Raw genomic sequence first — 72,089 nt, forward strand, 5'->3', positions numbered from 1 at the left:
TAATCGGTAATTATTATACTTGCGATTCATTATAACTGTTAATATTTAAATCGCAACACCATGAGTGCGAAGATAGCAGTTTAAAATATTAAAACTCAATAACATCAAACCAGAGGCAGGCGCGAAAATTAAATGCAAATTATATATCGTCATTAATTCCGATGTAGTTACGGCTCGATAAATTTTTAAGCTGACTGTACCCCGACTCTGTTAAGCCCGCTCGAAATATATCCCGGTGTATAAAAATATAAAGCTTGTACTATCGCAACGAAAATGTTTTTCATATTATTTATATTTTAGTGCGTTATAAAAAGCTTTGAAAAGTTTCTCTAGCTTCAATGTTTAATGTACGGTCTGCAGAAAAGTATAACTCTGCAATTGTTCATAAGTATTTTTTTCTTATTAATAAACATCATATGCCATTGTGGTAATCTTTGAATTAGGCCTATGCTTTTCAGTAAGCGTCTATCGCCTGTAAAAATAGAAGAAAAGCATTTGACCTCAGGTCACCGAGCTTTAGCGCACTCATTCTCCTCCTCTCTCACATTCTCGACATCTTTACAGTAACTTAACTGATGTTTTCTCCAGAGATTGAGAAAGGTTCGTTATATTATCTATATAATCAAGTTCGAAATAAAACTCGCGAAGGCTTATCCTTATGAACAATACTTGGTGCATTTAAAACAAATGTAATTATTATCGTGTTATAAGTTTAATTTAAGTAATCCGTGATAACGACGTGGAATGTACAAACTTAATCGAAGGTAAATCTAATTTATTACTTTTCTGTAAAACATCATCATTACTTCAGCCGTAAGACGTCCACTGTTATACATAGGCTTACAATAGAAACTTTTCTGTACATCTATTCTTTTTCCAAAAAAAGAGAAAAAAATACAAATTCACAAGATGGATTTGAAATAAGAACATGGAAAGCCTCGAACTATTCATAGCCCGAAATGAACGCTATGATTGTTTTTTAATCCATATAATATTAAATTTCCACTGGTATCCGATTTTTCAGATTTTTTAAATACGGCGAGATTATCATCATCATTATTTCAGACATAAGACCTTCAGTGCTAGACATAGGTCACTAACACAGATTTCCTACTACTTATTTCTGTTTAAATTTTTTTGGTAGCAGAGCGTCTAGTTATCACTGCAGTAATGATTTCTGTCACCATGGCTAAGATCGAAATTATTTCTCAGTTGTAATTTAAACGTTGTAATCCAAAACTGTGGTTAATAGCGATGGTGCATTTATATTTTTTTAATTCTTCCTGAGTTGTCATAGTAGGGCATGTTTCAATTTTAGATTTGTTCACAGATTTCGGTGTAAAAAAGTTAGGCAACTACATTTCTGATACTGCCATAGCATGTGAGATACCAAAAACAAAATGCCTAATATAGTATTATGTGAAATTTATAGAATATTCGAATAAAAATAGTCATAATCAATATGGACTTTAATAAGATTACTTTAGATGAATATATAATATTAAGTAAAAAGATAAAGGTCTGTATATGTAAGCTTTTTTAGCAATTTATAACTTGTTAAAAAATATTATCATTCGAGAGCAAGAGCGGGTTTAAAGTCACAATGATTCCTTCTAATATATTTCTTTTTTTAATTTGGCTCTATGTTCGTTGAGTCTGTATACTCATTTATATTCTATTAAGATGACAACTTTAATTTTTTTTCTGATGACATGAAAATAAGATTTTAGTGTTCCAGGCATTTGTCTTGCCCAAAAAAACTTAATTTGAATATTATATTATTTTACTTTAACGTAATTGTTTTATCGCTATCCAATAATGTTACTCCTACCCTTTGATTTTACGTCACATTTTATACTTAATTTCAAAATGTTGTGACTGTTGCGGTATGATCATAACAAATTAAATTAAATTCCTTATATAGCATTAAAAGATTTACCATTTGCACGTTTTATGTAATATTTCGTATTAAAATTGTTATAATGATATAGTTTAAAAGCAATAATATAATATTACTGTGTTTTGTAATTTTATTATTTATTATTGTATTCTATTTTTGTTTTTTAATATGCGAAACTACTATTACAAAAATTTATTATTATTATTTTTATCTTTAATGTGTTTTTAATTAATTATATTACAAGGTAGAGCTTAATAACTATAGATACATCGTAGATTATTGAATACGTATTCTTACGAATGTTTAGGTATTCACGATGCATAAAATAATTCTCTGAGCTTATAAATTTTAATGAACTTTTTTCTTTTCAAAATTTTTACAATACTATAGAATAATACTATAATATAATAGTTGACGTTGATATATACAGATATTTGTTGAACATCGAACGTACTAGTATGAAAGGCGTGTTAAAGAACAAACAACGCAACAGTAACAGTAGACGCTATCTAAAATAGAGTTGCTAGGTTGACTAAAACAAAACATATACAGGATGACCCATAAATCAACGTCAGCTCGAAATCTAGCGATGGGACAGGTAAAGGCTAAACACAGAACATTAATTAAAAAGTTAATTAATTTTCTAGGGCTAGCCACTTTCGATCCCTACTTCGTAAATTCAGCTTGTCGTTTATTTATGGTAAAGTTTTATATTTTGATACGACAATATTTTTATAAGATGTCTTTACCCCCGACCATATTTCTTTCAATGTTCTCAAAGATAATCGAATAAAACAAAAAGGAAATCATGATGATGGCGTTGAATTGAAAAGGTTGGTACGAAAATTAATGACTCTTAATCTCTTAGCAACAGAGTTGATTTCAGCAAAGTAAAGTTTTTTGAGTGGCCAAAATGATTTTATATTCTTTTAGATTCTGTTGTGGTCAGTTTTTCTTCAGCAGCGACCGCTGCAGTCATACAAGCTTAAGTGCGGTCGTACATCAATAGAACGTAATGCCGGGCAATTCGTGGTAAAATCACTAGTATTAATCATTCCCATAGTCATTCCGCTAGGGTGCAATAGTGATAGTTAGCTTCGCAGCTTTCTCGCTCGCACAACTGCGCAGACTCGTCATCGTCATCACGGCTCCCCCTTTGGGGTGTTGAAGGTGTTAGGGGTCCCCCCCGCCACGTCAATATACGGCAAACAGTGTAGATAAAATAAACGCATACATTCGCGACGTCGCCGCTACGTATATACACGCATTGCACGCTCACACGCGCGTCCGCGACCACACACGCGTATATTTATACAAAATTGAAGCCAGATAATTACATTAACAAGGCGTATACATAGCCGTGCTTTATGTATATTAAATACTGTACAAGTATAGGGCATGATACGGTATATGGTGGGTGGAGGGAGCTTTAGTAAAATGGGAAATATTTTTCGGGGATTTTTCCATTTGGATATTTCATCGGGATATTTCGATGCGTAGGTTTAAAGCGGCGTGCAGTTGGAGTGCTCGCATTTAATGATATGGTGATCCCTGTTTTTGCTTTTTACTCGAGTATAGAAATATAGGTATGTAGATACAAAGACCAGCACTTTTAATTCAATATGTTCAGGTTCTATACGAAACATATATGGGGAGTTTATGTCTAACATTGAACGTCTTATGGGAATGATGAAGAAGATGATGATGTTTAAATTTACTTTTATACGAATCGTGAGAACAATGGTCTTAATATATCTTGATTAATTTATTTTTATTATTATCTACAAATGACTATTTTTCGTGATCAATTGTTTATGTTATGTTAGAAGAATAATAAAAGTGCTCAATTTGATAGAATTTAAAATCAGATCGAACTGTTCTATATTGGCATCGTCTAAAGCAGTCCTCTGCAATCTTTTCTCATCTACAGCGCACTAAAATTTTACCAAGAATTTCGCAACACACCGAAAGCTAAATTCGAGAGACGAGTGAACGTGACGTGACACTGTCTCAAAGACAAAATATGTATAATGAAAAATTGTAAAAATTCAATTTATTAATTTTTACCGCGGCACACTTGTATCCGATCTACGGCACACACACCGGTTGCGATGCACTGATCTATAGGTTATAAGGGTTTTAAACGAGCAGTGATTTCAGATGAGAAGAGCTTTTACTTCTTTGAATCGTGTTTAAATTGCGCAGCAGAGCAGAAATTTTATTGAAGTCTTTGAAATGTTGTGCTGGAAAAAATAATTACCATGGACAGCAAGACACGTCAACAAGTCTATCTTCCTACAAGTTCAGGACAAACCTAGGTTCTTCCTAATATGTTACCAACAAATCTTAAATTACTTTGATCAAATCGCGTGCGAATAATGCAGATAACTACAATAAACAGATTTTAGGTTAAAAATCACGTGGATGTTCTACTGGTCTGATCAAGTGAAGCCAATAACTGGACTCTATTACTACTGCCCGATAAAAAGCAGAGGATAGGATGGCATAGTAACAGCGATCGATTTCGTCAAGGCGTTTCAAGATGAACATGACGTTTAGTAACTAAGAAGCGATCAAGTAGAAGTTTAAATTTTAGTGTATGTGTTTAAACATGTTTTGAAATTTCTGGATAGATTTTGGCGATATGAAATTTTACTCCTCGTGTCCTATTCAATTCCTTTTCTTTAAGGAAAATTTAAAAGTTTGTAGAAATATTTTTGATGTCTTATTAAAATACATATAATATAATAACTAATTCATTTTTATAGAACTCTGTTTTTTAAATATATTTTACTAAGTTACCCGACTATAGACGCTATCTTATCTAAGCTACGTATGTATAATCAATTGTAACCTTAAAAGTTATTAGAGATATATTCTGTTTATCGTAATGCTGAAAATATAATTTATCTTATTTCTTTTTCGTAATTTGTTTGCTGATGTGCAAAGATATAGCGTTTATGCTTTTCCGGTACGAGAACAGACGATATGCATTTAGCCACGTTAAAAAAAGGATTTTTAAGATTGATACCAATTAATAACACACAACGAATGTCCTTGTGATTTAATTATCGACACTGAAAATGCAAGTAGCAATATAAATTTTGTATATAAACCTTCAAGTATTATAAAACTTATAAAAAAAGATGAATGGAATCAGTGAAGTCGGTCTCCAGTTAAGACCTGACCAAATTGGGATAATTATCCATCATCAACTTATGGTTAAAGTATATATATATATATATATATATATATATATATATATATATATATATATATATATATATATATATATTAACTTTAATATATGTAGAGTTGCAAATTAAACATGTGTATGAATTTACTCTGGTAGCGTTTACGGTATATCCATCCATATATCTATCTTTACTTTATTGGAGATGAACAGTAACAAAAGGCAATAAGATAGTACTAACTTAGAAATTTGAAATTAGTTACAATTGTTACCTTAAAACTATCTCACTAAGAACATTTAATGAACCAAAGTTAAACAATGACAAAACAAAGAAAAATATTACTATACGGGGATCGAAAATCCAGCCCATTGTGCATTGTTTGAACTGAAAAAATATTTAATTCTTTTTTCATTATCATCTTTTGTATAATTAATTAAAATATTTTTAATAAAATATTAATCAATTAATAATTAAATGCTTCAATATACGAAATAATTAAAACAAAGACAACTATCGTGAAAAATAAGAAAATTTATTTACTGTCACCCAAACACTACATAAAACCCTAATCGTTTGCTGAAATTCAGCAGTCAGTAACAATTTACTATTACAATAATTACTCTAGAATTATTAAAAGACATATCAATAATACTTTAATTGTTTAGAAGTAATAAGGAAATGTAAGCCACAGATTATATTTTTTGTTGTACACTTGTCTCAAATATTTTAGAGCAGACTAAACGGGTGCGTGCATTCTAATCCAAGCTGCGATCTGCGGATCGGAGATATTCGTGTATACGCCCGGTATGCCCCGACCGCAACCGAAGCCGAAAGACGACAAACCCACCAGCTTCCCGTAAGACACCGCCGCGCCACCGCTGTCGCCCTGGTACAATGTACCAAATAAAACTGTTAAAAAACTAGTACTTGTTTTTAATCGCTTTCTTCCCTTCCATTTTTAAAAAAATGTGACAGAAATTAATAATTGAATATCGTCCGTCTTAACTGTTCTGCTTTATATATCAGAAAACATGTCTTCTGATAACGAGCGGAAATATGTTTTATCTTACCACTTTACTTGTATGATTCTTTTTTTTCTCTATTTATTGTCAATGATAGACAAAAAAGTATAAATAAGTAATGCTAATAATATGTCTGTTTACATCAACATATTGATTTATAGCACATGTATACAACATTTATAATCTGCATATTATTTTATGGATAACACAGTATGTGCGAATTTATAAACTTTCTTATTCTCCACAAAAATAAAATAAAAGTTGATATGTGTAGTACATCTATCCCCCGATTTACACGGTACTTGTTTTACACGTTTTCGCTTTTACACGGTTTTCCAAATAAGTTTTTTTTTTGTTTTAATAACCGATTTTATTACCATCTCTCATAATGTAAATATTTCTGCTTTAAACATCGAATCGGCACAAATAACTTCGAGTGATTAAAGTGAATTTGAACCTTCGATTCCGAAAAAAAGAAAGAGTTATTTCTGACAGTGATAAACGATAGTAAAACACTTTTAGTTTTATTTTTTGTTCTTCTGTTTATTGTATTGTAATTAAATTAAAAAAAAAAGTGTTTCCGCAATATATTAAATATTTTAACTTGTCAATGCATTTTATTTTTATTTCTGTGTACACAAAATTATGCATTTTCTGCAAGTTTTTCGATTTACACGGTTTTGACTTGAAAATTTTAAATTTTCAATTTACACGTTTTTCTCTGGAACATATCTACCTCGTAAATCGGGGTAAGGTGTATTAGCCAGTCTATTATTATTATTAGACACAATCCATATCATCATAATTTAAGTCATGGAAAACGTTCACTGATGGTCATAGGCCTCTTATAGATTTCCAGGCAGTTTTGAATCAACCTGTATGACATCTTACGCTGCGCTTGCCGGTCTGTGGTAGCCACTCCAGAGCCTAAAGGTCCCGCTGCCAACTTTTTTGGGCACCACTTGGCCAGTCCATTGCTTCTTCAATTTGCTGGGCTATGTCTGTAATCGAATTCTTCGTCTGATCTTGCAGAAGATTCCTAAGCATAAGCCTAACCATGTCTCGTTGAGCCGTAACTATGCTCGTAATCTTCCAAGAGATTCGCAAAATATAGAAAACAAAGTCTGTACTTTATAAGGAAAAGTTACGGAAGTCAAGGACACAGAAAACCTTGGGATATAAGAACACACGAAAGCATGGTAAAGAAAGATTAAGATAGTTCTATCGATAAACAACTTCTAAGAGATAATATCGTTATATTTGTCTGTCTTTTGTTTTATCCAACTTTATGGTCACCCCACTCACCTGACACGCGTCTCCGTCTTCACCGCCAGCACAGAACATTCTCGGTGTGAGCGTGTGGTTATACGAAAACTGATTCACCTTCTGACATTCTTGCATAGACACTAAAGGAACTTTGACCCGTTGCAGAATGTCCTTGTAGTCACCCTAGATGACGTGATTATTTATAAAGGTACACAGATCAGACAGCAAAATAAAATTAGGAAGAAAATCTTACCGGAGTGTAATGAATTTTGATAACATATACAAAGTAGAAATTTTACAAAGGTTCATGTTAAAAATAAACATTTATTTACAAAATGGACACAAATACAAGAGGAAGTCGCAAATCTTATGTTTGGTGCTTATAAATGCTCCTCTTTCCAAGACATTTTCACACAATTTATGTGCCTCATAAGGGTCTAAGTTACGATTCCTACAATCGCCATGCCTTGTTAAAACCTTCGTCATAATCATTCATGATTTCTGCTGTAGCAAGTCCTTTACTTGAAGTAAGTCTCCTCTATAGATTTCTTATAAGGCAGAAAGGAAGCGATGTGTATCCATCGTCTTCCAACAATCTTAAGCATTTGCCTATCCGTGGTTTTTACTACAGAACCTTAACGCATGGTATATCTGTTCAACTTCCTATGTAACCTTTCCATTGCCACTTCAACCAGGCAATCCGCTGTTTTGTATAGATTACTTTCATGCGTCTAAATATCTTATCATTCCTGATTGGAAGAAGGAAATCTCGAGCAAGCTCCTCCTCTTTGCTCGTTGAGTTACTGGACTTTTTCACTTATTGATATGGCATTTTACTATAATTTGTGTATATTCTTAGAATTGAACTAGCGATTCCTACCATCTTCAGACCTTACTAATAACTATTCCTCTATTGCTACGTATCAACATTTGCTGATATTATAAAATATAGTATTGCAGTTCTTACTTTTTCAACAGAATAACCCCATCCAGTTACAATAACGTTGTCCCCGCATTCGCCATTGCTTAATCTAATCATAGAGACCATCTCGCTGAAGTGCAGTCTTCTCTGAAATCGCAATAACTGCACGTCAAAGTCAAAGGCATGCTGTTCTCCATACTCAGGATGCACGAGGTGTTGGTCGATGGTCACCTTCGGACCGTTGAGACGATGTCTACTGCCGATTCGAATGTACGTCAATTCGATTCTGAAATAAGTTTATTGTTACTTTTTTAACCGACTTAGAACACACACCAAATATTGCAAGGAGAACACCGCCATTAGGGCCGAAAGTTTCCGAGTGACGACCAAAAGCCAGTAAGCGCGGCATGAATAGACCCCCTTTAGGTGGTCCGAGGACATAGTAAGGTCGCAAAAATTCGCCGGATGCGGGAAACGCAAGACATTGTGGCCATCTTTCAGAGAGGCCTATGCCTTTCGCATATTGGCAGACAGTATGATTTATGTATAAATAAATAACCTATATACATTTAATTAAAAATAACCATCATCTATTAATTTCTAAATTAGATTTGGCTATGTAGTTTAGATTTATCGTTGATCTAATAATTATTTTAAATTTTTTTATACTTGCGCATGTTGTGGTTGCAATTCAAATTGAAATTAGTCCCTGTATTATTTTTAATATTCATACACTCTTACAAGTTTTACTAATGACTTTTAGAACTAAATCATAGTTCATGTGTAGTATTTATGTGTATAATAATTCTTATACTTGTAGTGGCAGATGGCAGGTCACCTATCACGCAGAACAGATGTCTCTCGATTTATGTTCTGTATTGGAGACCACGGAACGGCAAGCACAGCATATGACGCCATCACATTCTTTCTTCACACATCACATTCATCCTCGACTATCAACATTCTTCGCGATACGCCGGTGATATTAGTTCTTCTACAGATATCCTCATTCCTGATTCGGTCTCTAGGCGACGTTCAGGGTATATCTATCTCCCTTGCTCTCTGTATTACTTAGAGTCTTCTGTCTAAACGATCACCTATCAGAGCCATAATCTATCACCAACAATACATACTAGTCAAAAACCTTCATCACCAGACATTGACTTATTTATAATATCAGTTTTATTACATTTCTTATTATTAAAAAAGATTATATAAAATAAAAAAAACTTCCACACAAAATTCTATGAGTATATACCGTTGAAATCTACTATCGTACACCGGTTCCTTTCTAATCTAACAAAATTTATGTAAGCTACAGGAGATAACATATCAGCTTCAAGTGGAGGCACTGCAATAATAATTTTCAACAACAAGCCGTTAAAAGTCTCTGGCCATGAGATAAAATGTTTCTAGACTTTCCTTTACTAGCTGGAACTCGCTTTAAATTACATTATTACAAAATAGGCGCAAATTTATTTTAATAATTCGGCATTACTCAAACAAATGCTGTTTAATTTTACAAATGGAGTTTGCCTGTTCACATTTATAGTTTCACGAGGATTTAAGTGATAAAACATTGAAGGCGCTAACTTTAAACCTTCATCGTCCTTATAATTTCAGCCACAGGATGCCCACAGTAGCATGCGTGTATCCAAAGTCTTCTGACGATCTTTACAAGGTCGTCTGTTCCCCGTAGAACATCCGCCCAAGTCCCGAATCTTGGTCTTTACTTCAAAACCTCAAGGCGCCAGCGACCAACTGTTCTGCGTGCTATGTAGCCTGGCTGCTGCTACTTCAACATACGAATCTATTGGGCTGTATCAGTTATTTTCATCCGTCTACAAATCTCCTCTTTTCTATGGTAACACATTGATGACTTTGGTCTTAAAACACTCAGAGATATTGGATGAGAAAATAGAAAACTGCACAGCTGGATTGGATCCAAGCCCTTGTATTATTTATTTCATTTACGATTGATTTGATTACATTAGAGCTCCTCATCTGCAGCCGAAGATCTGGATGTCTGAAGAGGTTCTACTACGGGCTCATCCAATCTCTAGAACGAGACCTTGGCGACGGATTTGCGGTGATCCACCGTATGTATGTCAGGGCCTGCAGCAGTTCGTGATTATTCTGATACGTTCAGGCACTAGACCCCTTCATCATTTCATACTTCTCCCTCATAGATCTACAAGAAGACCGGTTGGAAGCGGCGTGGACCCAACATCTTCCAACGATCCTCGCAAGTATGGGTAGACGTCCTTTGCTACACTTGCCGGTTTGTGGTTTCCACTCCAGTAACTTAAAGCCCTTGCAGCCTTTTATATCACAAAGTGATAACCGTGAATTTGTAGAAGGGATAAATAAAACAGTGGGTTTTTAGCTGATCGGAGGCCGATATAAACTTTTCATTGGCCCCGTGACGCAATGTTATCCTATGCCGGACTTTTCCACGGAACAAAAATTGAACGAGTTAGTTTATTATACTTAGACTGTCACCCGAATAATGAGATTCCACATTTGATATCCTCTATAAGAGTCAATTCAATTCACGGTTATATGTTGTACTCTAAATAATAAAAATATCTTCATTATATTTGATTATATTTCCATATTATTTTATACTTGCATGTGGCATTGACTTACATAAACCACAACATATAATACATTCAATGCTGTATTAAATAACACAAATAATGTTAATAAAAATCGAAATTTTCTTTTGTTTTAAAAAAATCTTTATAATTATTAATGCTCAAAGATAATTAAGTTTAATTACCCACAGTGCGCCGTGGTTAAGGCCCAGAAGTGGTCGATAAGCACACCTCCACATACGTCTCCGTAATTCACTTGGTACGGAGCCATTTCTATACTAATATCGTGGCCATTGAGAATTCTATAACACAGTGTATAAAGATTAAATAAGCCGTAGCTTGAAAGTGTTTTCTGATTTTTACTTGTTAGTTGTATAACAACAGTCCACTTTGTCTCGCTAATATAATTACAATTAAAATGATGGTTAATTTTGTTATAATAGTAAAGTATTCCAGCGGTAGAGGGCTTGAACATGCGATCGTAAGACGCGGGTTTGATTGCGAGGATACAATATGATATATTTGTTTAAATGGCCTTTTTATGACCTCTTGTTCGACCTCTGTCATGGGTAGGATCTTTATTTACATAATGATTTTTTTTTTTTTCTGCTACGATTCACAATATTTCACTGCTCGAAAAGAAATTTCCAGAGGATGTGCAGCCGCGTTCTTTGCGTGTCATAATATCACACTGCGATCGCCAACCCGCCTGTCAAGCGTGGCAGTTATGATGTATTCCTCCATAGATATCTTTAGAGCACGCGTATACCTTGCAGTTGGAGTCTATGGGCTTAAAAAACGACGACGATGACAGTTGATATTAGATCGGTTAATAATCATTACTATCATCATAACAGCAAAACGACCACTGTCAAAGGGAAGTCTATGCTTACCAAAAGATCGCTTCGATGACCGGTATTACGCTACAAGCATCAAACGTTTTCTTGCGACCTGAACAAAATTTTTGGTCTACCTGTTTTGAATCTACTGTACTTATACGTATCGTATGAGTTTGTTATTTAATACAAAATGGAATTTGAAATGATTAGACGCGACCGTTCCGTTCAAAAGTTTACCTTCAACTGACCACTAAGATGCTTGACTTTTCAATCAAGAAGACTTGATTGTTAACGGAAACAAAGATAGATATACTTATTCGCTTTAGCTATAGAGATGACGTAAGACTTTAATACTGTGGCTATCGTATTTTTATAAATAAAACTCATGTTTGAAAATGCATGGGCTAATGACTGTTAACAGTCTAAGCCAAATTAAAGCCTCTAAATGAATTTTACTTCATTTTTTTTAAATAATCAAATAAAAGTTAATGAGTAAAAAATAAAAAGTGCAAAAGTAGGCTATGGGGGTAAAGAGGAAGTAAGAAAGACGATGTAAGAAAGGAAAATAAAGTATGGAAATATAATGTGATGAATAAAAAAAGGTTGTAGAAGATAATGTGAAAGATAAAAGATGTTATGAAAATAAAAAAAGTCAGTGAAAAATTCCTTCGTACCTAACACAGGGGAATTATAAAAGGTTTTATCATTTTCCGCCTCAATATTATGGAACTTTTCATTTGGTTATATAAAAAATAGTATCATTGATAAAAAACAGTATAAATATTAACTTACCCGTTAACTAAATAAAATTCAAAACCAATAACTAACTTGTACAATAAGTTCATTCGTGTTATCATATTGCACTCAAGCGTATTATGACTTATTACTCTCAGTTGAAATTTTTTAATTGTAACCTAACGCAAACTCACAAACAAGACAAGGTCTAAATTTTACATGAATTCTATATAAGCTTCTTTATATTTTTTAATATTATCCGCGGTAAGCAATAGTGACTTAGCTTAAACATTACATTAGAAAGCTGTGTTCACATTGACCAAAATTAAAAATGAAAAACTGTAATACAGGGTTAAAAAATTTCAAGATTAAAACCTTTCACACTCTGGTCGCTTTCGCATTAGTGCCTGTATTAGATGACTCCGTTTTTCTATTACAAAGGTAATTTTTAGAATCTATGTCTAAGTTTAAATTTCACTTATAAATCGTAATATATTATAATTATGCCATTAATATATCCAGTGCGAGTATACATAAGTATAGACTTAACCTGTTGTTCAAGGAGCTTTGCGACAATGATGAATGCCTATGTTTAAACGCTAATATAGTTTTTTATATGTGAACTAACATAATTATACAGACAGTTATTTGTTAACTGTTTCATTTTTATTTCAACCATATATTGAATATAATTATAATACTGATCAGATCTGCCACGATTACTAGCTAAAAGTTTCTTTGTAAATATTAATTTAGTTAATATGTTAAATAAAATTTTGTTGCAAAGAACATTTGAAACAATTAAAAAGAAGATTTTAAGTAAAATGATTTCCATACATGTAAAACTGGTAAGAATATATGTATTTCTCGGTTGCTGTGAAGTACGAATTGAAACATGTCATCTCCTGAAGTAAGTAAGCGTTAGAACGCCTGAAGTAGACAAGCATCTAGCCGTCTGTTCTTAATAATCTCATGTGCGTCTTTCCCAGTCTCAACGTTCCTACTTAAGACGGTGACTAACACTTCCCTGCTCACTATACCAGAGACGTAAAAACACTACTTGCTAAATTAATTCTTCTCCGGGTGTTATGATATCTATAGAATTTCGTATTGTTACATATTTGAGTGGATACAAAAAAAAACAAGATTTTATTCCAAAAGTTTATATTTCGATTTTCAATCTAGCTTCAGTCCGGTGTTCTCTTCGATCCAGGATCTGACCTTCGCCACCTTACTGTACACGCCGAAGGATCCAGGTGTCGCGCAACCGTAGCCGAAAGACACCATGCCCATGAGACGATCATTCGATACGGCAGGCCCTCCGGAATCGCCCTGAAATATTTTTTCCTTACACAATTGCTCAACGTGAAAGGTCTTTACTCGGGAGTACATTCGTAGAAAAACGGCGACCTTATGAGCAAGTAAGACGACGCTATATATAGATTTGTTGTCTAGTTTAGATTAGATATCTCAAAATCATCCTTTAACCCATGGATGCACAGGCCACGCCAGTCGAATACTGGTGGCCCGCCGACAGCAAAAATAATACGCTCGCACATTCGAAAAATATTGAATTCTATTCCAGAATAAAACCAAAAAAATTTAATTACGTATACTTCTGGCAACCGTCCCGCCATCAGTTCATGATTTGCCCGAGTGGCCCCTAGTCTTAATAAGTCTGTGCAACCATGTTTTAACCTCTAAGTGTGAAATTTCTCCGTGAGAAACAGATGGCGAAATATGACAACAGTTTTCTACCTGACATGCGTCTTTTTGACCCTCTGAAAATCCAGCGCAGAACATTCTAGGCGTAAGACTGCCTCTGAAGTAAGGAAAAGGTACGTTCTGACATTGTTCCTTAGATATTATAGGAACTCTCACGGCTTGCAAGATTGGTGAATATGGTCCCTGGAAAAAAAATAATACATGTTTTTAGTATATTGTTAAGAATCAAGTTAAACGTTAACAGGTTCTATTCTTAGTTGTATAGGCCCACTTAAACAAACAGTTGCATCAGAGACTCACTACTAACATAGACACTTATGCTTTGCACTTAATTAATTCTTATTATTGTTTTTATTCATGAAAGATTTGTTCATTTGTGTAAATGTTGAGAAAAAATGCAAGAAGAGCTCAAATAGATTTTTTTAGATTGAGATTGAGCACCCACTAAAGTGATATACTTCTAATTAAAGTCACGAAAGTTCCAAACGCGCCTTGATGTGAGAAGAGTACTCGTCAAATTTTGACAGACTTGTTTTGAGATCATTCGCACGATTTTTTCAATACATTATCAAGATTTATCGTCATATAGTTTTGTCACAATTATATTATCAAATACTTCTAGAAATGCGTGTAAAAAGTACTTCTTGATAAACAGATACTTCAGCGTATACCATCAGGATGCCATGGTTTTAGTAGACGTGGGTTTAAATCATTGAGGAACGCGGAGAACGCCCACATGTTCTTTTACTCTCCAAGCGGAAAACGCATAACAACGACTGCCAAGGAGACGAAATTTCGGCAGCAAACACAGGGACTCGACGCGAGTGAGCGTCCGTTATTACTGACCCTAAAAAGCCGGCAATGGAGTCGTGCCTCCCGGTCTATAAGGAGAGTCGAAAGACCTCAGCCCGAGCCCATTAAATGGAGATAGCCCACCGTTGTCGTACGCCCAACTCCATGGCAACGGTCAGACTTGAGGGACACGTGTACCCCACCATTGGGCTATTCAAACATCTCATCTTAAGCAGCTCATATTTACTCCCACATCAAAATAACCCCACTAATTTATATATATAACCTTCCCTGGGCCCTTAATAATTTTATTACATTGCAACCAAGTGATATAGAACAATATTATTACCTACTTAAATAGAAAAAGTTTATAACTTAACATTTCAACAATATGTATTATATATAAATACTTATTTTTATTATACTTTTACCAGTATGTAAACATATACATATATTTACATGCAGCAAGCTACATATTTTATATAATGTACATTACAAAACAAATAGAACAAAACAACACAATATTTCAAATTGGATGTACTGCCGTGGGACCGCTCGTCAAAATAGTCCTGACGGAAGAACAACGCTGTCACAGTGTTTTGTTTAAAGCTCGGCAGCATATGATGAATCAGCAATTTTTTACACCTTGTTACTATTTATAAAATTCCGATATTTACTAGTTATTTTATTATTATGTAGCAATGCTTCTATTATCAAAACTCATAACTTTCGTGTTGATTAAATAAAGATTTTTTTTTAATTTAAAAAGTTCTATTGGACTAACTTTTTAATTTGATTAATGAATTAGAAAACATATCATAGGAGTGTATTGTAATACACTTACACAAATACTGCCAAAAGATTTACCTATTTTATGAAGCCTGGAGAGAAGTGTAATTTCTTCAGTTAATTCATACTGAGATAACACACTGGTATTACTTATTATTATCTTTTAATGCATCTGCCTATTTATTTGTCTAGAATTGTCTTAAAAATTATTTTGGAAACATGATACTAAATTAGTTATATGATAAGTAAAGGCTTAATTTTCAACTTCAAAAGCTTTCAATTTAAAGCTCAATTTAAGAGATAATTGTTATAAAATGAAGCTAATTTATAATTTCATACCTCAACATAAGATAACGCAATGAAATTTTCACATCATCATCATTATTTCAGCAGTATAACGTCCCCCGATGGAACCTTCCACCCACAGATTTCGTCGGAATCGACCGGCATGCAGCTCTCAACACGGCCACATTTTTTATGACTTTAACCATAACATTTATAACTTTTTTGCATGCTCAATAAAACTAAGCAGTCTGTATCATACGAAAGACCAAAAAAGAGTACGAATAATAAATATAAGAGTACTTATGGTATTATCTACAGTACGTATGCCCTGTAACTGCTTGTCTCGCTGTGACGTCACAGGGCCGTCATAACTTACATCGAGCTTAGTTTAAGATGGTATGTACGCAAGGCAGACCAGAGCCTTGTCCGCTGTAGTAAGAGATTTATTTGAGACAGTAAAGTATCCTATACATTACACATGCGTATAGTGTAATGTACGGTTTGGTTGCAGTTACCTTAAGAACTAGAATAATTGTTTTACGTTTATTTTATTTGTAAAATAAATATTTTATTGTATACAGTATATTATTAACTCATCATCTTAACGGTAAGACATTCACGGCTAGTGCTATTAGTGGGCACATTATACTTATCAGAAGATCACCATGTAAATAAAAAGATGCTTATTAAAAGAACCATTTATTTACGAAATACTCGTTATTTCACTGCGAAAAACTGTTATTATGGCGATCATTTAAAAAATCACTGACGACCTTCCATTGTAATAATTAATATATTATTATGTCTATACTAAGTAATTTTCAGTAAGAACTTAGTGGATGGACCCACAACTATGTAGACTGATGACATGGTCTCCCGAGAAATTGTTGGATGCGAGCAACGCAAAACCGGTGATCATGCTGATGTTTTGGAAAAGCTTATGCTTTGCAGTGATTGTCTGTAGTCGGATATGATGATAGCTTGTCAAGAGCACTGGTGGGAAACGACCTGCATCCAGGGTTTTCAAATGGCCTTAACTAGACTCCGTATGAAGACTAAGAAGCAAATATTCTATGTTAAATATGGTGGTAAAATTAAATGTTTTTTTGACCACTGATATCTTTTGGTGGACGTCGAAGAACAATAACTATAATAAATACTTCACGGTTTCCTAGTAATATTGCCAAATGAATAAGTGATAGGGGTAAGAATCGACCATAAAATGCATAATGAATTTATTCTTAAGAACCGAAGTTGATACTTATTTAAGAATTTTAATTCCTAAATAAATTCTAAATTCAAAATATCTTTATTTAAGTAGGCATTTATATGCGCTGCATCAGCTCGGAAGTCTGATCAGTTGGAAAGATCCGGCTACAAACTCGACAGCTGCTCTTTGAAACAAAATTTAAAAAATTTTCATGTGTGAATTATAATATGAATCATGTAAATGAGTCAACAAACCGAATGTATCAACAAATCGAAATGTGAGAAACATGTATACATTTCGATCACTTGCATACTTTTGAATGCAATAAAAAGGTTTATTTAATAATACTTTTAATTTTAGATTTAAAATTATAAAACGAAAGGTTAGTCAGTGTCTTGTGGAACTTTATTATATATGCATACATCCAGACACATAAAGGATTTGTTGACTTTGTAAAGACGAATTTTAGTCATTACGAGTTTATTTTTATTCCTTGTATTTATCATGTGTTTGTCGCTGTTATTCATTTAAGATTTTAAATTACAGAACATAAATAATATGTCATTAAAATGTATTGCGAAGAAACCGTCTGAGAACTATTATTTTTAAACATCTCTCAGGGAATCTCTAGCTTGTATATTGAATGCGTTCACCTAGAATTTTCTAGATGCATATCTTTTGTGCACAAACAAATTCAAGTTTTTCCTACTATGAAATTTAAAACTGCATCCAAATAGTAAGTAAATATTGATGTGCGGTTTAAAGGTACCATAGTCAATGAATCTCCAAATCTTTTTTTCAGGTCTCCAATCAAGATAGTAGGTAGTTTACTGCTTGAGATAGCCGCACCTCCAAGATTTCCAATTAGATAAATAGTTAGCGGCCTATTTGACGTAAGTTATCCGAGGACTTAAACAAAGTCATCTATCCACCTTGTGGGTAGACTATGCTGTGTTTATCAGTCCAGAACTTAAAGCACCAGCGGCCATTTGTTCTGCGCGCTATGGGACCTGCTTATTGCCACTTCTACTTGCTAATTTGATGAGCTATGTCGGTTAAAATTTCTTTCATGAAAGAAATGAAATTACAGCTCTAGTACATAAAACGACATACTAACTTTTTTGAAAGATCTGGAATGCTGCGTTCTTTCACATAAAGATAAACAGTGTGTAGTAAAAGGAAAAGATTCCATCATTAAAAGGGACAATATTAAAAATAAAATGAAGAAGACCTTCGTAGAGAATAATTTTGACTCTTTCGGACTTGTTAAGGTCTAAATTTTCTCTCTAGGTGTGGAAACGAATCCAGAACTTTGTAATGCATTCGTGCTCTAAGACCGACACGTCTATAATAAGTAATCTGGCGCCGCATCACAGTGACAGGCAAAACGCATTGTAAATTAACCGTTGTAGATCTTCACTCATATATCAAGTGCGAAGAGAGTGTGAAATTGTCTGTGAAATTGCTTAAAAAACTGTAATGTCGATGACGAACAACTTTAAGAGAAACTTATATGAAGAAACGTGTATATGATAAAAATCCTACCAAACTTCAAATAGTAGAAAAGGATGGTATGCGATGATATAATGAAATTGTTTACAAACTGTTTACACTGGCTAAAAACGTTGTTTTTAAGCAAATTGTAGGTACATAGAACAGAACTGAGAAGAACAAAACAGTAAGGAACAGTGCATTAAAAAGAAGGGCAATACTAATCGCCTTGCTTTACCCTAGGACTCTGCAAAATGATGCTGTAGAAAAGCTAAAAATAGTGTTTATATATTTGTTTTAAATATTTATACACGCAGCGTAGGATGTCCACTCCTAGATCGCATTGTCAAAGTTGTATATGATATATATAAAACGATGGGTGGCAGGCTACTTTCTATCAATCTTAATGGAAATTGTTTGTTTAATTATTTGTTCTTATGGTTGCAGGCTGTTAACATAAATTAAAAAAAATAATAATTTGAATTTCGAACATTAGATTCTACGATAAAAAAATAGATTTCTTACCCGCCATTATTGTATATTTGTTGTTAAGAAATTATTTGTTTTGAAAATGGAGCGAGGCACTAAAGAGAATAGGATTGCAGTACACAGTACAAAGTAGGTAAGGAGCCAGCCGACATTTTTGATAGGGATTAGCCGAATGTTTGTGTATCGTACCATCCAAAGGTACACTGAAACCAAGTCTGCTGACCGCGGTCTATTCGAACAAGCCAGGTTGTTAATGATGTAAGGCCAGGGTTCGTCGAAATACCATAAGGAAGCAAAAAATACTTTCCAGATAAATGAGAAATTTACTTACATTCTCTTCAGTGTTGCCCCATCCAGTCACTGTTATAATTTTTCCGATCACCATGTCCCCGATGTGAGCAATCTTGATCGGTTGCACGTGGTCATCAAATCTTAATGGCTCCGCGAGTTCTAACAGTTGGAAATCGTAGTCAAATGGGTGGTCTTTGATCTTCGCCAACCACATCGGATGGACGTAGTTCCTTTTCACCGCTACTCTTCTTCCTTGATTAAGGTATTTCGACCCAACCCGTACGTACGACTTCGTTCTAGAAATTGCAAGCTTTTAAGTTATTTGTAAAATAATAACCTAATCATAGGTAAGGTAATTATATGTTATTTATTTTAATTTTATGTGGTACAGGAAAAAAAACGTAACATAAACCAAAAATTTATTTATTTTTCACAGTTCACACGTTCGTACACAGTTTTTTGAAATAAGACACCAAAGTAGTATCCAGCCTCTAAATAAATTTTCTTGACGGTAGTAGGTTTTTAAATCAAGGTCCAATTATTATATTGAATGATGAAAATTGATCATTTATTACAGTTTGATAATAATAAACTATAACAAAAGAAATACATTCTACCTAAACTTTCCATATATCTAATGATGCAACAGCTAAACATTATAAGAAAGCACTCGGTGATATTGGTGGTGATATTGCAAGATTTTCGGTAAAAATAGCTAAATTAATTCCAAGGAGACGAAAAATCAAAAATAAAGTACACCTTGTGGCTGTGTAACTACCGGCCTTTATTCAAAATGAGCATCAGTGCGATGTACAGAACTACAGAGTTGAGGACCAACAAAAAAGCAGCGGATTAATTACAGATGAAATGATGATTTTGATAAAAAAAAACCGATATTGTATAATGTATATTGTCCATTTTATGCCTTTTCTCATACTCTTGATATGGACATTTTTTTAAGTTTAAATAACTTACCCGCAGTGTCCAGCGGTGATGACCCATTTCTTATCGATGATCGCACCACCGCAGTTGGTGCCATACGCCACGTGGTACGGATGCGAATCAATATCGGCGTCTGCACCACCAACGATTTTGTCGTCACCATAGCTCAGGCCCAGATACGACCTCTCGAAGTCAATAGGCTTAGGGTTGTCATCTCTTTTGTAATCGAAGTTGTCGACATCAGCTTCATTGGTCGGCTCGTGGTAATCTTGTACGTCTAGTTTGAATAAATCTTCGTCGTTTCTGTAAAGCTCTTTTCTATTTCTGATTCTCGTAAACCTTTCATTGTCATGATCTATAATTCTTTTTATTTTATTCGTCACTTTCGGAATAGGTATAACTAATAAATCGTATTCTGAAAAGAATTTGTACGTGTTAGTTTTATTTTATTTTAGATATTCTAAAATGAGATTCTTTAGGTTTATAATTTTGATTTTTTTTGAGACCCTAAACTGTTGTCTCAATAATCCCAAACATTGAACGAGGATAATCCGGTTTTTCGATGATATTTTTTTTACCATTTATGCGCTATTAAGCCGTTATTAAATATTTTATGATATCAAAGAATTAAACCTACGACCAGCGAATTTCACGGTTTTTCATCTATAAACTTATTTAGTCATAGTTATCCAGGAAGTTCTAGATTGTTTTGATAAAACGAATGTGGTTTTTAAACGAAACTTTGATGTTTTTTTTTTAACTTCGAAAAATATTCGATAGTATCGTAATACGACCGTTAATGATATTAAAAATAGATAAGTAAAACTAAATATATGGTTATAATTTATACAATATAACCTTCTTCCTAATCTTTTAGCTAGCGTCTGTCCTATGTCCTGGAGTTCTTTTTGCTACTCCATTCCCCCCATTTTGCTCTGTCCTAGTCTTTCTCTTCTTAGAGAACACTGCTTTTCATACGACTTATCATTCCTCCATAACAGTTTCTGCGACGTTTTTGGACATTTCAAAGTTAATTTGTATTGCGGTTTTGAATGTTAATTTCTTGATATGTTCTTACCATCATAGTTGTTTTTCTTCAATATCTGTGGACCTATCAAACAACCACGTATCTTAATGTACGCGGGATTTGTGTAAAACTTTGATAAGTGGCATATCGATTTCAGAAGAATTATCTCAGTTACTTGGATGGTACTCACATATCAGGATACGTCTTGTTATAGATATATTTGTTATCCTCTTAAGAGTTAGGATCATATTAATAAAAGTAATAAATATTTTTACGTACGATTCGGATCAACGGGCGCTAAACTACATACAACAAATAGAACTGCGTAATAAAAATAGCACATTTTTGTATCTATCTATCAACTCGCATGACGTACCAAGCCAGCCGGGCAAACTGCCGTTGCGTTTTCAATTTTTAACTAACAATTTTATGGCAACTTGTAAAAGTTAATACATCGTGAAATTACTAATTAAGACGCCACTGAAATTACAACCGAGAGTCGATTTCATATAAACAGCATTAGAAATATTCGATTCGTAATTCACTCTTTACTCCGTCAGTAATCGAAATCTTTACATGCCGTAATTAAAATTCTTTTACTTTTATTTCAAATGGTCCTTGTTACAAAAAGAGTTTAAAAATATTGACACACAAAGAATCGATGATATTTGGATGGCTTACTCCACTTATCTTCGATATGCAGTCATCATAACTTGAAATAATTAAGTTCTTACATGTGAAAACTTACAAAACACCAGTGTGTCAGTGCTGTGTAGAATTAATGCTTTAAAACCAATTCGTCACGCCGTTATCAACGCAAGTGGTAATTAAAAGAAATGTAACCGTGCGACGAGAGTAATAAGTTAGAACCAGGCATAGTAACTAACGGATTAAATTCAAAATTTGAAATAGAATGCAAAATCAACAATCGCAATTCGGAAATACCGGCCTTTCCGTAGGTTTTAAGTTACCTGCAACTAGAGTTACACGATGCATCTAAAATAGATTTATAAAAGTTGTACTCCAAAGCATTTAAGGAAGGCAGCATATATATTGACAGAAACATTTAAAATTTCGTTAGGTAGAAAGAGGAATAGTCGATGAATTTGAACGCTATCGAATTGTGTAATGGATACATCTCTAAACCTAATATGGGGGTTGTCAGCCTTCAGCACCGCAACTGGCACCTCTCACTAAAACACGATGAATCCAGAACCCGCAAGAATCAATGGAATGCTGAATGATGAATAAGTTACGTCTCACAAAGTGTATATGTACTTTAATCTGTTGATTATAGGTGTACCTACAAAGCAATACTTCCTAGAACTATAGAATATTGCACTGTCCTATCGGGAAGCGTTCCCGAATCCTCGGGCGCCGCGACGACAGTAACACAAAACAGAACCAATGCTAATTGCAACAAAATCAGGTCATTCCAGCTTGATGAGATGATAGCAAACCTTCATGAGATAAATAGAAACGTTCCTGGAGTCTTTGTACCACTTCACCTCTCTGAACATTCCAATGCGATAGTAAACGTATCATGACCACAGCAACCAATAAGGTTGAGGTTTGGCTCTCTCGAATGATTAACGCGTTTTAAGTGACAACCCTAGTTTAGGTCCTCTTCCGGGATGTTACTCCATAAAACATCTACCAAAACGACATCACAACTCAGCAGTCTTCAAAATCGGTAACAAATCTACGCCCAATAATTACACACTATCGTGTAATCTTCACCCCACTCATCAATGGTTAGAGAAAATATCATCGGTTAAAATGTCAAAGACAAAATTAGCCAACTTGGCGTTGAACGAAAATTGTGAAAACATTGAAACTAATAAATTTCGCATTTTAATGTGTATTAGTATTGACATGCATATAAATAATAATCTTTATTTTCTCTAAAGTCAGTTTTTATTTATGTAAAGATCATTTGAAATGTGCTAAAATTTTTATAATTATCTTGCGACCATAAGAGTATTATAAACAAAGTTTTTAAGTACATCTGCAATCACTACACATCATCTATTTTGGTTAAGGAACATGTTTACTAATTCAAGAATATATTATGCAGGTCGCTTACAACCTGTACTATTGGAGTTATAAGGGAGAGGCCAGTGTCCAGAATTGGACGTCCTAGGACTGAGATAATTATGATGTTAATGATAATGAAACAAAATTAATTTTATTTTGTAAGCTTACAATAAAAAAATTGCTGACGAAATGTGAATCCTAAATCCTTTTGAGATAATTTAGTTAAAAACAGAATATACGATTAAAACCCAAATCTTCGTAATGCAGTGCCATTTATTTAAGTTTGACAGAAATGTTCTTAGCCAAAACTCGGATTTAAAAATGTATTTTAATTATGTAGCATTAACTAGACATTAGTCTAATAGTGTATTCTATAATCATAAATTTCTTCAATAGTACAGAGGAGTGCTGCCCTCTTACAGAACTTTGTTCAAACTTTAGTTTTGATTTACTGCCATCTAGTTAGGCGATTTTACAACTATGGAATATTAAATAAAATTTCGTTTCGAACTGTGTATGCACCTAAAAATACGATGTCTTATTTTATGTGCAAATTAAGACTATTCGAAATAAAGTAATATTTGGGTTTGATGTAACCCAAATTTATGTACAGTATACAATAGATTATTATAATTAATAAATTAAAATATAATAAAATGATTTATTACCTACTAAGTAATAATTGGTAAAAAAAAAACATTTATCATACTTGTTACTTTAATATTTAATAACAGTGTTTAATTTTTGTACGAAATCTTGTGCGCCATCTAGTGGCGGATAGCTTAAACTTAAACAATGAGCCAATTTCTTGACATTCAAATAAGAATATAAACAATCTTTAGTAAAGGAGAGACCATATCAAACAATTCATTAAAGTTAAAAAATGATCATACTTTTATAACATAAAAATATTTGTAAAAATTTTAATAAAAAAACTCTTACAATAAAAAATAGAATACAGCGTAATAAGGTAAATATATGGCTTGCGGAATATGGTTGAAAATGATTTGTTTCTGGTGTTATCCCAGAGGACCTTATACTTCGTGTCAAAGTAAAACGTCTCTACTTTTTACAGGTGTTGGAAAATATATACACTCGTCTCTTTTTTTACACGAGTTTGAAATAATGCGGTGCACCAATAAGAATAAATGTTCTTTTTTTCACGAATTTATTGTTCAAGCACTGATCGCTAAATTCCCCGGTATATAAAAGTTAAAAAACCGTCGTAGTGATTTCTACTTTACAAAAAAAAACTAGCAGAAGCCTTTAATAAGGAATGAAATTCTTCATTTGAATTAAACCAGACAATTGTGCTATACATATCTGACATATCTACTGATGTTAGCATTTTTGATTCAGTCCGTTATAAACGTGCGAGTATGTTATTAAGTAGGGAATGAATAGTTGCAAAATTTATTTTAACCCCAATTTATTTCGAATTTTTATCTTTTATGTAAATGGATTGAATTTTCATTGTATACTAATTACTTTTTTTTTAACTAAATAAATTGTTTTTCTTTTGTAATTTATGTATTATGTATATACATATTATATAATATAGATTTCATTATTACTTAAAAATAGTTGGATGTGCGTATTTAGAATAAAATAAAATTTTAGTTTTAGGTTTTTTTACATTGTATACATATTATTGAATTAAAAATGTTAAAGATATGTAAAACACAATTATCATTTCTTTCTCTCTCTCTTTCTCTCAATCAGTTGTGTCTCAGTAGTGCAAACGTTTAAGACGCGTAATGACAATAAAGAATGAATATGTTGAAAATATTTATTTGATATTTAATACATAATGTAATAAAGCGATGATGCGGTGGAAGATGATGCACGCAGTGCAGCTAGGTCGTTCCATACTCGGGCTGAGCGGATCAAAAACGTTGAGTCGAAACAGTTGGTACGCCTCCAAGGAAACTCCACTGTGTATGGGTGGTAGTGGACTACTTGTCCTATAGAGAAATGGGGATGTTGGGATAAGGTCGTGAACTTCCGCAGTGCATTCATCAAAATCAATCCTGTAAAAAATTAACTAATAACTGAAATTTATATATATATAACAATTTGAAAAATAATTGGTTTCGTAAATAATAAACAACGTCATGACAAAATGTAAGATGGAGCGTTTTCCAAATTTCCGTAATTCTGTATTTAAATGAATTTTTGTTTATTATCTGTCCTTGGAGACTTAATATTATCATAAGTTATTGACCTATAATATTCCAATCATTATCATGTGAGCCGATAGACGGCCACTGCAAGTCGTAGGCCACCCTCAAAAGTCATCACAATCACCGCATCCATAGACTTCTCGCAACTTACCGTGACCTTGACTATTTCTTTGGTCCATCTAGTCGCAATTCATTGGAAAAAATAACTCAATGTTACATATTTTATTGTTTATTTTATTGGAAATAGATGTGAAAACTATAAAGCTTTTTTAAAAAAATGATCTTACATTCATTCCTTCAGAGCTTTTACACCTATGACCACACTTATGCTATATAAATTATTATTTTTCATCAATGAAGACGCTGTAACATGACGAAACAATATTTGTAATAAGCGCCGAGAATTTTTGTACGGCTGGGCCAAAACAATAACCACCCACCAGCCCGCAAGTAAATAAGCCTTCGGGGGGATGAATACATAATGAAATTTCGCCCCTTGCCGTCCGTTAATCAAAAACTGCTGCAGAGAGCGCGGCGATGGAAAGACGTAAGAAAATGGAAATTTTCCTACCCTCCTTTTTCCTGTTAGTCTCACCCCCCTTTCGCCTCCGAGAGGTTGGACAACTCCCCTCCTGCGGTAAGATAATGAGGAGACGGCTTAGTGTTATAATGATACTAATTTCACCTTAATTTATAAACGTCTACACATTTGTAAGAAAAGGACCAATATCTAGCCACTTCCGCACATGCAGTAGTAGTCGTGCAACACAGTGCACTGCCCGCCAGCCCGCTGATAAATGCGTATGCGACACGTGCGGAAGTGGCTAAACATTGGTCCTTTTCTTACTTAGGATGGTCTTCCGCAAGGTAACGCCTGATTCCATTAAATTTCTACACATTTTTTAATGTTCGAAAGATCTTAGCACTCTGTGGGGAAAATTTACCGGTTGTTGATTACAATAGTACATACATTGCTGGATATGAGATCCCCACTTCTAGAGCACATTCAATTCCGTCGGTATGTATGTAGGAGAATTCTTCCCACGTACTGATTGATCACAATACCATTGGATCCTTTGAATTTTGATAGGAACATTTTTTTCGTCGAATAGACATCGGCAACGGATTTTAAGAACTTCCTCTTGTAACCTACACTTAGAAGGTTTTTTGACACTTCTGCAGTCTCCTACTGCACATGTGCCTCTACATAGATCTACAATAAGATCGGTCATCACTGGCCTGAATCTAGTTAGCGTCATTCGACGAAATAAGAACAGCCTACGAGCTAGTTCATAATTTAAAAATCTCCTCTGTATTTTGTTTGGACAAGTTTGTTTATTTTTATTTATCAATAAAAAAGTAAACAGAAGTAATCAATTTTGATGCACCTGCTTGTTTAAGGTATTAATAATATTCATAGAACGATTTTGTTTAATTTTTTTATATGTATAATTTTTTTATATAAATATTTAGATAAATATTTATATTTTATCTTAAATCTATGATCCTCCGCTTTTCTTATTTCTACTTTCATTTTTTACATTTTCTTGTAAACTCTTTTCTTTCAATCACAGTACCATTACACGTGGAGATTACACATTGTATGACTAACAATAGCAAAGAAAATAAATAGGATTAGGATTTATTATTTATTGAAAGTCGCTTGGACATCAAGGTTCTGGAGTGAAGATCACGTTCCGGCAAACGCAGTATAGGACGTCCATTCACAATCATGTGAATCAAAGTTCATTCAAAAACTTTGTTCAGGGTAACAAAAAACGAAAAAAAACGTTTGCAGACTGCTTCCTAACGGTCCTATTGGAAATATTTGTGAGAGGCCTATATCTTGCTGTGGATGTTATATTTCTATATCGCCAAAACGCCCTCTCAACATCCTTGCAAGTAAAATTTCAAATAATCCATTCTTATCTGATTTAAAGAATTATTGTTCACAACAAACAAAACGTTTAGCAAGTGAGACTTTTTAAATGTAAATTAACGTTTCACTGTCCAATCGTAATCGACCTGTTCTTCTTCTCTGCCAAATTTAATTTTTATTATTTATTCGTGTTTATAATTTCAAGATATATTTAAGATTTTGTTTGTCAAAATTACATTTTTAATTAAAACGTACCACTATCATATTAGCTGTACCGTTTAAAAACAGGAGAATCATTTACGACGATTATGTACAGAATGATTGGTTATACGTGAATTTTAAACGGGTCAGTGTATAGATCATTCGCTGTCAACTAATGTTAAAATAAATAAATGGTTAGAGACATAATAAATAACGATAGTATAGAAAGAAATATTATTATTAATACTATCTGTCTATGTAGACTTTTTCTGTCATAAATTATTGACTTATTTCAAAGTGATCACTTAATACAGGTGATTTGAAATTTTACTGAAATTTTACTTTTTACTGTCAAATGAGTAATATATTAACCCTTTTAAAGTTTTTACTCCTAAAAGCAATCATATTATATGTAAAAACTATTTATTACGGTCTTTATACTAACTGTAATATGAATGTGCGAGGTAAAAAAATATTTATGAGATATACCAATACAAATTAATATTTGATCTGATAAGAAAGCCGTCTCCACAATGGCAAGCCTCCCCCCGCCTGCATTACCCGCCGCCAGCCGAATGCAAATTTTATAACGCGACGCCCGTTTTCTTATAGGCATTGTCGTAAACTCCGGCTCCGTACTTACTTAGCTTCGGTCATTTGTTCTGATTGTACTCGTTCCGACGCCGTATACTAGGCTCAGCTGTTATATCTAGTTCCACTATTTTAAACGTTTACATTATATTCGATAGAGTTTGAAGTGAAATTATTTTATATCACTACAGAAGTATATGAAGTATTGTTACTGCTTGTTTATTTTGAATAGGCACGCCAACAGCTAAATATATACGTTTACATTACTCTCGAATAACATTGTGGAAATTTAAATATGCTTACCCACTGTAAGCGTGTGGAACCTTGGCCATAACTTTGTTAGTCTATTTATTATTTATTTATTTAAACTTATGTAATGGTGGACTTAATGCCTTATAGGCATTTTATACTAAAAATAACTAGGCAGGTGTGTATATGATATAGGCTTTTTGTTAAATAATTATGTAATACTGCATGGTATTCATAATAAGTGTATAAGATACCTACGCTTTTTCGTCCTTGGAAGGTTACAGCGCATTATGTGATGTCATCTGTGACGGTCTTCTGCAGCGCGCATTGCTTCGACCATTGTGGCGTCGAGTGTGGTACGAACTTGATCGGACCAGACATGGGGCTGCGGCCTCGTAGTCAACTACCATCAACACCACCAGTGATCAAGTTTGTCAAGGTTGTCACCGCTTTTTGCGGATATATGGCCGATACACTAAAAATGCGTATCGATGCCACCACTAAATAGAAGGATATAAATTAAAAATAAAGTTCGTCATCATTTTAGCCGCAGAACATCCACTACTGAACTGCTGAACATGGGTCTTCTTCAAAGATTTATAATATAAGCGTATAAAAGCGGACGGCATGCAGTGTAATAAAAACTAAAGTAGGAAAAATGTCTCAGTCCCTCAAGACGGAGTTCTACGTCTAACCTTTGTCACGGGTGATAAGTTACGGTTCTGAAGACTGATCTCTTACTTGGAGTAGCATGGGCAAGCTAACAACACAGTCCCTCAACAAGCTGTGGAGACGATTATGCCTGGAATTTCAGATTCTGGAGTGAAGAGATGGACCGGCGAGCGTGGAGTATGACATCCAACAACAAATTGTCCAGACCCTGTTAAGGTCGTCGTAAGACGTATTTCGGCATCTTTCAGCCGGTCTTACTTATCTGTTGGAGGAGAGAGTTTTGTGTGCCTGTGTATTTATGTAGATACGTATGTTAGGCAAGCTAAGCTTATAAAAACAGGCAGCAACAACGTAATTTCTAGAGTTCTTTTTTTTAGTTTACTATCATACTACTTACCAATTAACAATAAAACACTTTTCAATGTTTTTTTTTAATAAAAATTAGCATAAAGTTCAAAGAGTATGTAATAAAAAAGATTTAACGGTAACCTAAGGAGGTATTTAAAATATATTTATAACGTTTTTATTCTGAAGTTACTTTCTTTTCTGCGTCAAATACCAGTCTTTCGATTTTGTAAATATGAAAAATGTTGATCGACATATTTTGATAATTAATTAACAACAATTTATAAAAAAGTTTAACCAGTTAATCACAAATGTATTTAAGGTTTTTTTTATGAAATATTTTTTCCTTTTTTTTAAGGAGTATATTCTTTTCTGCTTATAAATCTCCAGACGTTCAACGTATGATTATTTCGGTGTAACCACGTACATCTCGAAAGGTAGCGAAATTTTTGCGAAGGTGAAATATCTAACGTTTTCAAGATAAGTGTAATAAAAGTTGGGCTAATGCGAAAACTTGGTAATGTTATCGGGGTACGTGATCTCACCGGCTTTTCGGGTTGGCGGGGCACTACTAACGTTTTTCGATTCAAACTTCGCCCCGCTAACAAAAACTCTAATTGTCTTCAGATCGATGCGATGTTCGAGACCTACCATTGCAAACTATTCAGTAGATTTAATAACGATTTTTACATAGTGATCAACATCATTATATCCGACGACAGACTTCCATCGCAAGACGTAAGTCAACGACTTCCTGCAACCTTGGTTATGTCTTCAATCCCCCTAACAGTGGGCCTATCCGCTGGATGAAATGATATTGTTACATTGTAATTATTATTTAATGGAATCAGGCGTTACCTTGCGGAAGTTCATCCCAAGTAAGAAAAGGACCAATATTTAGCATGTTATTATAAAATTTAGTGTGGACACTAATCGGTGTAACATAACTCCTGAAGATGCCCCGTGGAGGAATGAAGCACGTGTGGAGTGAATTAACGGTAGCAGTTGTGTAATTCGCATTGTTTGCCGCATACGCATTTATCAGCTGGCTGGCGGGCGGTGCACTTTGTTGCACGACTACCACTGCATGTGCGGAAAGGCTAAATTTTGGTCCTTTTCTTAATTGTAATTATTACACATGTCTACCAGGATTAAGGTAAAAAAAACACTAATCACACATATGTTTATTATTTTTATTTTTAAAGTATCTCAAATACGTTTTACATATTTATTTAAGTATTTGTGCTATAAATACATAGCTAAATATTCCATATAATACAATCACAAACAAATTAGTTCTCTTCGTAGATTTTAATGTAATCGATAATAATAGTCGTGGTACGGTTAAGTTGATATGGGGTCATCGTCGTTTACATAGATACCTACTATATGACGTGGGCTTCCACTATATATAACATATATGTGTATATAAAATTGTATTATATTTGTTTATTACATATATAGTATGTTATGAATTAATATCAGTTAAACTAAATATTAAACAGTCAAATCAAAACATCGGTATGATAACCATAATTGTTAATCTCTTTGCACAGTAAATTATATTCCATTCATAAGTTCAGTATTAGAGAATAAAAAAGATTTGTGGAAGTATACACTTTCGTATGATCATTTTTTGTATGTAGATCAATTTTAAAATATTTATTAATTACATGGGTCATCTTATATTGGCTTAAGTCTGTAAAAAATGTTATATACGAATTGGAGTTTCATTCCTCTATAAAAAAATAATAAGAATGAGTTACGTTCGTGTTACAATGTTAGGGGCATTCGAGCAATGAGCGGAGCTAGTGGATTCTTTCAGCTGTAATTTCGTCGAGTTATAATCGACTTTCGGGATATTTTCGTCTAACGGCATGTGAGATCCTAATCCTTTCCTTTCGAATTCTTTAGAGTTTGCACGGGTTCGGTTAAATCGTGTTTAGCATCCATGTGTAACAAGAAATTTGTATAATCTTGTATAAGCTGGGCGCTATATATGAAATGTGTGATTATAAGTACAAAAGCTTTATAGCTTACATCTATTTCCAATCAACAAATATAAAGTGATCAATCTAAATATTTTAATATGTAGTAATCCGAATTTTTAAATCGCCTTTTTGTGAAACCATTGATTTTTGAATACAAGTACCATACATTGACTGACATAATATAAACTAAACGCTCACATATAATAGTTAATGTTGTACCTTATATAGCCTAACCTATTGGTTATAAACACAGGTTGAGTTTATGGAGGTTCTTTTCAAGGCTTCAAACGCTACTTAGTAGTTTTACCTTTAAGTTGATGTGTCAATGGGGAGGTTTTTATTCGATGTCATGTGTCCAGAGAGGTCCTTTCTTATGACGATTAATTTATTATAAAACTAACTTTATCCGTCTGCTTCGCGTGGCCTGCATTGCCTTTTGTGAGTTTAACTTCAAATGCATTCGTTCGAATCAAAATTCTTCGTTTATCGAACCGGCCATCATAGTGTCGTTTGAAGGCATATTGGTATATATAAAATATATATCAGCTACCACCGTATGTTGTTCTGAAAAATAAATATAATACAATATTATGTTCTTAATAATATGAGTTTTAAAAAGCGATTAAACAGAATAATTTTTTTATGTGAAACTAGCTGCTCTAACAGTCAATGAATGATCTGACTTCAGACTTAAAATTTACAAAAATTAATAACCTCAATTTTAACACGGCTACACTGATTCTACTTCTTTTTTTTTGGTTACGTTTTTTAATTGATTTATTTCATTTTTAATATTGACTATACGGGATGAAAGCAAATATATATAAAAAATCCTTGCCGTTTTTGAGTTATAAATGGTGTACCACGATGTTGTTTTATATACTTAGCCTAGACATAAATACTGTTATAATAAAAAGTAATCAAAATATTACTTTTGAATTTGGAATCTATAATTTACATATGATTGTTCAATATGTTTTCTTATTTTCATGCTTAATATATTATAAAATACATGACATTAATACGGAGTGGGGTAACAAAAAGAATCGCTCTTACATAAAGAATTGATTGCAAGTTTGGTTTTGATAAAATTCAATCCCTTCGTCTGGTTTGCTTAGAATATGACTTAAGTATCCTGTCTGTTATAAAAGGCACATGAAAGGGGCGTTGAGTTCGAGAGCGTTGAAGCTGATGGACTTTATCCACTTCAAATAAACCTGAGAAAATCAACATGCGAAGTGGTCTCATGTTGCTGAGGAGAGATGCTGCCAGGGGAGATTCACTTTCTCCCTGCATTGTGACTTAGCATTATACGGAACTTGCGCTCTGTAAAAAATATTCGTAACCACTAAAGGTAGACATTATAAGACCAATCACGTAAAGTAGACAAAATATTTCAGGAATCGCGTGAACAACTCATACACTGGGACGGGCTATTGATATTGTAGCGCAATAGATTGTGTCGAGTTTTGGAAGAAGTTAGCAGGTTTTTTCATATAGTTTCATATAGTTGCTTATAAAGAGACTGCTTTTCTGTGACCAGTACATTATTTTTTTCTATATAAAAATGAATATAGGTATAAATAAATTATTACTTTATAATAAATGTGTCGAGCTGTCGTATCTTCATCAGACTCGATTGTCGTTTAGAGGATTAGGACCTAAATGCTTACATTTGCATGGAAATTAAAATTTACCTGGACCAAGCCAACGGACCGGAGTCGAATGACTCCCTGCCACGTAAAGTGCCTCTAAATATGCCAATGATACACTTTCAAAGTCAAACGATTTTCTATTAAACTTCCGAGTAGTGCGCCAGTGTGTTTTCTTTTTTATAAAAAACAAACTCATTTTCATTTCTTACTCTAATTTAATAATATAACATAAACGCTATTGTAACAACATAGACGATATTTTATGAAACAAGGCGATTCATTAAAAATCTTTTTTATAAGCTTTCTTACACCCACATCGCATCACCACGATGATTAGTTTGAAACTGTTTTGGTATGCAACAGGCAAATAATTTATGGCAATACAAAGTCTGCAAAGACAGATATTAAACAATAATAAATTTTATTATGTTTGTTATTTGATTTTTAAAAACACTTTTTCTTACTTTATTATCATTTCGTTATTTATTATTTCTAAATCCATTAATTTTTGTGTAGGGTGTATCGTACAGTATTTGGTAAATAAGCCTTATATTCACTCATTTAAAAGTTTTTATACATACAACGAGTCATCCCGTTGATAAATAATATATAAAAAAATATGAGAAAACGTGTAGGGTTTATGTAAAAGACAAAAACGGAACATATATTAAACTTTACACCTCATACTCATAAAATTCCGAATTTTCTTATAACATTAAGGTTACGTGCATAAAATCCTAAGAAGACAAAACATATATTAAGTTATAATAGTTGTTGCAAACGTAAATAAACCAATTTTAATTAACTCTCAACTAATGCAGTAAAATGGTATTCAGTATTTATTGAGTATGAATTCACAAAAACTTAGTTAATAATGTTTAGAAAAATTTCAATTTTGTTTTATTAGGAAACCAACAGGGTTTACATTTAATAGCTAATTGTACAAATATTTAAACATACAATAAGTCCAATTAACGGACTTTGTCGGGGTGGTGACTTGCCTCACAATAACGGGAGCAATCAGAAAAGTGGTCACCGAAACCTGTGCGAATCCTCGACTAAGGTATTTTAGAAAGGGCGTAACCTTCAGCATTGAATATAAATAGGCAAGAAATAATGGTTTCCGTGTATATTTTGTAAGTATATTGGTATGAATAGAAAAAAAATCCAATTAAAAAGTCTTAAGATAAAACAAATGTTACATTAGTAAGTAAAGCAATCAACAACTAGATAGAAAATTATTTACTATATATAACAGTGTAAATGGTATTACATATCATTTTAACGATAGTCCCGGGACATTTATCTAAAGATAAAACTGAAAACCTATCGAGATGAAACTAATTTTGATTGACAATATATCTGCATATTAGTGAGGCGTCGTAGCCCAGTAGTAGAGGACTGAGACTTGCCGTCGTAGGACGCGGGTTTGATTCGCGGTAATCAGTATTACATTATAATTCACATTTTGTGCATTAAATATATAGATTGACACTGCTTACAAACAAGTTTCCAGAGGATGAGCAACAGCGTCTTCTTCACACCATAATACCACACTACGATCGCCAATCGTGGCGATTCTGTTTATGCGAATTCTGAGTAATTTAAAAACTTTTTCAATAAAATTTTCATGATTGACTGTTATAGAAAGTTACATATATTGAAGAACAGATATTATTTATATTTTTGTAAAAGAACCAATTTCATAGCTAAACAAAATCCAAGATGGCAATAATAACATTTAAAAGTATGTTTCGCATATACTTCTATAGTTTTTACGTTATTTCAATTAAAATACACCAGGCTAAGTTTCACATTAATAGCAAAATTTCTTTAAATATTTTGTATATAATGTACAAGAAATTGGAATGCAAACAGAAACAAATGTGGTAACTTTCAATATAATTTTAGCGTCCGAATATTACCAAGGTAAGTTGAAATTTTAAATTTAAATCTGTGTTATTTTATACAGATGAGTACGTTTGAGATGTAAGTAACATCAGTCTTGTACTTCAACGCTCGTTCGTCGTCAATTCACGGCGCAAAACCAAGTCGTTTGCACCTCAAACGTATAAATATTACCCAAGAAAATTATATCAAAAGTTCTCCAGGGGTATTCACGAAAAGATATTTGGTAGAATTAAAACAACACTTCGCCGAGAGAAAAGTGGTTCCCCCCAAGTCCCCTAGCCCCCGCCCCCTAGGGGTGCACCCTACCCAATCCCAAGATGGCTTCTTTTATAAGGGGTGGACGGTGGGCCCTCAAGAATAAAAGTATACCGTACCTTCCGTAGATAGATATTCGGGGAGGGAGTTTAAGATTTCCAGCTCTTTGTTCGCGAGTTCGATTGCGTTAAATTTAAATTGCTTTTTGAATTTCGAATTCGCTGGCGTTCTTTTGAAGTATGATTTTTGGGTACAGACAATAAAATATTTAGATGTCAAATTTTGGAGTATAAAATTTTTATTTTGTATCTATATCGTCCCAAATATTTTTTTTATATTTTATAAATATTCATAATAGTTATTTAACTATTATACATGATATCTGATTCCGAATACAGATTTGAAAAAATAACAAGGCATTTTATTTGATTCGTTCTCATCACGAAGTTTACGATGGAAATAATTTAGATAGACACATTAATAGATCAAAACATGCCTTCTCAAGCCGCAATTTTGGAAATCTACCTTAACTTTAGGTTTTAGAGTTTAAATTACAATAACGCGTGATTAAAAGGTCCTTAACCTTCACATATTCGCGAGTGGGTCAATGTATGCCACGCACGGTGTGATTTACGTATAAACGCCTTTACTATTTAGGTCAAATGAGTTTAAAATTTCTTTATGTACTTTAATCGTTTAATGTTAGTAAAAGCATATTAACAAGACATTAGCCAATAATCCATTAGTTGAAATAAAGAGTAACGATAGAGGTTTTAAGTGCGGTTTTTTATAGGCCGACACATTAATTATACTACATTGTTACTTGTTGTAATCGAAAAATGAAAACGTGAAAAAACCAATACATCTCAGGATCAAAAAATGATCTTTTATAAATTGTTTACGTACCGTTATGTACATTTAAACGCTAACAATAAATAAATTCATTTGATAACAATATAATTATATCTTTAGCATTGAGAATTAAATTAAATTATCATAATTAGAATTTAACGATCCTCTAATCAAGTTTTTACAGACGTAATCTACCTAACATTTATAATTCTTCATTAATGTAATACAAGGTTATTACACAAAAACGTATTTGTTTTTATTTATTTATAATACAATGTTGATATTTATAAAATAATAAAAAAATCGTTAGTGTCCATCCATCAGCTCTGTTAATGAGCTTCTTATGGAAAATAGATATATAGCGAGGAATTAAAAATCTTTTCTCTACCCATTCACTCAATGAAGGTGTGGTAAATTGTATTCAAAGTGTGTGTACTAAAATCTTGCAGTGGGCGAAAACACAAATTTAATATTGTGAGTAATCATTGTTTATTTAGATATTAAAACAATGAAGCGATCACTCTAAAATATATTTGATATACATTTTCTATTAAATTGCGCCTCGCGGAGGTCTTTTCTGATAGGTTCACTAAACTAGATGTCTTGATACAATTTAGTAGTCACAAAAGACTCCAATATTTTTTTTGGTCTGGACTAGCAATGGGCGGTGCATATCGGTCGGTCGTTGGGGCTAAAAGGATCTAAGTGGCGACCACGAGCCGGTGGGCGCGGCGGAATTAGGTCCTCCAATAGATGAACCAACCACATCATCAAGGTAGCAGCTGAAGACGGATCATCGTGGCGATCTTTGGAGCGGAGGCTTACTATAGGTATATCTTGCAGTGGGCGTCTATCGACATGATGATGATGATGAAGGAAGATCAATCTCATCAACTTAATATGCGATATAAATACATAAATAAAAGGACTGTGAGATGTCAATAACTTTTGTAATAATTCTATTGGATTTTACACTTAATAAAACAATAAAAAATCTGTGATCTCAGCTTTTCAAGTTTAAGTAAATAGCAAGCGGAGCGAGTGATGACATTGCAGATAACGTTTGCATTTTTTTCATTCCGCCATTATTTTGCAAGCATAATTAATTGCCCCGGCGCCGCCCGCCTAAATTGAATCTCTTAAACCCCCTCACCTCCCTCGTGTCCCCCAGGAAAAACAACCCTTTCTTATTTTTACACTCCGGTCTTTTCCCCCTTGCAAGACGATAAATCCTTGCTAGAGACAGTAGGGAGATACCTTGCCAACGTATCTTTACACTTGTTTAACTTTGTAAAATTTAAAATGAGCCGTATATACGTCGTAATAAGATTAAATCAAAAGTGTAATGTGTCTCGACGGAGGTAAATAACAATTTTGGTTGGTGAGAAGCAAGAAAAACCCTCTACAATTCGTCATTCAAATTCCGCGGGCGAATCTAATCGTGGCTCCATTTTGTATTCAGCTCATTAAAAGTTTTTATTTTCTCTAAGCCGTTATTTACTGGCCTATTACAATGTTTTTTTACAACTATAAATAACATCTCCAGTAAATTAAAACTTTTAGATTTTCAATAATATTAGTAATTAAAATATAGTAAAATTATGTTTTTTCAGGCCATATTAACAGAAGAATTGAAGAATAATTAATTTAAAATTAATACGAGAAAAGAATATAGATAGAACAAAAGAGATTCGCTGATAGTTTATTATTTCAAAACAGGATTTGCTTGTATTCGCCAACAAGATAAGTCTATGGCGCCTAAATCTCCTTAACCATAGTTTTCTTATACTTTTCAGCTGAAATATGCCTACTGCGAGACAGACACCTCCCGCAAAAATTGCCACGATGAACAGTTCGCATCCAGAGACCTCTTGTCACCTTAAATATCGTGGGTCCACCTAGTGAGGGGAATAACCACGCTGGAACTACTGGCTCGTGTTCATCACTGACCTTGGCTTCAACAAGCAATGTGCCTCGTCCACTGCAATTCCAGACAAGTAATTCTGCAAACGACGTCAGTGATCTTGGTTCTCATGCGGATCTCATAATTTCTGATTCGATCTCCAAGTAAAACTCCGAGTAAGACCGTTCCATTGCTTTCTAGGTGACCTTGGACTAACCAACTTAAAGCGTAATACGTAAATGTAATTATGCGTCATGCTTACGTACAAGCTACGGCCTAGCTACAATAATTAATAGAATACTAAAATATACTTTCATATGATGATAGGAGGAGATATAATGTAACTCGGTATTTGGGATTACAAGACTATAATAATACCATGTGAAACGGGAAACACACGGGTAAGCCCACCACTAGTGAAAATTTTAGTCTAATGTGATTCTTTTGCCGTCTTCGATCGCCTTAGATTTTAAATGCCTTGTATTTTTACGGACTCAAGTTCGGAAGGCACTTAGTAATCTTTATTAATGTAACAGCTAAACTTGAACGACTCTAGAACCTTAATTATCGAATTGAAACCACAAAAAAATCCTTTTGGCATAACTTCGCGAAATTGTGTTATTACTTTGCTTCCACTATTTTTTGTAGGGCTATGTTAAAGGTAGTGATGGTCTATTGTCACTATAGCCCATAGACATCATCGTCAACATCATCATCATGCCAACCAAAAGACACCCATTACAAAGCATAGGCCTTCCTCAAAGATCGCAAGGATGAACAACCTTATATTTCTCGTAACCAGCAACGTCCCGCGACTTTGATTAAGTCCTTGATCCACCTAATATTGAATTTCTCTTTTTTTGAATGTCTTGTCTTTTTCTTTCTTTTTTTAAATGTCTTTTTTTAAATGTTTTTTTTTAATTTTTTAAATGTACAAAGTGCCGCAGAATCCAAATTACAATCGTCTTTCTGTTATTGACACTACAATACTTTGTCTCTGGAATCTGTATCCGTCTACAATATGTTATTCTATATACCTACATTTCAAACGCCACCAAACTTTCGCATATAGTTTTAGTAAAATACAATAATATAACCTTTTATTACTTGAACGGAGGAATCGTTTGATAATTGAATATTATGAAACGATTATCTACGACCCCATATCATAAAATTCCCCACAGTAATAAATGTCTCTGAATTCTCTTAACTGAATTCTCTTAACATTTTATGAAAGTTTGTTTAAAATTGAACTGAAAATAATGAAGGAAATATCGAGCTCAGTAAATAAGAACCCTAAGAGTAAGAGCGTAATATAATGGGACTGGTGCAGTAAACACCATCTTCAGAGTTATCAAAAAACATTAATAACGAAGTAAATAAAACTTTCTATAATTTTCAATGATGTAAAATAAAACGTATTAAACAAAAAATACGTAATTTTTTAATTAAATTGAATTAATATTGTCATAAAATGTTCTAAACACTAGATCTGAACGGTGAATTACGGTCTGGCAATATCTATCTACTATAAGAAAATTTAAAAACCTAGACCCGTTGTTTCAGCCAATATATATCTATGGGGATTATACCATTATAACCACTCTTGGCAGACGGCTTAAGGATCACAGTGTGGTATCATGGTACGCACAGACCGTTGCTGCCCATCTTTTGGAAAGCCTTTTGTGGTAGTCAGGCAATCCTATATATATAATGCACAAAATGTGTATTATATAAGGTTGTATCCCAGAAATCGAAACCGCGACCTACGATCGCTAGTCTTTTTCCTCTACCAGTGGAATATCATTGTTTTATATATTAAATATAAAGAAAATTAGATATTTAAAAATCAGATAAATAATTATTTATATTTTCGACGTCTGTAAAGTGTAAAATACTATTTTAAAATGTAGAAATAACGTTGTCTTTCTTTTATAATCCAACGATTCCGGTGTAACAAAGTCAATGTCGATTGAGATGCTAGTGAGTAGTTACCATGAAGTTTATATTTGTCGGTGTGTGTGTGTGCGTTTTTATAAGAATTTATCAAGAGAAGTCTAATGTAACTCTCAGAAAATACGTGCCAGCTTAAAGAAAAAGTTAAAAAATGGCGGCGATTTCGATAGTTTACAATTCAGTATTTTTTATATATCTTCTAATATCACTTAGAAGAATGTTTACGACGATCCAAGAAATATATTAATAGCATGTTTCAAATAATAATTTACATTCCTTACTTTTAAAAAAGGATTTTTATTTATTTTCATTTTTAAAAATAAACTTTTGGACCATTCCATGAATAACGGTTCTTTGTTCATGATAATTTTCAACCTAGGTCAAAGTTTATGATATGTGTTATGAGTAAAGTAATATACTAGGGCTACCTCATCTTCTTTTCAGTCGATATACGTCCACTGTAAGGCACAGACTTAGCCAAAGATCGCCACTATGACCGGTCGTACGCTGCCTTCATCCATCCATTGGTCCAAGTGGAGGCCCTATATGCTATACACGCTATATAAAGGCTAAAGTAACCTAAAACTTTACATTCTTATAAAAATCGATGACGAAATTGTTTCCAATCCCCAAAAATCACCCTCGCGTTTCACCCTCTAATATACAACTTATGTAAAGAGGGCCGTCTAAAAATGCACTTAGACATTACATTAAAAGATATAATTAAGGGGGTGGGCGCACCCTTAGGGAAATTCGCCTTCTTTTGACATTTTAAAGACCCCTTTTCTTAAACCCCTGGTACACAATGATTATATTTCTAGACGAGCCATGTTTTACATAAATATTTTTTGTGATAACATTAATATCCTCACATTGTGGTTCATTTGTAGCAATATATTAACCGTTAATATCGTAAAAACCGGCTATTAATTATGGATGTAAAAAACCTTTTTGAATTATGTAAATATAATAAATCCTTAGAATTCTTATAAAGTGTCACTATCCATTTAAATAAAAAGCAGTTTATAGGAAACTTCTTTAGAAACACTTTTCAGTCATAATTTTCGTTCCTATCTAAATAGGTGTTTTCATTTAGCATTTACATTATATCTGATATGTCTTACCTATTTACATGAGAATCAAAGAATTTCGTTTCAATTAAAAATTCAAATAATTCGAATTTACTGGACTCCCTGTAAGTAACAGGTGTTACCTTAATAATAATGTAATTTATTATTTAAAAATTACATTATTATTAAGTTTGAAGAACATACAAAATAGTGAAGACTATTACAGGCGAAATATTTTAATATTTGTAACAAAAGCAAGTAAACTAATTTCGTTTAATACTTTGTATTAGTGAATCGGGTGTTAAAAAATATATCTAACGTGAAACGAACCCCGAGTTTCAAGACGTCAATTTTTTCAAATTATTTTCAATAAAGATAATTTTTAGTGAAAAGGCCCGATTTAAGGCTCTACAACTATCAAAATGCAATATGCGGTTTGTTTATAACATCAAGCAAAGCAACAGATTATTAAATTAATTTTACAATTGGTAAAATGTACATGGATTAACAAAGGGAGGTTAATAAGCTAATCGATGTAATCTATGGTATGACTGATAAATCAAATCTGATTAATAATTAGTAAAAATATCACAGAGTTACTAAGTTTTGAAATTAAGTTTCGTACAACTATGATCGAAATCAATTATGTGCGACCAAATATAATTTTTAACAGTGAATATCGCGCTAAGAAATTTAATAGTGTGTGTACTTATGATATACATTGTTAAGTCGAAAATATGTAAAAAAAACAACGGTTAATTTTAATGATAGTTGCCTTTAACTGTCGAATCATTGTATACGTGTGTGTATTTTATTTTCATTTGTATATTATTTTATTATTATATTTCATTTTGTGATTTATAGACGAACGAAACTGGCACAGCCCAGCGGAATGGAAAGTTGAAGAAGCAATGCCTTCAAGGGCCTTAAGATTCTGTAGTGGAAATCACGGTCCGCCAAGAGCAACGCAGGACGTACTAATTAGCAAAAACTTTAACAACAAAATATTTACAAAAACTCAAAGTCCCTGTTCAACAAAAGGAAGGGGGAAAGGAAGGCCCCCAAAATTGGCGTCCATAAAAAACATAGGACGTCCATCCACAAGGAGGACAGACGATGTTAATGTTGTCAGAAGATGACGAGTGTAGTGAGCTTTCTACCGGTTCTATTGGGAAATCATGAGTGAGGTAAGTTAGAAGAGGCCTGAATCCTTATACTCCTGGACTTTCTACAGCCAAATTGCTGATGACGACGACTTCATTAATTACGAAAAACAATAACATGTATGTAGCTTTAATCTGCGAGAAGTACAGTCACTTCCATATTCTATAAATCATTGACAACGTTACCCTTCAGATCGTTTAAGACGAATAACGCTTATAATTACCGACTGAACATAACGAGAAATTTTATTCAAACTCCTTTTATGTCTCGCTATATATCTATGTTCAAAACAATTTACAAATATTGGTGTATAATGTATATATAATGTGCCACGTCTAATTTTTTTTTTTTTTTCTAGAAGTTACTAGTATATTTATACAAAAGAAATGTTAAAAAAACATATTTGAACTTCTTATTTGGTATACTTTAATAGAAAACTTGTTTTTCATTACGGATGACATGTGGTTTCATAAGGCATTTTTCGATGACTGTAAATGATGTATAGTCACCAAAAAAATATAGAAGTCAAATATTCCGATTATACTCGTATTACGCAGCAAAATTCAGATCTTATTTAACGGCTTCGCTCATGCAATTTAATATTACTGCTTTTATTCTTCTGTGATTATTGTAAAGATAGAGTAAACAAATTTGATCGTCTTAATAGTACCAGAAATAAATATGACTTAATTACTTATATCATAATAAGTACACAGGATTTTTGGTTATCGGTGTAAAGACATTTTAAGGGAGAACGTATGGTTTGCTCGTTGTCAGTAAATGGTACGCTCTATCAAGAAATCAATATCAGAAGGTAATAAAAAGGTTTTCAAAATTATATTTCTGCGTATTATGATTATTTATTGCTTACTATTCTTTTAAACCTTTTATTTTAATAATCAATCAACCTGTACGAGTATATGGATAAGGAAGAGCAGTGTTCTTTGACATAAGTGTTGCTACATTTAAAAGGTGACACTGAAACTAAATCGACAATAAAAAAGCTCTTTGTGCATTATTTATATAGGACTGGTACTACTCATAAACAAGTTTTCAAAGGACGTGAAGCATCGTCCACTTAGTACCATAAAGTATTACAGCGATCGTAAATCCGCCTTACAAGCGTGGCGATTATGGTACATCCCCAATAGATATCTATGGAGGAGGCCTGTACCTAACAGTATCTATAGGGTAAAGGACGTATCAATACAATTGCTGAGAATCCTAAGTCTGAAGTGTCAATTCAGTAAGTAAAAGTGAACTTCAATTCAAGACGCGACATCTCCATGGAGATTGGCGAATATTACATAAAGGATGATTGAAAATAGGTGTGAAAGCTTCAAAGGTGTGAATATATAGTCTATTTGCTCCAGCAAATAAGCTGTATGTTAATCCGAATTTTAGAACATAGCATATACTCGTTATTTTACGATGTTTTGTTCATCTGTTTTAAACATTGACAATGTATATAAGTCATAAATAATACGCTTTAGCCTGAAATCTAATTCACATACCGAGAAACTAAACAGTTTTCAATCGTTAACCTAAAATGTGCAAAAATAAATAAGCATATAACAAAACACGAAATTAAAAATAAATTCACATTAAAAAATGGAATAAGAAACGTACACGCAAATTACAATAATTAATGAGATCGTGCACGAAAGGAAAAGAGAAATAAAAGTGTTATTCTACAAACGCAACATTTGTCGTTACAAATTGGCGGGTGAATTTCCCTAGTCGCCGAAGAGGGACGTGCGGGTGAAAAAACGTCCGAAAAAGATGTATAAAAAAAAAACAAGGAAAAGTGCGGAGAACTGGGCATTATCCTTGTTAATTCTGGGGCTAATTCAATTTGCGCCTAATTCTATTTGCCGGGCAAAACGGGAGGTGATAATTATAGTACACTTTTTTGTGATACGGACAAAGGGAGATGAGATTAAATGTTCTTTCTCTTCTTTTGACGCGTGGGAAATTCTCTCTTTACATACAAACACCTTTCAGACTTACCTAAGTTTATTCATGAAAATTTAAATTTTAAGATCCTTTCACTTTAAGTTTTTTAATGTAACTTATTATAACAAATACTATAAGATGTTTAAACTTACAACTAGTTACATTTAAAAACAATTGATGAAGATTTTAGAGCACTTAACACGTTTCGTCAATTTTTATCACGCCTAACATCGTCTAACGCTATTTAAAAACTGACCAGCAATTGTAAGTTGCGTATTGCAATAATAATAACAATATTTAAATTTATAACCCTTTTCATTTAATACCGGTTTTGGACAAAAAGCGCAAAAGTGACCGGTGTCCCCCAAGGGTCAGTCATGGCACCCGTTATTGTCTATTTTTCGAATAGGACTGGTCAATCTGGTTTTGCTGACCCTTCCTTATCCTTTTAAATGTTTTGTAAGTGTCGGGATTTCAATAGGCAGCTGCTTTTTGGGACTGGTTTTACGACAAAACAATTAATGCTATAAAATACGTTTTATAAAAGATTTAATAATGCAATATCAAATTGCAACAACTTCATTTCTATTTTCATAATTTAAAAATATAAAATAAATTCTTTCATTATAGCATATACTTCTCGGTGAAGTTGCATCTAAAATTTTGTTTGCGTTTTAAATTTCTGTCTTCTTAAAAAAATACGATCATATGAACGTCACATAGATACCTTTGTGGACTATACAATTCTTTTTTCTTCTTCCATCATCTACCTTATATCATTGGATTTTTGCAGAATCTCTTTTAGTAAAATATAGGGTGGTCCAAAAATTTTTGCAAATAGCAAGTTTCCAAAGTTTACGTAGTCGATTACAGGAGTGCCAACGGCGAGACGGAGCACATCTCGACGATGTAATTTTTAAAAAATAAATTTTAATAAATGATAATGACGGTAAATAAATCATAAACAAAATAGCATTTGTACTTTTATTTCTACACATGTTTCAAAAGTGCAAAAATTTATGGCCCACCCTATACAACGTGGTCTCTCACTATAGGCTCATTAGCAAGTTCACAGTCGTTCAATGGACCGTGGAGAGAGTTATGTCTGGGATTCCTCGGAAAAATTGTATGTAAGGTAACCGACATTGTCCAACGGAGTGGAAAGTTGAAGTGGCAGCGAATATACCTCGTAGCGTGCAGATCGGATGGTCCTGGGGTCTCTAAAAGTTTGGAGTGACCACGGATCGTTAAGCGCAGAGAAGGACATACAACCTTGTTAAGGTCAATGAAAGACACTGGTTGCAGGTCCCTTCAAACCTGTACTATTGCAAATATATGGGGAAGGCCTACTTCCAGAAGTGGGTACTTAAAAGTAACTTAAAATCATAGCCTAGCCTATATATACTGGCACAAGGTATACTTAAGGTATAAACCATAAACTTAATATTATCTAAAGAAATACTGTATCATTATCTATTCGATTTATTCACGCTGTCATTACGTACATGGCCTTGTATATTTTAAAATGTATTGTAAACAGAGATGAACTGGAATTTACATTAAATAAAATTTTCTTCATAGCCTTTGTATTGAATAAGATACATTGCTTATAATACATTTCTCGTATATAATAAAGACACTGTCTGTTGTTGTTGTTTTAAGTTAGACTAGTCTAGACTAGTTAGATTTCAATTATCTATTTTTTAAGTATCTTAATACTTTGTAAAAGATATTTCTGGAAAAATAATATTTATTTTTGTGTGACATAAATTTATAAAATTTATACTTTTTACATAGCATACTTACGTACTGGAAAATGTACCTATATTGTATATCAAAAAGTATTACAATAATTAAATGTTTTTACTTGTTCTTTTGCTTATTTTTAATTGATTTTCTTGTTTTGTTGTACAATAAAAATTAAAATATAACATGTGTATGTAATACGTTATTTGTTTTATTCACTAAATTTCTTATTGTTTATTTATAGCCAAATGCATGCAAAAAGTCGGTCGGTTGTTAAAAAGTTGAACATAAAAAATTAACAGAAAAAAAATCAGTTTAAATATAAAATTAGTTATAATAACTTATTCATCTTGAAAATAATTCACACCTTATAATTTTTTAATATCATATTCGATATTTTGAAACTGATACGGGCAGCGAGTAACCGGTCAACATGGCAATCTTTGGGAGGACTTGCAGTGGGTGTCTATCAACTGAAAAGATAAATAAAAATATTATTTAAAATGTTCACAATACGTCCCCTACATCCTTTAACCTAAATAAAACTCTAGTGGCTGTTACCACGCGATAACCCGATAAAACTACAATGGAAGTAAAGATATCGGTTTTTATCGATTATTTTATAAATTCGGCATTTGCCGACTGGTACCATCTGATTACAGAGATATTCGAAGCAAACTTACGTAAAATAAAATTTTAACAAATTTGACTTAAACGACAAAATAAAAACAAAACCAACGAGAACGTAAATATTAAAAGCTTTATAAATATATTTTTTTCAATACTCTTTCATTTTGAAATTATAAATTTTAAAACGATAATACTTTTAACTCAAATTTACCATTTTGTATTCTATCGAATAAAGTAACGGTACCAATTATTCAACATCAATGAATTGTCGAAATAGAAATTGTCGAATAGAAATTCATGCATCTACGTTGACACGTATTTGATTTAATTATATATTCTTCTTATTTTCAGCCAATAGAAGCCCACTGCAAGGCTTAGGCCTCCCTTAAATCATGATGACATGTCCTACGCTGTCCGCATCAAACTTATTCCCGTGACCTTAACTATGTCTACTGTCCCCTAAGTGAGTACGTGTGTAGTGTAAGTGACCTTATGTGAAAACCTTAATATACCTCCGTTCAACTTACCGGACCTTCTAAAGAAAAAATCTACAGCAGAATCTTTCGATGAATTGATCCGGCACATTGTCCTAAATCTCAAGGCATTTAACGGTCTGTAGCGCTTGGACAGCGACTCGAAATAAAATAATGTACCAACTAATATATAATTGAGTAAAACTTACAAATTTTATTGTTAATATGTTTAAATTTTAGCTGTTTTTACCCATAAGAGAAAATTGTGTAAGAAAAATTGTAAAAATAATAAAACGCTGTCGTGCCTCGCAGCTTGGATAAGAAAGATCAGTATAAAATAGCGGCAACCCTCTCCCAACTGTCTGCGCTTAGTAAAAGCTAAAAAAGCTAAAAACACTAGCGATACAAATTAGAATGAATAAAAAAAACTGTCCACTACGTACAGGAGCTTACCAACAACCGTCATTATATCTATTTTTATGTTATTAATTTTCAAATTCCACCTCCAATCACGGTTGGGAATTGTAATGACCAACCACAAAAAATCACAACTAGTTCTTTTATTGAAAATCATCATCGTAATACGGGTTAAACTATAATGCAATAAATAGTTGAATAAGGGTTCCCGTTCTTAGTGATCATATAATCTAGCCTATTGTAATTTTAAGCTATGACTACAATAAAAATCATTCCTCTTACAAATTTATAATACAAAATAAAATAGCATCTGTTTATTAAGTAAATAACAGTTAAATTTTAAAAAATAATTTGTCTTATAAAACTCATTAATACATTAAATAAATGTGTAATGTAAGACATTAAAAATACAGAATATTTTAGTATTTGAATAATAATTTCTAAAACGATCGAGTTTTTATTTTTTCATAACTAACATCCACGTTATCGTTTCAGCAATATGACGACCACAGCTGGAAATAAGTCTCCTTCATAGATTTCCAAAAGGACCGATTGTAAACCGCCTGCATTTAGCGTTTTTTGATGACCTTAGCAATGTTGTTTATCCGCTTTCTACGCTGCGCTTGTGGATGCGGTCTTCTCCAGAACCTTAAGGCATCAACGGTCATCTGTTCTGCTATGTGGCTTGCCCCTTGCCAGTATGAATCGCCCACCCGCTACGCTACATCGCCTACTTTCGTTTGTCTAAGAATCTCCTCATTCCAAATTCAAATTCCTAAACAAACCCCGAGCATAGCTCCTTCCACAGCTCCTTGTGTGACTGTAAGCTTAATAACGGGGCCTAGAATGTGATAGAGTTAATACTAGTTGTAATAAAATAGTAACTTATAATACAAGTAAAAATATAAATGGTCGCGGTGACCTGGGAACCTATATGATACTTTCTCACTCGAACATTACACAGTAACACAGTAATCAATTTCTCAACTCGGTTTAATGCCGAAGATATTCATATATCATATTGATATAAAAAAACACTATAACCTTTTTAACACGCAACAGACAGGAAACAAAATCTTATACAATAAACTTTGTTGGTCACGGAATCGTCACGTCCCATCTACTTTGCGATCGAACCGCATTTAAATTTAAATAAACAAATGATCATCAATACCAACAAAAAACCAATGGAGGAGCTCTAACAAGGTATTCTATAGTAACCCCTTCATTATCGGCGCATATGGTCACTGGCCGTTTAAACTTTTCACTAAAACGTGTTTTCGTAAAAAAAAAAATAATGCGTACTTTTGGGACCGCTGTCCATATGTCCTTCGCCCATTGTAACTTTTTAAAATATTATTAGTCGATAGACACAATTGAATTTGTTGCAGTAGCGGTCAGTTTTTAGGGCGACAATGTTTTTTAATAAAAAAATCCGGAATTTTCATTACCATTATTTAATTGTTTTATGCATTATTATCATTTCAGTAGTACTACGTCCACATACGATATAGGCCTCTCCTTCAACATTTAATTAAATGTAAATGTATTTTATACATATGAGAGCAATGTTATAGCATTTAAATACTTTAAAATAAATTTATTTTATTCTTTTATTTTCTTTACAATTAATATATTCTAGTAAATAACTGTATCTAAGAACTATTTTTTTCTTAGTATTTATCCTGAATTTTGAAGATGACATGTACACCATACCGGTTAAAACCGGTTGCATGCGGTACACGCCGTTTAGATCCTGTTCCGGACAACGAGTGACCCTTTCTTATGGTCCCATTGTCGCGCAGAGGTGAAAGGTCGTCCGGCAGATGTTTGCCGCTATACGCGATAGCCCGTGTCTCATTCAAATTATTTATTTTTAATCCGCGGACGCGAAAGGTTCTTTACAAATACAAAAAAAAGTTTCTTTTTTTTATTAAGCTCACAATATGCCACAGTGCGTAAGATAAGAGTTTTATTTCATTGTGTAAAAGTAGAACATCTGACATAGTTTATATGATAAATTTATTGTGAAATATATAAAATATTTTTAGTGTGATAAGTGCTAGCCCAGTGGTAAAGGACTTGCGATCGTAGGTCGCGGGTTCGATTCCTGGGATGCAATGTTATATAATTCCCACTTTGCGCATTAATTATAAAGGATTGCCATTGCTAACAAAAAAGTTTCCAGATGATGAGCAGCAACGTCCTCTGCGCACCGTAATACTACAATAAGAACGACAATAGGTAATCGACGCAACTGATACGATTTCTATTGTGTAATCTTTAAAGTAGTTGTATAAAAAATGATCCCGGAACGGCAAATACATAACAATAGAAATCCCGTTATTATACTACCGGAAAATGCAGTTTGCAAATACCTTATTCGTTTGGTGACTTCAAATATTGCGTGTTATATGATAAGGTATTACAATTCAGTTCCATTTTTTTGTCGATATTTGGGTGTTATATTTTTTATTAATGTTGTAATTTAAGATGTTCCAAAAACAACCGACTTTGAAGGATTATTTAGTTATAATAAAGCTTACGAATGTTTTACTACTGTATTAATGTCATTGTAAAAGTGCCAAAAAAAACACTGAATTTCTATTTGCCGATAAGACCATGTTAGGAACCTTCGTAGTTTTAAGTTAAGAAAAGCCATTTTAGAGGACCTCAATCTTGATTCTAAGTTTTAGTAAAGTTCGTTCATCAAGGTCAAAGTCAGAGACAAAATAGCTTTCTTTTATAAGGTTATTACAATTTAAATAAATTTATTCGTCAAGCACCACCTACTGAACTAACAAGAAACTCAGGTTTGTAATTTTATTGTCTGGTTCTTACGGGTTTTATAAAAAAAAAAACATTAAAACGATAAGATTTCTAATATTCTTCTTATGTAGTACACAACTATTTACTGTTAATATTATAAAGAGGTAATATAATAAATAAATAAAATATATTAATATTGTCAGGTTGCCTTTGAGCTGCCCTCAGTTTAGTACGTAACATCATCTCGAACATCTCGTAGAGAAGCGTCACTGGAGTCTCTGCCACCACTTATATCCAGATGACTTCATGTAGCCTCCGCCCAAATGGCCTAAGAGCATGATAGCCTCCCAATCCGGAATGAAAATAATTTATAGGGAGAGGATTCCGGCGAAGCCTCGAGCTTTGAACTCTAAAACGAAGCTAAGGCTAAGGGTCCACTGCGTTCTGCTCCCTCAATCCCGCGGAATATGTAAATGCTTATAAAGCTAACAGTTTACATATAGACGGAAAAAATGGCGATGCCTATGTTAATTATTCCACTGTCCTGTAGGAACCATATGTCGGTGATATAAATATCTAATGCAAAACAAACCTATTGTTTAAACGTTGTATTAAATCGTCAGATGTATCATAATTTTTAAGTTTGTACAAGATCTGTCGTCTTTAGTGATAAGTTACCGTCGGTGAAGATAAATAGGAAGTTTCACCTGTGGAGAATAGTTCGCGCCCTAAGGCAGCGCGGCACGCCACCGGAAGTGGGGCGCGGGGGCAGCGGAAGAATTCGCGAAAACACCCGCGAATTATTGCCGCCTTCCCCAGATATGCGGTACAGTCGCACGTAATGTTCGACTCCGTGACACATTTCATTTAATTTTTATTATTTTCTGAGTTGCAATCTTAGACATAATTGAAACGTTTCAAAATCGAATTATTTTAGTGACTCTTTTCTATATAGTGATTTTTGGAAAATAAATAAAACGTCATCTTACTTTTGCTCTGCCATTAAAATTTAAATGGTCAATTCAGACTAAATTTTCTTTTTATTAAAAGAAATATGTATTGCTAATGTTAACTTATTAATCTTCTAAATTCACGAGAATTCGGTTTTGCGCTACTATTTTATTGTTACGTTGCCAACTAACTTGTAGATATTCTATCAAAAAGAACCATTGGCGAGAAATTAGTTATAATGAAAGACCGATTTGACATACACCTGTTTTATTGTAACATAGTTTACATGTAATAATATATGTTGATTATTTTACGCTAGTTATTTATAGACTATACAAGTATAAGTAAATGTATGAATCCTATGATTTTCACTATTTCTTGTTTATTTGCGTATTTTAGGTTACACTATAAAATAGTAAGTTATGAAATAGATACTATAAACCTGGCAATACAAATAATTGTTTTGCTCACTAGGCAGTCTTCATAAATGGTTCTTATAAACTAGAACTGCTTAGTGAATTATTACTAAGGTTAATATTTCTTCCACCTGTACATAGCGGTTCTAATGTAAGATTTACACCGGTTATCCGGCGAGAGGAATAGTTGACTCCGCGAAGGAAATCCGGACTGTAGTCACACTAAAAATTTGCTTAACAAATTGTTTACGGAACTAACTCGGCTATTTTGGGCGAACTTCGGCGAAACTGTGTTTCGTAAATGTTCCGATGCCAGATATTCACGCTACAAATATAGTAGCGTGCAGAAATTATATTGCAGAAATGAAACTAGCTATTTTGTTCATCAATACCAAGTAAAATAAAAAAAAAAACAGTAAAGAAATATAAATCAAAAGATAACAGACGTGCCTTCTAACCAATCAATTCGTTCCAAATTCAAAAGTCAAGTTTACAATATTGGTCTCTATAAACACGAATTCCACGAACAGCATATTTTCGAAAGTAATGCTGTTCAAAGACATTAACAAGGTCTTCTATCCACCATGGGGTTCACTTTCTACGCTGCGCTTGCTGGTTCGTAGTTTCTACTCCAGAACCTTAAATCCCAAGAGGCCATCTGTTCTGCACACATCATGGCTTTCTTCAGCGAATTATCGTTTAAGTACACAGACGCCCACTGCAAGGCATACTCAAAGGTCAGGTCTTCCCTAAGTCTTCCCCAAAGCTATCTATGGGGAGATATACTATAACCGTCTAGTTTGGCAGGCAGGTTAGTGATGGTTGTATAATGGTACGCAGGGACACTGCTGCCCATCCTCTAAAAACTTGTGTGCCAGCAGTGAATAAGACTGTATTCCGGTAACGAACCCGCGTTCTACAATCGCCAATATCAATCCTCAACCACTGGGCTACTACAGTTCAGCGGTATGTAGAAAAACAAAATTTCATGCTAAAATAAATCAGAGATGTCATGCCCATATGGAGGCGACAACTGATGAAGAGAAAGTATTGACTAAAAACTTAGAAATCATTTAAGCCTTTTTTTAAACTAATCGTTACATTGAACATTGAAAGTAAAAGGATATCGAATCAATAACAATAAACTTGTGTCATAAAATCAAAGCAACATACGCAGACATCCGTGGACAACAGGTGACGTCATACGACGAACACATGGCGAGAAAACGCGACATGAGAAGAGTATGCGAGTCGCTGACAAAGATTAGACACATAGACAGGACAATTTTGTTTACAAATTTTTGTGTTTAAAAACTATTCGAATTGAATAAAAAATGCTTTATTTTATTGCTCAGATTCTTGTAGCTAAATTACTTATTACTTCAAATACACAACAAATCAAAACGTGGCATACGTAGCTTACACTACTCTTGTAGCCTTCATACTAACACGTTGATTCGAGAATACTTTCATTACTACAATTTAGAGTTATTGGAACTGTAGTAGTATAAGGCTCCAACCGAAAAAACCTGTGACTTCAAAGGCCGTTTCTGGTAATGTAACATAAGTCACCAGGCGTGCCTCTGCGCTGACTGCTGTGACAAAATTGTACGGCTGTCTCCTTTTGGACCATGACGGCCTAACTTAAGAAGGTTACATAGGTCTATAACGCCGCCTCGAAGAATATCGCGCGGTATCCGCTTACTAATCTACATCCTACATCTAAGGCCATCCTTCTCAGAATACTGTTCTAAAGCAAATAATGGCTAGCCTTTTTTCCCACACAAGCACTCTGTAAAAATTCGATTTAATTTTCGAACCATGCCATTTCTGTGTAGAGGCAGCGAACTCCATCCCTGAGTCCCCCGAGAATTGGCTGCAGTGCGTACATAGTACCAGCTATCCTCAATCCGTGGGACTGTTATTCCAAAAACAATTTTACACTATCTTGAAAGTTTCTTATTCATTGATGATGGCCGGACAGGGCCTTAAGGTTGTGGAATGGAGTGTACATATGGACAGACAACACTGAAGTTCATCGTAAGATACTTAGTCTTATTAGAAATCTAAGGGGATGGAAATTGGAAAAAGGAAATTTATGTTCAACAGTGCAAGTCCTCCGGCTGAAATGCCGATGATGATAATTATCGATGACAATTTTAGATGTACTTAATATAATATATTTAAACTTCTTTTATGCATTTTTACATATTTTAAGCAAAAACTAATTTTAAAATTTTGTCTGCTCTGATAAATATCAACTAATCTTTGTCAAGCCGTAACAAGGTGTCGAATAATAATTTATCGGAACCGAGTTATTGAATTTTAAATTGCTTCCTTTCCACGTGTTCGAAGAAATTATCAAAATGCATCGATCAATGTTCAACCTTAATACCTTGTAACAGGCTCTATTTTTTATACAAACTAAACTACCTATCGAAGTAGAAATACTTCGATCTCAAAGAAATTGAAAGTCACCCAAACTATATATACGTTTTAAATCGTTTTTCTGACTTATGTAATAAAGTTTAAATTCCCGTAATAAAAGTGTATATAAATTATTGTCTTCGTTTTTGTTTGACATATCGATGAAATATGTTTATTCAAGGACAATTCGGAGCGGAAATTGATTTTTATGGCACAGAAAGGGCCGGCTTAGTTACGACTATAAAAATGAAATTTCGTTGTATAATGTTGGATATCTTCCGTATTCTTCTAAAGAAAAAAATATTATTTAAATAAAGCCGATTGCACTTTGATTAATATTTGTCAAATGTCTGTATACAAGAGGAAACTTGTCTTTAAAAGAGTAACTATCGAGTTTGCCTGGTCCTTCTCAACGTGTGGATATTCCGAACCCAGCAATAGTCTATTATTGAACACATATTTATATATACTTCATATGTTTTGACTTTTCAAAATTGCTTATCAAAGCCTATTCGAAAGAATAATTATTTGTTTCTTCTTTTTGTTGTTTGGGTGTATGAAATACGTAGTTATAATGCTTAAAATCTTTTGGATAACAACGGCTATTTATTTTTAAATTAGTGCCTCACACCACTGTTTTTTTTTTGTTGTTTACAACCTGTCTTTGTATATTTGTAGTGAGTTTAATCAGTGATTGCTGTGTTTACTTTTAACAACTATGCACTTCAGCATTATATCAGCAAAGAGACAACATCATAGGCCTACTCCAAAGGCCGATGATGTTAGGTCTTGCACTACCAATACGCAGCGATTTCTCGCGACTCTAAATATATCATCGGTCTACTTAGTTGAGGGGCGTACCCACGCTGGCTCCTGGTTTCCGCTTACGAGAACCTTAGGGCTTTTTTGAGAGCCTTACGTTTCTCTGCTTTTTCCAGTATATACATCTTTCTCCACAATTTCTTTTCTAATTTCCTTACATCCTTAATATTTTTTTTTGTTCATCACATTTTGATTTTATTTTGAACATCACCTTATTTCCTCCATCTATATTTCCTGTTAAATTTTAATGGTCATCAGGTCCATGTGCATGTATGCCGCCCACTGCCATTTCATACGAGCAATTCGTCGACTTACGTTGGTGACATGGCTTCATCTGGAGATCTCCTCTGATTTATGATTAGCGACGCTCCGAGCATTAGCCTCTCCATTGCTCTCTGGGTGACTTTAAGCCTTTTCATATAGCCTATCGAAAGCAACCACGTCTCGGATCCGTATTACGCCCTTATTTGTTCTTATTTTAATTTCTTTGCATATTTTATGTAACAGTATACGATTGAGTGTATGCCAATTAAATAAAAAATAAAACGAAACACCCGCAGTACAGTTTGCAAGGTAAAATACTGTTCCTATCTTAACCTATCTCTCAAAATAACCGAACAGGCGATTCTCATTAAAATACATGAAATAGAGTTCGTTAAAATTCAAATTTCTCCCGCCATCGGCTGAAATATCACCGCCCGGTCCGCTCCTTTACTCACATTTTCTCGCGAAACAAATCTCCCATTCGTAAGAAATATAAAAATATATTCTCAAAATGTCTTATATACATTCGACAATAACACTGTGAAAATAAATCCTGAGTTTTATACAATACAGTTCAATTTTGTTTGAAGAGCGTTAGGGTTTAATTATGAATATGAGAGCATTAGGGTATAAGTAAAACTATGTTTTACACGAATTTATACTTTATGCTTTTGACTTTAAAGTTTAGTTTCAGAGGTTGTTGACAGTCGATAAGTTTTATAAGCACGATGCCGTGTATACAGGGTGCTCTTAGAAAGTGTTGGTGCAGATTGGCAAGTGTTGGTGCGCGCCCGCCCCACTTCTTTGCTGTGTTAATTTACATTTTAAATTGCACTTACATTGCTGAGCGGCGACTTGGCCTGTTTTGTTGCGTCCTGCTTTTAGGGTGGAGGGAGGCGATGGGGGCATTCGGAACGACCTGTATATACGTAATGACGGGATGAAATAACGCTTTGAACGCTACAAAATTGGAAAGTTCCGGACGTATTTGTAATATTCGCTTTAATTTGTTTTGTTATTATTAGTAAAACAAAATTTGTTACAAAAGTAAACAAAAATTATCACAGTGTTTTACTGACGTCATCGAACTTCTCAACATAGGTCAGATAATAGAATGCATATTTGCCTTAATCAAATTGAATACAAAGTCACGAAGGTGTATTCAATAATTTTATCGTCGGCATCATAATATCACTGCCAATGCTGCTGCTCCAGAGACACCTTTAGTCTCAAGCCTGAATAGGAAAAGGAACCTTGGAAAGGTCTAATATGAAAAATACGGAATCGCTTAAGTCACCACGACTAGGGCAAGGATTAAAGTACAAACGATTTCGCTTACGAAATGGACCTTAGGACATGTATCATCATCTCAGCCTTAGGCCTTCCCCTGGTCATAGGCCTCCCCCATAAATTCCAGTCCAACAGGATTGATTGCAAGCGCTCTTCAAGCTGCTTGAATTACCAAAAGGAACTACTTTTGGAGTTTTTAGTAGAAGCAGGTACAGTTTACCTCTCTTGCCCATTCACAAAATGTTTTAAGAGCTCTTTCTATAATAGAACATACATACATTTGAAGTCAGATTTGTGCTCATAAACTATGATCCACCTATGAATAGCAGAATTAAAGAAAAAACATTCCTAATTAATTATTGCGTTCATTACAGAATATAAAATTGTATAAATAAATCCAAAAAAGAAATAAAACAAGATGTATATATTAAAAAGATGGACCAGCTTCCATAATTTCTTTCCTAAGTTAACTCTGGACAAATATATGCGTATTTACTTAACATATATTCATATATATCTATAACGTTTATTCGATCTTTGTCATTGCAATATGAACTTGCAATGTACAGGAAAATGTTTTTTCAAAGATGAAAGATAGATACTTTTCGAAGGAAGCACTGACGTCAGCAAGTAGTAATAAACGCACAGACATTATAGCTTAAATCACGAAGCACAGATAAACAATAACCCAATAAAATGTTAGTATTGTAAATCGCGGCTGTAAAATCTTGACGAGCGATTACGTGGCAACGCGGAGACCATTCCTTTTTTCGCCCTCCCAAGTAAGGAGTGGGGTGAAGTGAGGGTGGTAAAGGGGGAGGGTCGACGAGAAATGGAAAACTCGGGAAAATTGTAGCATTCTTGAGGCGACGCGCCGCTCGCACCTTCTTGCGATTGGTGTTGCAAACTTTTGGCTCATTTACATTTTTTTACACATAATAAATGCTTTTCTTATGTAAATATTATGTATACGTAAAATAACCTTATTAAAGAGATCTACGTTAGTTTTATACAGGGTGATTGATTCATCATTATATCAGCCTATAGACGCCCACTGCTAACTAACCTAACCTAACCTAACGGTAACTAATTATAAGTGTAAAATCTTTTAATGGCCGAATATATATTTTATTTACCTAAAAAAAGCTTTGAAGCTATTACCCCAATTTACAATCACCAGCATAAAGTGATCAGGCTGAAGTATGTTACAATTTTTTTTTTTTAAATTTAATGCGACATTTTAATAATTTTAGGCGGTAAAGTCTTCAGGTACAGATAGTAAACAATAATTATATTTAGTATGTAGTAATCTGAATTTTAAAAATCGCATCTTACTTTAAATTGGTATCATTACATTATTTATTATTTCTTAAATCATTGATTTTTGGATAGATTCCATAACAACTAATGAGTACATATGTTTACATGAGTACACACATTCATTCTTTTAATGCTTTTTATAAGCAATCATCCTACATATCTGCTTTTGAAAAATATTAAATAAAAAAAATTAAAAAAAGGTTGCACGTTTCTTCTTCTGCTCGGAACGTAAAAAGGAGCACCGTGTCGGACGTCCCCCCTACCACTCTCGCCCCCGCCCACGCCTGGCTACGGACAGCGTTTCGTTGGTACGGACTCGAAACTTGTTTTAATTAAGTTTATTTTTAATAACTTTTCTGGAATTTAATTACTTTAACTTACTAACATATTCATTCAGTATATATATTTTTATACCCTACGCGCGAATAACGAAGTATAATAAAATAAACAAAATAGTTTGTAAAAAATTATGAATATTACTATAAAGGTATTTATAGTAAAAGGTGACTTAGATAACAAGCCATTTTTAGTTCAAATGTAAACCAATGATAATCATTAACAGTAATTAAATTTACGCTATCTATTTTGCTTAAACCTGAAAAGGATTTAACAATCAATTATAAATTTTAATAAAATAACTAACTAGCTCATTTTATAGCGACCAAGTCTTAATGAAAATTTACTGTTAAAGGTACCATTTGTGACAAATATCTTGCTAAAAAACTAAATAACTCACTGTACAGGGATATCTATCGACAAATAATACTGCGCAAGTATAGTTTTTAAATTATAAAAACTATTACACCGCAGTTAATATAAATATTTGCTTATTACAGTATTCTATCAAGTATAATAATAATTTTAGCAGATATGTGTTGTAAATATGAGTATGTGATTTACAGAATTACAAGATAGTGGAGTGTTCATTATATTTCGCGGACCATTCTGTTTCAGCAAATTCGTTTCGACGGAGCTGTGGTGACCCGCAAAGTTATCATGGTCAACTAAAACAGAAAGAGAGACAGAGAACGAGAGAAAGAGTGTAGCGTTTACTAAAAGGCAATTATTTTTACTGAAAACTGCTATGGTATACAAAGTATGTCTGGAAATCTACGAAGGACGCCTATATCCAGTAGCACATGATCTACAATTGAAATGATGATGAAATCACGTACGGCTAGAGTTTTAGGCTGTTCACGCCTATACGTATCATAAATATTAAATCATAAAATTTAAATACAGTACAAACATTAACTTTAATTCAATATTTATTTTTTTATTCATTTTATTGTGTTAATGCACAAAACGTATAATTTTTAAAGGGATAAAACAAAATTAATACACAAAAATGTTATTATGGATGAAGATTTTAACAATAAGCTTTCAAGAGTTTTTGATAAATCGACGAAGTACGTGTAACTTAGTTTGACTCATTTACATTGTTGATATTATAATGTACATATCAAAAATTGAATTATATTTAAGAAAAAGAACTCTTGAGTTTCGAGCCGGCTCTACTCAGAAGATCAACAAGCGAGTTATAGCATACTATAATGATAAAATAATCAACCATTGAAACGTGGAAATGAAGGCCTACTCGAACAAAGATATTTTGAATTGTCAATTTTGAATATAAACTGGCTTACTATACACAACTGTACGTAGAAGAGATCTTTTATGTTCGATTTCAATTAAAGGAAGTTTACGTAATATCTATCTCGTTATTAAAGTAATTAAAAATAGTGAATTTTTATTTATTTTTCACTACATCGAGTGCGGCCCTGGCGCGTCGCCCGGGGTTCCTCAGCCGCGTTTTACATATTTCTTCAGCCATCTCCATTGTCGGGGCACCGCGTATTGAATCACTTATGCTTATTGTTGTATCTCCTCGCCTGTTCCCGTCTTAGAGCCTTCGGATAAGGTACCTTTCCAGATTCTTCCTTCAATCAATTTTTGAACCAAGTTTAAATTACAAATTACCTTTTCAAAATAAATATATTATAGAAAAAATCTATATTAAGGTGATAGAATTGTTAACGACATAATAATACATACATGCATGCATACATGCGTAATAAAGAACCATACGCATATGGTAGTTAAGTATGGTATGGCGACATTCATCAATAATACACATATATCTATATTTTAAATTATATCTTACTACACAAGACAATCATCAACCATTATGGTAAGAAAGTTGTTTAATAAATGACATTACAACACTGTGTTAATATAATATTACCAGAAACCAGGTTTATATAATAAAATATCTTGCGGAACCCTACCATTGTTCTTACTATTATTATTATTAGCCTAGTAATATCACTACAGTTGTTGCTAAGACAGATTTCGTATGGTCATATGTAATTTACTGGCCAGTCGTTTATCGAAAGAGAAAAAAAGAAATGAAGTATTTTGACACTTATCATTTTTATTGCTTTTAATAAACAACGATTATTTACTTAAATAGGTTTTATATTTACAAAGTGCAAGATTTCAATAATAATAACGCAATTAAATATATTGGTTTGGATTGACGTCAAATGTTTAGGACATTATTAAAGATTTTATTTTCTCAATTTCAGAACACAGTTATGCACTTTTTTGCACATCGTTATTGTGCGGTAAAAGAAGACGCCATGAAGACGACTTAGAATAGAAATCTTTTTATTTTTATACATGATAAATATTGACAAAGGAGTACTGATTGTTATGAATATATTACATTAATATCTAATGTACTAACGAACATTATTGCTTTGGGCTTTTAAGCTTCTTTCATAACGTGACGTCACTTTTCTTTCAGAATATCAGCGAAACATCGTCCAACATACATTGACCTACCCCGCTTGCCCGCTCGCTGAAAATCGTGGCATCAATTAGCAAAGTATATGAACACTGTGAGTCTTGTTAAACTGGTCGTGGGGTCGCTGTAATGTTTTGTTCGGCGCTACTTAAATGATGCAAAAAGCCTTAAGAAATTATAACGGTAGCCGAATAAAAGGGGAAAGGAGTATTGTTGTTGGCAAGATGGATGGCGGGACGGGCGTAGATTATCTGCTATGTTTATGAAAATACAGAGCTCTTTATCCATGCACCGCGGCGACATAGAGACCGGGCGCTGCGGTGCTTCTATCAAGACTCAATTTTTCTTTTGATTAATACATTTATTACATTATCTTAGATATTTCATGTATTACGAAATAAAACTTTAAAAATCACCTGTGTCTATTTAATAAAAAAATAAAAACTACATTTATGTTCTTAACCAATGTGTTCTTTATTGTTTGTTACTTATATTTTTATTACCTATATAAATAAATATAAATGAGAAGTGATTAATCAAATCGAATAAGAAATGAGGAGATCTGCAGAAAAGTTAAGGCTATCGACCTAGCTCGAATAGTTGCTCGCCTTTTTTCTCTAAAAGATAGCAACACTTTTGTTTTTAATTGCGCCATGCCATCAAAACTCGGGGATTCCCTTTATAACTAAAAATCAACGCAATTTGAATACAGTGATATTTTCACTTTGTTTTGCTAAATTTTTACAAAATTAACCATTGATTCTCATTTCTATTAATATAAAATGACATCTATTTACATCCTGAAATGTAATTTATTAAATGTGACAAACAAAATTAATTGTGTTTTTAGTAATATTATCTTTTATGACTGCGTGATTATATTAGAAGTAAGTCCTCTTCAGTACTTCTGTCCTGTCTATTATAACTCCGTTATTGTATAGTTGTATTATGATATTAGTTATATTATTTGTACAGTTCGTTCACAAACGTTTATATGAAATTTTTTTTTATTATAATTTCTTTTAACGCGTCATTCTGGCAACCCACAAAGAAGGCCACGAACAGCGAGCGCGGCTAACGGCTATAATTTTATAGCTATCTTAATAGTAAACTTAGCGGTGCGCTTTGTACTGGCTCGGGTGCCAACGGAGTGTTGCCAAATTTATGCTTTTTCCCAACCAGCCGCCTTATCTCGTTTTATTGTGCCACTGTTATTTTTGCTGTTCGGTCCCACGGCGTTTGGCATCATTTTTGTTTACCCCTTACTATTGTAATTAAATCGAGTTTTTTTTTATAATATCCGACTTAGTCGAGTTTTTTTCATTTTATATTTAAAATTAAATTAAATTCAGTCAGTAGCGAAGGCTAGATAGCTTTATTGTAATTTTGTGGAATAGAAAAAAAAATGAAAATTTTCATTACATTCATTCATAGGCCTAGGCATAGGCCTCCATCCAAAGACCGTTACAATGCTTGGTCTTGAACTGTCCGCATCAATAAACTCGAAAGAAAAAGTAAGCTTTTGACTTTAACGACAGTCAGCTGCATGAGCAATGTCCGTTTACTCCGTTTACTACCACTCCAGACGACTTTGGTTCTTCTGCGGATTTCCTCATTCATGAATTTATTTCGCAACGAAACTTCGCGCATTGCCTTCTCTATTGCTCTCTAGATGATCTTGACCATTCTTATAAGGCCCATCGTAAGCGACCACATTTGAGCTCGACAAATCTGTCATTCCAAACATATATCAATAATGTATATCAACTAACTATTGGTAAAATAATTATATTTTCTGAGCGAGCAATAACGTTGCTCAAAATCTATGTAAGCAGCGTGACATAGATTTTTTTTCGATCACCGTTTATTCGGTGAAAAGGTGTTCACCTCAAAATGGCAATATCTAATATATTATATATAATTTATAATAGGATAATAAATATAGTAACCTAATTATTGCTATAATAATTGTTATTATTATAGCATATATAGTTTAATTCGATCGAACTGTGTGGAACGTTGTTAACCCATTCATAAGATTGATATTACAATGTTAAATTATATTTTATATAAAAAGAGCGTCTGTTGAGTTTTTGTCAGGCTTTTCTAAGCAGATCAGAATTCCGGGAGGTACATGCATGCTTAAAAGATACCTATTCGCTTTTGGCTTATTACTTATAATGTGAAAATATTTGGTCATTCAAAAGTCCTTGTAAATGCCTATTTGATCAAAGATATTTTGAATTTGAATTAAATATTATTCTGAAAGTGTAGACATGTAACTGTTTAACCCAGTTCACAAGTGGTTTCTGTATATATAATTACATACAGCTGTGAGTCTTCCATACGAATATACAAATAATAAGTCGATTTCCGATTGCATTGAATTTTACTACTTTAGTTTATTAATTAATTGACTGTCAGATATTTACTAGAAGATATATATATATATATATATATATATATATATATATATATATATATATATATATATATATATATATATATATATATATATATACATATATATATATATATATATATATATATATATAACTTCCAATACACACAGTATACACGAGACAGTACAAATAAAAATCATCTGCCATTATATATTTTTTTAATAATTTGTCTTTAAATAATTAATCGATAAATAATAAAGGCTTAAAAATAAAAGAATATTTTAACGCGTGTAAAAGAATCCGAGAATCAAACCCGGATAAGGCGATGCGACGACAACACGTTCATTTATAATTATGTATTTTAGAATACAATTTACAAACACTATATGAAAGGAAAACGCAAAACATGTTAATTTTAACTAAAAAATATCAGATCGTAATCTCGACCCTTTTGCGACTTTTTTCGCTTCCAACCACGAACGCAGTCACGCACACATTAACAAAATTTTTCCTCCGTTGCGTATGTTTGCGTAAACGCGGGCGTCCGTACACGGTCACCGCTCTAGTGTGAGTGCTCGCCGCGGCCTCTATTGGACACCGAGCTATTTCTTTATTGATCCATATTTCTTCTTCTTTAGACTGCCCCGAGGGGGAGGGACCCCACAGAGGGGGTCGACGTCCCCCTTCGCGGAGGTGTTTTTCTACAGTTTTAATGAACGAAGGACTCGAAAATGGCGCAGAAGGAGTTTCGAGGGGGAAGAAAAGGTTATTAATGTTTTTTAGGCTTAGTCATTTTGAACCGTAAGGCTCTTAGGCGTTTTTGCATTATTATCGTATTTGACCGAGACTTAATTTAACTTTAATTGGTATCGTGTATGGGTGTTCACATGCAAGTAAGTTTAAGCCTTTGGTTTATACGTATTTAACTATTAAATTGACTCTTTATTTTTGTTTTCACTTCATTATAGTAATTCTGTCCATATTAATAAGGTTCAAAATGCAATGTAATTCATTTTTATTTTATTTTATAATAATCATTCCCGTGATATACACTATCAATATAAAACTGTTAATGCAAGCTGTTTCTCACCGACCTTTTTCAAATTATACGTGGAAGGCCTATTTCCAGCGGTGGATGTCTTTCGGCTGAAATTATATATAATGTAATCTTTAGCACACTAAATAAAACATATAATTATTATAATACAATAACTATAATTATAAGTTAATCGAAATCGAATAATCAAACCACATCTAAGTTCAATGTTTTTTTTTTAATCCAAAGTCTATAAAAAATTGCATATAAGAACGCCAATTGTTTTTATTATCATCGTATCAATTATAAAAAGCCCACTGTTGGGCTTAAACGTCCCTTATAGATTTTATTTCCTACTTCTATGTACAGAACTCGGTGGATTATATTGTTTCTAAGATATGCGTATAATAATAAAGTGTATCATTATTACAATATGAACAATCATCATTATTTTTAGATTAATGATATAGTACTTATAACGATTTTTGTTCTAGACCAGTTTCACTAACGATAATAATTAATTTTGCACGACTATCCTCGTGCGGCGACCTTCCACTAAAGCATAATCTCATTAATATTGCACCTCACTTCAGAGACAGCGTTTTACCACAAAATAACATTTGTTTAATATATATAGCTGAAGTTTAAGGCATATCATTACATCATTATGAACACTTTTATTTATCTCATAAATAAATCAGAAATGATTTAGGGCTATGCTCAGGATTATGCTCAAGAATTCTCTGCGAAATCAAATTTGAAATAAATATTTTTTATCTTTTATAGGCAAAGGATTTGATCTCTGCCTCCCCTGACCTTAAGCAATGACAAGATCAACGATGGTGTATGCTTGCCCAGATGAAACCTATTTACTCCAGTCTTGTAGATTCCTAAGCTATAATTGTCTGAAAACAATGACTCCAGTAGGTTTTTCCAATCCTTGGCTGTTTGTACTATAAAAGCATTAGCGAAACGTTTAGTACGGGTAAAAGGAATTTAAACCGAGTACGGTGTCGTGAATCCGTATGTCTTGTTGTCTGATGAAAGAAAGGAGATGGGTGACTTATATCGTGTAATTTCGTTGCACACTCTCAAAAATGTAATCTGTAGAACACCAAAAAAACTGGCGACTTTACCCTGTTGTTTCGAGCTTTGAAGGGAACTTTTTAACGAAGATTGACCAGTGGGTTAGCAAGTTTAATAGGCTACATAACGCTTGGGCCTTCGAGATTGTGAAGTGGAGACCACAGACCAGTAAGCGCAGCGAAGGACCTCCTACAAGGTGAACAGATGATCTTGTTAAAGACACCGGAAGAAGCTAAATGCAGGTCGTTTTCAACCGGTGTTATTGGAAATATATGATAGAGGCCTATGTCCAGCGGTGGACTTTCTTCTGCTGAAATGATGACAATAATGAATGTTTTTCATTCGTACCTACCGCGTAGAACTTTAAAATACTATACACGTCTAATATGAAAAATAGTAAATGCGCTCAAATTAATACGTATGGAAAGAAGCATTAAAAATATATACAAACACATCTAAGAATCATCTTAACTGTAATGTAATGTAATCCTCACTACAACTCGATTGAGGCTGTAGAACATTGTCCAAACGTTCTATTATAACACGTTATATAAAAAAGATTCACGTTTACTGTTATTGTGATCTAAGAGGTTTAATTCAACACAAATTAATCCCATATATACCCATTTCAAGACCAAAGATATCTATACAGAGATATAACAAAATCGCCATACTTGACAGGCCATGTAAAGGTTGCTGCTACACATCTTCTAGAAAATTGTTTTTTGAGCAGTGGCAATCCTATACAATTAATACACAAAATGTGAATTGTCTAACATTGTGTCTTAGGAATCGAACTCGCAACCCACGACCGCAAGTTTCAGTCGTCTTCCGCTGAGCTACAACTGCCCAGTAAAGACATGTTATTTAATTATTTTTGTTTGTTTCGCTTTAGTCTTGATAATCGGTTTTGTAAAGAGTTCGTCAAAAAATTTATGAAAAATGATTTACTGTAAAATTCACTGTCGTGTAAAGGACATTTGAAGTAATTATATAAAAATAATAAATTTCTCTAGCTGTTTTAATAACATCGTTTGTGAAACTCTCGTAATTTTACTTTAAGTTGAGGGAATTAATTACACAGGGAGATTCGTTATATGTGTAAAAACTTAAAAAAGAAGAATAATTGAATGACATTTACTCTCAACCATCCTGTATAAATTGATCACTCTGAAACACTGTTGGAATAAGATAAGCTAATTTCTTCTAGCATTAATTATAATAAACAAATATTTATTTTAATACGTAATAAATCGGAATTTTGAAGACGATTTTCTCACTATGTTATCGTTACGTTATGTTCTATATTTGAAACCATTGATTTATGTATTAGGGTGAATAATATATCAATTGACAGCTTATGAACTTTATATATACTTATTTAAGTTTTTACATCACCAAAAACGATGTTAATTTGTACCAAATTGCGATTAGGCATCCCTCTTTTAGACGAACAATAGTGATCACTACGAATGTCACAAAATGAAGAATGTAGTGAATAAATGAATCATCATTTACCTATAAATAATCTTTTCATATCTGTACCCAAAAGATTAAAAAACATCAGAACAATAAAATTGAAAATGGAACCATGAAATAAAAGAAGATGCAAAATTCGAATACCGCCACAATAAACTCTGTTAGCGTAAAAGTCTCCGTAGACCGATCGCGCTTTTATTGTTTTTTAAACCCTTCACTTATCTCCAACAAACAGCGGCGTAAACCCCTGGAAAAAGTGAAAAAAAAATCTCTAGCAATCACGAAAAACAACCCCCAATAATTTGGCTCATTACTAAATGCAAGAGAACATATTCCGTGCCTTAACCATCCCTATAAATAAAGGCGACGGGAGCGAAGAGGGAAAAATTTTATTATCCCTACCCACTCCCCAAAGGAGAAATATGAAATAAAATGAAAATGTAATGGGGAAAAAATACGGAGTGCGCGCGCGGCAAGACAAAGGGATCGTAGGCGGAGCAATAACATGGAAACAGACTTTTTATTATAAAACATAAAAATACTAATACTGAAGCCAAGAGATACATTCCTTCAAAGCTTACCTATAGCTAGTTATTTTATAATGTTATTTTAATTATTTGTTTTATGAAACCATGAAATTACTAAGAAATTAACAACCTCTTCGGTGTTGTGTTATTTAAATTTTTAGAATGAAAGTAATTTAAAAACAATTTTGAATTTACAGCGACTTTGACATAAATAATGCTTTCATAATATTTTACTTCGACTATATTTGAACTGTTTTATCAAAAACATAGCAATGCAACAAAAAACTACAATGTTTAATAGAAAATTTATGTCGTATTGTGTATGCTCTCAATTTCTATAGAATAGCATTTCTAAATGTTACTTTAATAATCGATAAGGAAAAAATACACTTATAAAAAATTCATGTAACGAACTAGGCAAAAGCTGTCTCCATTCTAAGCGAGCTCTCCGAGGCGGGGGCAGACAGCGCGGGCCTCCGGCTACGAAGACTCATTTCTATAAATCTACCTTATCACAAAAATATACCCTTCTTTATGCCATCCCGCTCGCAACCTGCTCGCTTGCGCTCGGGTGGTTAAACTTTTTTATGTCGCCCGTAGAATATGTGCTCGTCTAAATTATAGCTCCGCTTTATGGAGCCTTGGATTTAAATTTCGAATTTTCATACACTCATGTCTCGTAGGCATTATAGAATTCTTGGCGAACTAGGCAGTTCTCTATTTAATTTTGAATTACTATGTAAAGATCGTTTACTAAAACATGCAACGTAATAAATTAAATTTTGTATTTGTAATATGAGAAGACATCAAATGATCGCCTTTTTTATCTATATTCATTATAAGATATGTCATATATACATATACAAGTTGTATACACGAATTCATTATTAAATTCCTATTACTCATTTATACTAAATAATCCTTCTACCGTTCATTCATTTCGTTCATTCATATCAGCCTATAAACGCCTACTCTAAGGTATTGACATCCCCGAAATATCCCCAAAATGACCAGTTTTGCGCCGCAGGCATCTAGCGACTACCTGCACTGCAACCTTCACTGTTATTGGAACATTCAGTGGGGGCTTACCCACAACATGCTCCTCGAGAAACTTTCAGCCCCTTCCACCATCGATTGCACGAGCAATTCCTTGAGCTACGTCAGTGACCTTGATTCCTCTGAGATCTCCTTATTTATGATCCAAATTTACAGCGAAGCAACTAACATAGCTCTCTCCGTTGCTTTATCATAAACGTCTCAAATCCATATCTCATTGCTGACGACATACGGTGTAGGCGATATAGACAACGACAACTTCAGATTACATTAACTTAAAATATATTTACTTACTGATTTAATGGTAAAAGGATGGTATTCTTTTATTTTCCGTCAGTAAATTACTTGCTGTTTAAAGGCACGTATTCACTATATTAGAAAAATCATTGATGAAACAAACTGATAATTTTATATGTTATAATACCATATACGATCATATTACACACACGTTAGCAATTATTAAGACGGTGTGTAGCGTATACGCTTTGTATTGCTAGCCACTGTGAAATAATTCTTGAGCGTTTCCAATTTGAACGCCGATTTGTTTTGATGTTTTCATTGCCGTTGCATTTTGGCAGTGTAAATTTTAAATACTCCGTACATATGTAAATACAACTTCTTGCGATCACTCTTAGCTATGATCTACCTCGCCAACGTGCTCGGGTGGTAGACACTTCCATACGTATAAAGCGTTTACTTCATCGAGGGAAGATCAAATACGTGTTCACGCGGTTACTCACCTTCGTCCGCTAATGGCATATAGATTGTGGGATTCTTCCTAGGGCCGATATCTTAAGGTAATAACAACACGAAGTTCAAAGCAGAATAGTGTTTATTCATTTGTTATTTGATGTATTTGATGTTGTGCTGCTAGCTGGTCCATGCTTTGTACAGCTTCATCGAAATTGAGCCCGTGGAAACAGAGGTCCACGGACTAAGATTCATTTGAGCTTCGCCCCTATGTATATAGACGTTACTGAACAATTTTATTTCAATGGGATTCCCCTTTTTCGATACCCCGCTATGACGTAATGTTGCCTCTACAAGGTGTTTCTTGTACGCATAGGCACTACATCAATTGATTTGAATCAAGCCACAAAGATGATTTAATATTTTTAATCATCATTCTGTTTGTATCGAAGTATAATTTTTATGTCAAGAAAATTTAGGATAACTTTTCTAATAGGATTTTATAACTATCTTTATAACAAAATCCTATTGGAAATCTAAGACTACATCCTTGTCCAGCTGTGAACATTCTACGACTAAAATGGCGATGGCGGAGAATGATTTCATAGCAATTAAGAACATAAATGAATTATTATTTACTACACCTTATTGCTAAAGGCGTTTGTGTTCCACTACTATCATTAGTGTTAATTATACTTTTTACTCTCTATATAATGGTTTTATTATAATAAAAAAATCTTAATTATATTGTTGTGTTTTTGTTAAAAACTATGCAGCTAATGTTTAATTATATATCTGTCTCTTATTTACAGGCGGTGTAAAATTTATTATGCCATTGGTTAGTTTTAATTCTTTTAATATCTTAAAGCCTTTGAAAAATACCTTTTTTGATTTGTTTTTCTTTTTATCTCCCATACATTTAATCTCAAATGTTGCAAGTCTTATTAATCAATTCTCTTTTCAGGAATAATGTTTTTTAGGCCAGAGCTAAATAAAGGTAAGTTAGATAAAATATAAGATCGGCACTTTTGCATCCTAAGGAACTTTTTCAGTTGCTTTAATTAATTATTGTAAAAACTAAGTATATATCGTATTACTTTTTATACACAACAAAGTTAGTTTTATTTTCTACGCCTTAAGTAAATTTGAACAGAGGTAGCGCAGTAGTAGAGGACTGAGACAAGTGGTCGTAGATCACAGGTTCGATTCTCGGCATACAATCTTTGATAAATCGATCTTACACACGTTGTGCTTTAATTATATCGAATTGCAATTCACAAAAAACCTTCTCGGGGATGAGCAACAGCATCCTCTGCGTACCATAATACCACACTGCGATCACCAACCGCCTGCAAAGTGTGGCGATTAAGTTATGTCCGTCATAGACATCTTTGATCAGCTTAAGCAGTGGGTATTGTAGGACAGCTATAAGACATAACTTGTCAGATATGAACTGAAAACAACACTTATGTGAATACGTTTATTAGGTATGCCAGACAATTTTTAATAGGCCACGCGGTAAAAAGTAAACAAAGAAACACACGCATTCGCCGCCGTGCTCAAGCTCTCACTAGGACGATTGATATTTGCGAGCATCTATATCATCAGTACTTGCAGGCACCGACGTCATCGATGCTACCCGCTGCGCACACGGCTATGCGCTTTGCACCCGACCTCGTTGACGGCAACTCTGCTATATGACGTAGAGTAACACGGTTGCTACAATATCTATAGGGTGTAACAACGACGACGTCAAAGTAAATATTGTTGAAGTTAAACGGTTGACAAATGGTTTGGAATTTATTTATCGGTATTACAAATTCAAGTCGCATTAGAAAATTTAGAAAAAAAATGATGAACGCAAGCGAAATATTCGTTTTTAAATTATGGCGTACCGAGACAAAATTAAATAAATCTTCAAATGATTTAGGTAGAATATTAACAGATGGATTGTAATAGTATTTTTTACTTTAAATATTTTATATATATATATACTTATCCATGTTTGTTGAATGTGAAATTAAAAATAAATGTAAAAACCTTCCAGATGAAATCGTTCGAGCGAAAAATCCTTTCTATAATAATCTTCAAAAGAGCTTACATCCGCCATATGCGCAGGTAAAAGAAAGCCCAGTCCCTTGCAAAAATTAGACCGAGAATAGGGTGGTGGGGGTTAAAGAGGGTGGGAGTGGGAGGCGGACTAAGAGCATTTTTCTCCCGTGAATTAGGGGAGGGGATTGTTGGCAGTTTTTGTAAAGGATCCGTTAAGTGAATTTTGGAGATAATTCTTCATGAATCCAGTTTAGGCATTGCGAAGTAGGTTTTAACAATAAAAAGGGGATGCGAAAGGAACGGGCGTTTTTTATATCTAATATAAATTCAAATAAATTATTTCCAATGCCATTTTTCTTTTTTATATGTACAAAGGTTTAAAAATAACTCAAAAGAAGAGCTTTATGTCTTACAAATAATTTTCTCTTTGTATTTGTCTCTTTATCTCTCAATTAGAAAACATTATCTACGGCTATATATAAAACGTAAACACAATATGAAAATTTGTTTTCGTAAAGACATTTATAAGGGCTTATATTGATTTCGCGTTTAAATTTTTGAAATTGTTTGATATTTTCCAACTGTATTACATAAAACTTATGATTAATAAATATATGAATATTATATATATGGACATATTTATATAAAAAATTCTAAACGGCGAGTTTTATAAAATTGGAATTCTTCTTTATATATTCTTCTCTGATATAAACGATTTACGTGTATTTTGTTGGTCGTATTAATTTTAATACTGATTAGAAAATTTACTTGTGAAGTAATTATTTTTTAAGACATTTCTCTAATGAAAACCGCTTCCCACCTAGGCACATATATTCTGATAAAAGATATAAAACTGCATTTAAACTCTCTTATTTACCCTTCATTATGTCTAAAAGCAGATATTTAAAGATAAATATCGTCTTATAAATTTATACCATTATAATCAATTACTTTGAATTTATAACAGTATTTAAAACTATCGGTAAAGTTATTGTTCAGTGGTCTCTCAATTTAAAGTTAAGAAACTTCTTAGCTCCGAGA

At 33.2% G+C, this 72,089-nt stretch overlaps 2 protein-coding genes across 2 annotated transcripts; both read right to left on the reverse strand.

Moving 5' to 3' along the window:
* Window positions 1–5,830: 5,830 nt before the first annotated feature.
* On the reverse strand, window positions 5,831–11,172 carry LOC137925128 (trypsin-7-like). The gene is made up of 4 exons (XM_068768510.1): window positions 11,087–11,172; window positions 8,350–8,590; window positions 7,422–7,565; window positions 5,831–5,980 (listed from the first exon to the last, which is right to left on the reverse strand). Exons 1-4 carry the CDS (start codon window positions 11,170–11,172, stop codon window positions 5,831–5,833), a joined length of 621 nt encoding a protein of 206 aa, XP_068624611.1.
* A 2,464-nt stretch (window positions 11,173–13,636) lies between these two features.
* Window positions 13,637–21,892, reverse strand: LOC137925227 (trypsin-1-like). Its single transcript, XM_068768639.1, has 5 exons — window positions 21,796–21,892; window positions 20,523–20,904; window positions 19,588–19,843; window positions 14,234–14,383; window positions 13,637–13,807 (listed from the first exon to the last, which is right to left on the reverse strand). Exons 1-5 carry the CDS (start codon window positions 21,857–21,859, stop codon window positions 13,652–13,654), a joined length of 1,008 nt encoding a protein of 335 aa, XP_068624740.1. The 5' UTR covers window positions 21,860–21,892; the 3' UTR covers window positions 13,637–13,651.
* Window positions 21,893–72,089: the final 50,197 nt, after the last annotated feature.

This window comes from Battus philenor, unplaced genomic scaffold (assembly GCF_028537555.1).
Source record: "Battus philenor isolate CCGP_79_NKW_IND1 unplaced genomic scaffold, ilBatPhil1.0.hap1 SCAF_26, whole genome shotgun sequence".
Taxonomy (NCBI): domain Eukaryota; kingdom Metazoa; phylum Arthropoda; class Insecta; order Lepidoptera; family Papilionidae; genus Battus; species Battus philenor.

Excerpts from the sequence above, each read along its gene's own strand:
- LOC137925128 (XM_068768510.1), bottom strand. The coding sequence starts at position 11,172 with ATGGCTCCGTACCAAGTGAATTACGGAGACGTATGTGGAGGTGTGCTT. Across the intron at positions 8,591-11,086 it reads TTAACCACGGCGCACTGTGG|AATCGAATTGACGTACATTC; the intron begins GTAATTAAACTT and ends AACTTATTTCAG. Across the intron at positions 7,566-8,349 it reads GGGGTTATTCTGTTGAAAAA|GGTGACTACAAGGACATTCT; the intron begins GTAAGAACTGCA and ends CACGTCATCTAG.
- LOC137925227 (XM_068768639.1), bottom strand. The coding sequence starts at position 21,859 with ATGTGCTATTTTTATTACGCAGTTCTATTTGTTGTATGTAGTTTAGCG. Across the intron at positions 19,844-20,522 it reads ATCACCGCTGGACACTGCGG|AACGAAGTCGTACGTACGGG; the intron begins GTAAGTTATTTA and ends TGCAATTTCTAG. Across the intron at positions 13,808-14,233 it reads GTCAAAAAGACGCATGTCAG|GGCGATTCCGGAGGGCCTGC; the intron begins GTAGAAAACTGT and ends AAAATATTTCAG.